Source organism: Aethalodelphis obliquidens, unplaced genomic scaffold, assembly GCF_003676395.1.
Source record: "Aethalodelphis obliquidens isolate GAN/ISIS:26980383/991018 unplaced genomic scaffold, ASM367639v1 scaffold28, whole genome shotgun sequence".
NCBI classification, from domain to species: Eukaryota; Metazoa; Chordata; class Mammalia; order Artiodactyla; family Delphinidae; genus Aethalodelphis; species Aethalodelphis obliquidens.
In genome coordinates, this window is record NW_020837972.1 from 2,571,393 (window position 1) to 2,643,204 (window position 71,812).

At 42.7% G+C, this 71,812-nt stretch overlaps 3 protein-coding genes and 1 non-coding gene across 10 annotated transcripts in view; 1 reads left to right on the forward strand and 3 right to left on the reverse strand.

Annotated features, from left to right (window-relative positions):
- Positions 1–8,108: 8,108 nt before the first annotated feature.
- TRNASTOP-UCA (transfer RNA opal suppressor (anticodon UCA)) lies at positions 8,109–8,180 on the reverse strand. The gene has a single exon. It is a non-coding gene; the product is annotated as a tRNA-Sec (tRNA).
- Positions 8,181–26,373: 18,193 nt separating this feature from the next.
- XBP1 (X-box binding protein 1) lies at positions 26,374–31,178 on the forward strand. Its single transcript, XM_027124391.1, is given in 6 exon segments — positions 26,374–26,622; positions 27,707–27,803; positions 28,631–28,759; positions 29,577–29,612; positions 29,615–29,722; positions 30,029–31,178. Coding segments are annotated over 6 exon segments (1,161 nt in total). The 5' UTR covers positions 26,374–26,389; the 3' UTR covers positions 30,587–31,178.
- Positions 31,179–33,468: 2,290 nt separating this feature from the next.
- Positions 33,469–47,129, reverse strand: CCDC117 (coiled-coil domain containing 117). 2 transcript variants are annotated; one of them, XM_027124392.1, is made up of 5 exons: positions 46,098–47,127; positions 45,385–45,435; positions 39,262–39,486; positions 38,650–38,787; positions 33,474–36,380 (listed from the first exon to the last, which is right to left on the reverse strand). In XM_027124392.1, exons 1-5 carry the CDS (start codon positions 46,277–46,279, stop codon positions 36,143–36,145), a joined length of 834 nt encoding a protein of 277 aa, XP_026980193.1. In that variant the 5' UTR covers positions 46,280–47,127; the 3' UTR covers positions 33,474–36,142. The 2 variants fall into 2 exon arrangements, with proteins under 2 accessions (XP_026980194.1, XP_026980193.1); XM_027124393.1 differs by lacking the exon at positions 39,262–39,486 and having other exon boundaries at positions 33,469–36,380; positions 46,098–47,129.
- Positions 47,130–67,904: 20,775 nt separating this feature from the next.
- Positions 67,905–71,812, reverse strand: part of HSCB (HscB mitochondrial iron-sulfur cluster cochaperone) — a 14,137-nt gene continuing 10,229 nt past the window's right edge. For all 6 annotated transcript variants that reach the window (XM_027124403.1, XM_027124401.1, XM_027124408.1 and 3 more), the window contains one exon: positions 67,905–68,051. In XM_027124403.1, coding sequence (XP_026980204.1) covers positions 67,960–68,051 — 92 coding nt within the window. In that variant the 3' untranslated portion in view covers positions 67,905–67,959. The remainder of the gene's footprint in view (positions 68,052–71,812) is intronic.

Genomic DNA, 71,812 nt, shown 5'->3' on the forward strand with positions numbered 1-71,812 from the left:
TTGTCAGGAACAGTGGCAAATGCACACCATGTACACTTTCCTTTGTCTTCAGAACAGTCCTGTCCACTGTTATCTCCATTGTGTAAGAGGAAACGGAGGGTCAGAGAGTTTGGGTAACTTGCCCAAAGTCACCCAGACAGCAAACTCACCCAGGCCTGTCTGACTTGGGTAACAGTGCTCAGAATCACCATTTACTGGCTGGAAACGCAATCTTCAGATTTATTCTGAGGCAATAATTTTAAGTCTAAGGTTGTAGGAACGTTTTTAAAATGAATTTCAGAAATTCCACAAAATGACCAAGGTTGATTCTCATGCCAGAAGCCCTGGGGGAGAATTAACCTTTGCTGGGAGCTGTGGAATAGTTGTCACTTGCACATACAGTGAGAACAAATGGCCACTAGATGGCCCTGCAGTTCTTTGCGGTGTCACCGCCCTCCACCTTGGCCTCTGCGCTCCTGGTGGCCAAACCACAAAAAGAGCAGAGAAATGAGAAAAATATGCACAATGTGGGGCATTTTTCAAAAAGTTTAATGTATTAAATTTAAAAGACCTTTCTCTATTCTGAGATCATGCCCTTCTTACTTTGGGGGATGGTAATAGATGGTCACTCCTTAGCAAATATTCTTCCTTGGCAAAATTGACCTACTGGAAAGTCTGGGATCAGTAAAGTACTAGCTTATCATGAAAAATGGATCCAAGTCAAATATCTTAATGCGGTTTAAAGATTCTCAGCCCTCCAAGCAGCGGCCTTTGAAATAAACAAGCTACAGTACCTGAGAAATTTCAATATAGTCATGAACACCGTATTTAGAGGCTTTTTAAAAAATAGTGAAATGAAAAGATGTTGATAAAAGAATTGTAAAGTCAAGGAAGTTCAGAGTCAGTAGGAATTTCCCAAGGGAAATATTGACTCAGCTGTTAAATAGTAGGAGTGTCAGGAAGGTATCAACAGAAAGATACGTGGAGATGGCTCTAGAGAAAGTAAAGCAAGAAGTCTTTTATCACATTGCAGGTCAAGGCACAACTGAGAGGTTGATGAGAAAGCTCAGACCTGCCCAGGGTTGGGGATGTTCTGAAATGGAAGGAAGGGGAACAGGGAAGAGGAATCCTGGATGAACACAGGCTTTGGTCTTGCACTTAAAGATGGTGAGTCTCAGGCTTCCCTGGTGGCACAGTGGTTGAGAGTCCGCCTGCCAATGCAGCAGACACGGGTTTGTGCCCCGGTCCGGGAAGATCCCACATGCCGCGGAGCAGCTGGGCCCGTGAGCCATGGCCGCTGAGCCTGTGCGTCCGGAGCCTGTGCTCCGCAATGGGAGAGGCCACAACAGTGAGAGGGAAAGATGGTGAGTCTCTAGGTGTGGCCAAACGGCATCAGAGTCCCGGGGATGGGTGTAGAAGACCATCCAATTATGCACACAGCTGTTGTTCTGTATGTTTTGGTTTTTTCTTAAGAACTGTTAAAATCTGAGACCCTCACTCAGCTTGGCCTCACTTCCAGAAGTCTTGGCTCTGTCCCGCTGCCCACACACTCACCAAAGCCAACTGTCTGCTGCTGTTTCTTGGCCTGACTAGAAATGCTCCTTCAGTGTTTCTTTGGCTAATAATTTCCTTAGGCCCACTCTGTGCCGATCACAGTTCGAATTGCTGTACACCTTGAATCTTCACAACACGAATAATCTCTCCCAAGTTACCAGTGAGGGGTCTGAGACTACAGAGAGCTGTGGTGATTCTCTAGAGGTGACTTTCCCTCTTGGTCATGCAGGTGGATCCTGGATTCTCCCTAGGCTAGGCCTTCGGGAGCCGGGCTGGGTGCGGTTGGTCTGCAGCTGTGGGGTACATGGAGGAATCGGAGTATGAACCCCAAATGCAGAGAGGCAGGCAAAGTCCCAAGTGTCATGTTCAGAAAAGTAAGTTTGGGGCAAGGTCAGCTAGGAAGCCAAGATGGTCATCTGAGAGCAAGCAAACTGAGCCAGTGAGATGCAGTGCTGGGAAGATTCCCATAGACACAGGGATTGATGAGCAAGAACATTCTGGGGGCGGAGGTGGGGGGTGGAGGGGTGGGACTGTGTGGCACCTGGAATCCATAACCTCAGAGGGAGAAGGGCAGCAAGAAATGAGGCTGGCCCCAGGAGTTAGACACAGCTGGAGGTGGAAGAGAGTGTCTCTGTGTGGGGCACCTCACCTCCAATTCTTGCATTTTCCCCTCCCTCCTCCATCTCGGTGCTCTGAGCTCTAAAAGTACCCCCCATTTTCCTGAATAGGAAATAGGCATGCAAAAATGTTCAGTAGGCATGCGATTTGATCATTCTAATTCTAGGTTTCCCTTTTTAAACTACATTCTAAGTAACATGTGCATATAGCTTGTTTTGTTTTTAGTCAAGGCAGACTTAAAAGGCTTACAACAAAATCCAGGTTGCCTACCCTACCTCTCGCCTCTCCCGAGTCTTACCCCTCAGAGGCAACTTCCTTGCCATTACTTCATGTTATGTCATGGGTTTATCTCCATTTCTGTAAATAATAACCTTATATTGTTCTATTTTGACTTCCTTCATTGACTTGCAGGTGAGAAATTCATTCTCTTTTTACCATCACCCCCCACTGCCCCTCATTCTTCCGATATATTTTATGTCACCATTTTTATTAGTGGTGTGAGTTACTATGATTGTTATTATTAGTCACAGCTGAGACGCATAGTCTGTGATGATTAGATTGCCTTTCTTTTTGGAACTTTTTCGTTTTCCTGTACTTGATAACAACCTTGTTTTTTTCATTTTCTTACTTTTCTATGTAATTGTTGCTTTTTTAAAAAATTTTTTACCCAAATGCTTTTGTGGATTTTTGTTGTTGTTGTTCCTATCTAGAGCCTTCCTGCTCCAATGTAGACTGTTTGCTTCCTTAGCCTGTGGTACAAACGTCCTCCTCAGATTCTCTTCACCCGCTCCTGCGTGGGAGTTCTTTATTTTCTGGATCTCATTACTTCCTCTTTCTTGGACACGTTCTTATTTTCCTGAAGCACATCTGGCCTGTAGTGCCCTAAACATATGCAGTGGACATCTTTACATATGGACATCTTTAATTTGCATAAAATTTACATACCGTATAATTAATCCATTTAAAATGTAAAATTCAACGGTTTTCAGTATATTCAGAGTTGTGAAATCATAACTACAATCATCCCCACGCCAAAAGAAACTCCGTACCTTTAGCTGTTACCCCCAACTCCTCTCACTATTCTACCACGCCAGCCCTGGGCAACCACAAACCTACTTTCTGCCTCTATGGATTTGCCTGTTATGAACATTTCATATAAATGGAATCACACAGTACATGGTTCTTTGTGACTGGCTGCTTTCAATTAGCATAAAGTTTTCAAGATTCATCCATGTTGTAGCATGTATCAGCACTTTACTTAAAAACTTTAATTATGGTAAAATACACATAATAAAATTTACCATCTTAACCATTTAAGGGTACAGTTCTGTAGTGTTAAGTATATTCACATTGTGTTGTGCATCCAGTCTCCAAAACTCTTTTTTATCTTGTAAAACTGAAACACTATACCCGCTAAACATCTCCCTATTTGCCCTCCCCCTAGTCCCAGGCATTCATTGTTCTACTTTCTCTATGAATTTGATTACTCATGGGGACCTCATGTCATTTGTGACTGGCTTATTTCGCTTGCCATAACATCCTCCAGGTTTATCTGTGTCAGAGCGTGTGTCACAATTTCCTTCCTTTTCCATTGTAGGTATAGACTACATTTTGTTTATCCATTCATCCATCAGTGGACACTTGGGTTGCTCTCACCTTTTTGCTATTTGTGAATAATGCTGCTATGAACATGGTGTGCAAGTATCTTGAGTCCCTGCTTTCAACTCTTTTTATTGCCAAGTATTATTCCATTGTAGAGATAAACTACGTTTTATTTATCTACTCATCAGTTGATGGGCATAAGTTGTCTCTACTTTTTGGCTCTTATAAATAATGCTGCTCTGAAAATTTGTGTACAAGTTTTTGTATAGACATGTTTTCATTTCTCTTGGGTATATACCTAGGAGTGGAATTGCTGGGTTATAGGGTAACTCTATTTCACATTTTGAGGAAACTGCAGACTGCTTTCCAAAGCAGCTGCACCATTTAACATTCCTACCAGCAGGGGGTGAGAGTTGATTCCAATTTCTCCACCTTCTCATCAACACTTGTTATTTTTTGTCTTTTTAATTAAAGCCACCCTAGTTGGTATAAAGTGATATCGCATTGTGCTTTTGATTTGCATTTCCCTAAATGACTAATGATGTTGAACATCTTTTCATGTGCTTGTTGGCCATTTGTGTATCTTCTTTGGAGAAATGTCTACTCAGATCCTTTTTCCATTTTTAATGGCTTGTCTTTTTATTATTAAATTATAATAGACTATATATTTTAAATACAAGTCCCTTATCAGATATAGGATTTTCAAACATTTTCTCCCATTCTATGGGATGGCAGGATACTTTTTTTTTTTTTGGCTGCACCACACGGCTTGCAGGATCTTAGTTCCCTGACCAGGGATCGACCCAGGCCCACAGCAGTGAAAGCGTCGAGTCCTAACCACTGGACTGCCAGGAATTCCTGCAAGATACACTTTTTGAGTCCTGGAATGTTTGAAGAAATTCTTTATTCCATCCTAACACTTGATTAGTGGGTTTGGCTGGGTTGCGAAGTCAAAGTTGAAAATAATTTTCCTCAAAATTTGAAGACGTTGACCATGACTTCAAGGTTTGAATGTTGCTGTTGAGAAATTCTATCCGTTATGATTTCCAGTCTGTTGTATTTGATTGTTTTTCTTTCTAGAAATGTACTACTCTCTCTTTATCCGTGGTGTTCTGAATGTAAAAATGCCTTCCTGTGGCTCTTTGCATTCTCTGTGCTGGGTAGTCAGAAAACACTTTTAAAGATAAAGCTTCATAGCCTCTACTTCGGGGAAATTTTTTTTTTTGTATTACTTCTTCAATAATTTCCACACTTCCATTTTATCTGTTCTTTCTTACTGGAACGTCTATTAGTTGGATATTAGACCTCCTGGATTGAGCCACCAATAGGGAATACTTTTTTCTCTCATATTGTCCATCTCTTTGTCTTTTTGTTCTACTCCCCCAGGCATTTCTTTGTCTCTACCTTACAAGCTTTCTGGGGTTTTTTGTTGTTGCTTTTTAATTTTAGCTATCATACCTCTTCTCATCAAGAGCTCTTTTTAAATTTTGTTCCTTTTTCATAACATCCTGTTCTGGAGTGATGGCAATATTTTCCCTACCTCTCTGAGGATAATGACTCTAGGTTTGGGGTTACTTGTTTATTACTGTTGTTGTTTTGTTTTCTCATACCCCCTGCATTGCTTCTGTTTTCTCAGGTTCCTTTTTCTTTTTCTTTTGTTCTCAGGCTTTCATAGTGAAGAATTTCCTCAAATGTCTAAGGATCCTTGGCCATCAGTTCAAAGTTAAGAATGGAGGAACTGGGCTTCTGTGGTGGCGCAGTGGTTAAGAACCCACCTGCCAACGCAGGGGACATGGGATCAAGCCCTGGTCCGGGAGGATCCCACATGCTGCGGAGCAACGAAGTCCGTGCGCCACAACTACTGAACCTGCGTTCTAGAGCCCACGAGCCACAGCTACTGAGCCTGCATGCCACAACTACTAAAGCCCACATGCCTAGAGCCTGTGCTCCGCAACAAGAGAAGCCACCGCAATGAGAAACCACTGCAACGAAGTCAACGCAACTGAAGAAAGCCTGCCTGCAGCAACGAAGACCCAATGCAGCCAAAAATAAATAAATAAATAATTTTTTAAAAAAGAAAAGAATGGAGGAACTAGAAACCTGATTCAAGGTTCTGTATTTGTTGGGGGGGGGGCTTGTCAATCATTTGGTTTTCCCTGTAACGTGATCAAGGGAAAGTCTGTCTTTTTCGTTTGAGGACTCCCAAAATGACAGGGCATGTAAGCCATTTATCTGGGACAATTCAGTTTTTCTGGAGAAGAACCTCTGAACTCCTGTTTGGGGATAAACTGTCTGGGACTAGGAGAGGGAATGAGGCCTGGAAGTCTAACCATTTGTTCTGAAGACTTTCCATTAATCCCTTTGTTCTTAGTTCAGAGTCTTACTTCCATCCTCTGCTCTGCGGGGGTCCCCAAATCTAAGGTCTCTGAGGCTCAGTTTTCCCAGAATCTAAATTTAGCTCCACAGGTGAACTTTTCAGAGAATGAATCTGTTTATTTTTCACCAGATATGTCATTTCATTTTATCTCTTAATGATGACAAGGCTTTCTATAATGCCTCAAACATAGGGTTGCCAGATTTACCAAATGAAAATACAGGATGATCAGTTAAATGTGAATTTCAGATAAACAGTATGATATTTGATACATGCTTTGTACTAGTCAGTTTGGGCTGCCATAATGAAATACCACAGATGTGGGGGCTTAAATAACAAGAATGATTTTCTCACAGTTCTGGAGGCTAGGGGTCCAAGATCAAGGTTCTGGCTAATTCATTTTCTAGTGAGAGTTCTCTTCCTGGCTTGCAGATGGCAGCCTTCTCACTGTGTCTTTACAGGATGGGGAGAGAACAGAGAGCAGCTTTCTGGTATTTCTTCTAAGGACACTAACTTTATTGCATCAGGGCCCCACCCATCTGACCTCATTTAACCTTAATTACTTCTTCCAAATACAGGTTAGGGCTTCAACATGTGAATTTGGGGGATGGAGGGGCAAACACAAACATTCAGTGCATAACACTGATATGCTAAAGATTATTTGTTGTTTATTTGAAATTCAAATGTAACTGGATGTTCTACATTTTACCTGACAATCCTACTCACACAGCCATGCTTTCTGACACCTTTCCCTGTGCTGGACTCTGGGATCAACTGGCTCAGTCCTCATCACAGTGCTGCTAGGGGGGCTGTTATCATTCCTGCTTTTACCCCAGGAGGAAGGCATGCCTTGAGAAATTAAGCAACTTGCCCAAAGTCACACAACTACCAAGTGGCTGAGGCAGATAGATGAGGCAGGGTCAAACCCAGAGCATCTGACTACAAAACAAGGCTGGTGACCACTTTTTCTTTTCTTTTTTAATCTTTTGGCCGTGCCTCATGGCATGTGGGATCTTAGTTCCCCGACCAGGATGGAACCGGCGCCCCCTGCATTGGAAGCACGGGGTCTTAACACTGGACCACCAGGGAAGTCCCCAGGTGACTGCTTTTTCAAAGCCCCTCTCCAGAGAGGGCTAAATCTACTATTGTGCTCAGGACCCAGCTCCATTAGCTCAAAGCACATAGAGTTCTCCGAAATGAAATTATGTGTGTACAAAAGCCATATGCCCACAAGTGAGTAATAATGCAACCTCTTCCCCTCCAAAAACTGTACTCATAAAACAAGCAATGAAGTACCAGCAAACAGTTCTTCAGGGCAACACCTTTAAAAATGGATGAATTCCTACTGTATAGCACAGGGAACTCTACTTAATACTCTGTAATGACCTACATGGGAATAGAATCTAAAAAAGGGAACTCTACTTAATACTCTGTAATGACCTATATGGGAATAGAATCTAAAAAAGAGTGGATATATGTATATGAATAATGGCTTCACTTTGCGGTACAGCAGAAACTAACACAACATTGTAAATCAACTTTACTTCAATAAAAATTAATTTTTAAAAAACGGATGAATTCACTCCAGGGAAACTTGTCAAATCAAATATTGCTGGGACCAGGACTTCCCTGGTGGGGCAGTAGTTAGGAATCCACCTGCCAATGCAGGAGACATGGGATCGAGCCCTGGTCTGGGAGGATTCCACATGCCGCGGAGCAGCTAAGCCCGTGCGCCATAACTGCTGAGCCCGCGTGCCTAGAGCCTGTGCTCCACAAGAAGAGAAGCTACCGTGATGAGAAGCCCGCACATCGAAACGAAGAGTGTCCCCCACTGGCCGCAACTAGAGAAAGCCCATGCGCAGTAACTAAGACCCAATGCAGCCAAAAATTAATTAATTAAAAATAAATAAATGTTAAAAAAATATCGCTGGGTTCTCTTTTATTTTTATTTGGCTGCACCACGCGGCTTATGGGATCTTGGTTCCCTGACCAGGGATTGAACCTGGGCCCTCGGCAGTGAAAGCTGGAGTCCTAACCACTGGACCACCAGGGAATTCCCCACCTTTTCATTTTTTAATTAAAATTTTTAAAAAAATTTAATGAGGTATAATTAACATCAATAAAATGCACAAATCTTAACATACAATTCGGTACTTTTGGACAATTGTTTATACTCTGTAACAATTGCCCAAAACAAGATGCAGACAATTTCCATCACTCCAGGAAGTTCCCTGTGCCTCTTTCCAGTCATGCCCTTTCCTCCCCAGCTACCCCTGTTCTGATTTCTATCACCAGAGACAAGCCTGTTCCCAAACTTCAGATAAGTTGATTCATACAGATCATATTTTTTTGTATCTGGCTTCGGAACGTTTATTGTTTTTGATTGAGGTGAAATTCACATAACATAAAAGTAATCATTTTAAAGTGTGCAGTTTCATGGCATTTAGTACATTCACAATGTTGTGAAACCACCACCTCTATCAAGTTCTAAAACAGTTTCATCACTTCCCCAAAGGAGACCACGCCCCCAATAAGCACTCACCCTCCAGTTCTTCCCCACCCCCAGCACCTGGCAACCATTCATCTGCTCTCTAACCTTTACTTTTTATGGCTCATCAATCCTCAAATGTCTGGTAAAATCCCACAAGTAGAGAGGAATTATTAAAAAGGGCTCCAAGGAAGGGAAAGCAGGAGGACAGAAGCAACACTAGGTAAAGTAAAATTAAGCCACATGATCAAGCCACGAAGAAGGACAACATTCCTAACACCAGCAAGAGAAAACCTATTCTTCATCTTGAGCAGAAGGCTCCTGCTCCAACCAGTCTTAAAGGCTGCTCGGTGCTATCTTAGCAAGTGGTGTTTATTTTCTTATCAACAAAGCACAATTCAGGGACAATGTTGAAACAGAAAAGCCCCACAGCTGGCTCTCTGTACAAAAGGCATTGACATAAAGACCAAAGTAAATGTTAGCATCCTGGAAACAGCAGCAGGTGTTTTAAATACAAGAATAGCAGCCACTTGGGAGAATTGTGACCACCTGCTAAGTAGCAGCTACTCAATCTAAAATGGCTAATCACAGGGATGATTTCTGACCTCTAGGTGCTTTCTGCCATTGGTCTTTTTGCTCGTTCTTTCTTTGCAGGAGATTTCTGGATAATTTTGATGTTTTCTAACCAGATTCTTGCTCACCATCACGTGCTTAGCACCTAATATCTAAGATGATGCTTGGCACACAGTAGGTGAACAATAAGACATTTTGGAGTGAAATAAATGAACTGTGCTGCTGATTGTAAAAGTGGAATCATAAAATCACTGTACTTTAGACTCAGCAGAACTAGAAAGAAGGAAAACAAATGACCTCCCACAACGGACTGTGCAAGGCGGTTTCCATACATCATCCCACTTCATCCTCACAATTACCTTAAAAGGTATCATGATGCCAACTTCACAGATGAGGAGACTGATGGTCACAGAGGCACCCTGCTATCTCCTGGAATAGCAAGTTCAAGGCTTTCGTTTGGTAACTGAGGAAACTCGGGCCCAAGGCAGTCAGGGGTCTTGACTCAGGTGACCGAGTCAAGGCTGTTTAGTTAGCAACCTACCTGGAATGTTCCCAGATGTTGGGCTGCACCTCGCAGGCCTGAGAGCCTTGTAGTTGCCCAGCCTTGAGACCAAAGAAAGAGCCTGGAGACAGCTACAGAGACATCAATGACTTGTTGGACAGAGGATCTTACACAAAATGTCCTGGAGCAATACCGCCACCATGTACAGCAGACAGCAGGAAGGACATAGCAGTAATCTTCCTTGCTTGGAGGAGAAGGAGGCTGCCCTTTATAGGGGGAATTGACATCAGGTGGGCTCATCAATAAACAGGGATTAATGAAGCCCTATAATGAAGAGGGTTGAGTAGTCATGTGAGTGAAGCAGGGACTGGTAGAGCAGGGGGGATGGACAGAGAGCAAGAGAACATCCATTTTGAGTGGCCGACACTCACACCAAGTCTGTTAGCTGAAGGCAGGGTGTACTGATCCTAGAAGCAAAAGGACCATTGTGTCTAGGCATAGAGTTTCCAAATCTAGTGGTTGTTTAAAAAAATAAATAAAGACCACCAGCCTCCTGGGCAGGTTTTGGGCAATTAAGCCTTTACCGGTTACACTAGTTACATCCATATCTCAGGAATCCCGGGGGACGATCATGGGTGAGCAGCAGCAGGCCGGACACTCAGGAGGCAGGCGGGCTGGGCACAGGAACACCAGGGATTAGCCAGTGGGTCCTGGCCAAGTCCCTTTTTCCTTTCTGTGCCTCAGATATGAAACGGATTAGGGATGTGCTGAGTGCCTGCCAAGCGCTCTGCCAGAAAGGGCAAACTCAGTCAAGAAAAATTACTGAGTGCAATCAAGTGGCTCAGGGACACAAAAGTGCATAAGATCTGGTCCCTGCTTCTTTCTCTGATAGGTGACCAACCATCCTGGTTTGCTGGGACTCTTCCAATTCAAGCACTGAAAGTCCCGCGTCCGGGAAAACCCCTCAGTCCCTTGGCCACCTCTGTGCGGTCTCGGTGGCCAGAGGAAAGCACACGCATGATAATGACAGCACCACAGGGAGCACGTGACGCCATGTGTAATACAAAGACCCCAGTGGACACAGGGCAACGGTGCTGTGCCAACCTCAATGGAGCATGCAGCACAAGGAAAAACCAACAACACTGATCTGAAACAGACTCACAGACTTAGAGAACGAACTCATGGTTACCAGGAGGAAGGGTGTGGGAAGGGATAGATTGGGAGTTTGGGATTGACCCGTACACACTACTATATTTAAAATAACCAACAAGGACCTACTGTATAGCACAGGGAACTCTGCTCGATATTCTGTAATAACCTAAATGGGAAAAGAATTTGAAAAAGAATAGATACTTGTATAACCAAATCACATTGTTGTACACCTGAAACTAACACAACATTGTTAATCAAGGATACTCCAATATAAAACATTAAAAAAATAGTAACAAAAAATGGGATACTTTGTTCATCACAGATTTCTTTTGCAGCAATTTAGATTTTTAAAAATATTGCATCAGGGCTTCCCTGGTGGCGCAGTGGTTGAGAGTCCGCCTGCCGATGCAGGGAACATGGGTTCGTGCCCCGGTCCGGGAAGATCCCATATGCAGCGGAGTGGCTGGGCCCGTGAGCCATGGCCGCTGAGCCTGCGTGTCTGGAGCCTGTGCTCCGCAATGGGAGAGGCCACAACAGTGAGAGGCCCACGTACCGCAAAAAAAAAAAAAAAAAAAAAAAAAAAAAAATTGCATCAAAGTATTCTTTATCTTGATTACTGAATTTCTCTTGAATTTTGCACCTGAGGCAAGTGTCTCTCTGGTCTCATCCCTGTCCCAACCCTGCAGGGCAGCCTTCAGTGCTAGTCACCAGACCTGGGACAAATCACAGGTCTTCTCCGTCCGAATGTCTTCATCCACATGCGGAGGAGGGTGGACTACACAGCCCCTAGGGGCCCTCCAGGTCCAAGTTCTGTGGTTTCACGACTAGATGTGGGAAAACTGAGAGGAGCAGGAGGTAGTGGGTCCTGGGGGGGTCAGGGAAGAGAAAGGGAAGAAGCGTGTCTGCTTGCCTCCTACCAAAGAACCAGGACCAGGAGGAGGGATGAGTCATATACATGTGTGTATATAGATAAAGACTCATATATGTATATGAATTGGCTTATGTGGTTGTGAGGCTGGCAAGTCTGAAGTTTGCAGGGTAGACTGGCAGGCTGGAAACTGGGCAGAAGCCAGTGCTGCCTGAGAAGGAATTTCTTCTTCTTCTGAGTAACTTCAGATTTGCTCCTAAGGCCTGTCTTGGATTGGAGGAGGCCCGCTCAGATGATCCCCTTTACCTGATTGCAGAGGTTAATCACGTCTACAAAATATCTTCACAGCAACACCTAGATTAGTGTTTAACAGACTAACTGGGTATTATAGTTTAGCCAAATTGACTCATAAAACTAACCATCATAAGAGCAGGAAATCATTCAGAGAAGTTATGTAAATTCTCCAAGATTATCCAGCTGACCTGTGTCACGTCGGGACTGAAAACGTGCTCTGGTGACCACAAAGTACACATTCTCCCATGAGTTTTGCTGTGTCTGGGCCTCCAGAGAAGTTTCTGAAGCATCAGGGCAGCTTCCTTATCCTCTGCATGATGCTGTTACGTCTGTGTCATAACCATTTGGGCGCATCTCCTCCTGGACACAAGAGCCCTGCAGGTGCCAGGCATTCAGTGAATATTTGCAGAATTAGGGAATCACTAATAGTTCCCAACATCTGTTTCCTAGATACCAGCCCTGAACTAAGCTTTAACTCTAAGAGGTTAACTCTTTTTTGTTTGTTTGTTTGTTAACTGTTGCTTGAATTGAATCTCAGGTTCCCCGACAACAACAAAAAGCCAGAGGAAAGAACTCTTGTAGCCAGGATGGAATATTCTAGAATTCTATTGTGCATTCTGACTCTGATTTCTTGATAACCCTGTGAGGTGGGTCCTACTATTATTCTTGGTTGAATAATAGGAAAACAGAGGCTCTGAAAAGTTAAGGACTTGTCTAGGGTCACAGAGTTTGTAAGTGGTGAAGCTCACACTTGAACCCAGGGAGCTGGATTCTACCCTCCGCAGGCCTACCCATCAGGCCGCACTGCCCAAGGCAAACTGACCCCTGCAGCCAGATTCCTACATCATTGAGTTGATTTCCTCCACTTCCAGATGAAGGGCAGAGAAGTAAAAGTGGCAGCACCAGGACCAGCGCTCCGCGCTCCCGGCTCCCAGCCCACAGACCCCTTCTCCTGTTTACCTCTCAAAATGAGGCCTCGCTGGGGACCTTGCGTGCCCTGCCTGGGCCTCTAGGTGCTATTTACTCAGCTAGGTGTGGACTCTGCCTGGATCCCAGTCTGCTGTTTGCACAGTAAATGTCACCTAGTCTATACCCCCAACGATGGAGGGGAACAGGGACCGAAAGGAATATTCTTTTGCTGGTTTCAGATACCTTGACTTGGGTTTTCAGTTTCTTAGATACAATGCAAATCACTGAAGGTGGGGGTTGCCTCAGAAGCATCTTGTCCTAAAAGCAATAGGCCAGGCCTGGGTTCTTTCCATGCCTGTGCAACCTCCAGGAAACCGGACAATCTCCGAAGTCACAGGGATCTAAGTTTGAATCCCAGTTCTACCACGTGACCTTGGGCTTAACTCCTTCCTCTTCTGAGAAAATGAGCCAATTCCTACCTTGCAGAAATTAAAGAGTAGATGCCAAGGGCTCTGCACAGTTCCTGGCTCACGTCCTGTACTCATTAGCTAATGTTCCTAATACTGACTTATTTCACACATCCTCATGTTGGTTCCTTTGAAAATAAAGGGAGTAAGGAGGATACAAACAAGGCTTACTGTTCTTTATTTTCCCGATGTCCCATTACCTGGCTTCTTCCTGGAAAAGCGTTCCAAGAACTTTCAGAAGTAGAGAGTAAACAAACAAGGGAGGTTTTAATCTGTGAAAGAAATATGCAGATTCTGCCTTTCTCAGGAAGGCCACTGCCTGAAGCTTGAAGCAGATCCACTAATTTAGTAACTTTACTCCCTGATTGATTTCCAACCAGCGGTTCCGGCTTTTGAACCAGGATGTGCAAACAAGAACACTTACTCTAAGGGAGGTTTCGAGGCCTCTGGATTTCGTCAGCTGCCCACTCTCCCAGGAGAGCAGGTGGGACCAGTCAAGCCAGCGGCCAAGGCCAGAAAGTAAGCTGAACGTTTCAAGGTCTACGAGGCCTCTTCCTTTTGAGTTTTTAATTTCAGTGGGATACACGTAAGAAATGCCAAGGAGGAAACAGGTTGATTCATGGTTGCCAAACCAAGTGGGGTGCAGAGAAAAAAGAACAAGATGAAATGGAAAAGGTCAGCTACCTCATTGTACAAAGTGAGGAGAGCTGCAGGGGATGGGGGGCACAGCCTTCGGTCCTAGGACCCCGGGTTCCCACCGGGTTCCTGACCCCGAGAGATAACCCGTCCCTGGGGCTCGGGAGAGTGAGAGCACTGCCTGAGCTCAGACACCCAGAAGTCCCTTCTGACTCCTTTAAGGAGAGAAGCACAGCAAGGAACCAGGGAGAGAGTGACTGGGCAGAATTTAAAGCCAAACAAGGGAAGGGTGGGGAGGATGGGAGGGAATCCTCTCTCTCTCTCTCTCTCTCTCACTCCTGCCTCCATTTTTAAAGAAAAGTTCTTGGTTAAAACAAAAATACCAAGGAAGTCTTGAAGGAGACTAAGGATGAGAGTAGGAAAGGGACAAAGGATGTCCCAGGAGAGTTGAAATAAGTATACAGAAATCCGGAAGGATCTTCTTATCCACTTAGTCTCAGGAATAGTAGCAGGTGTCAAAGGTTGAATACATGTATGTTGTGTTAGTTTCAGGTCTTTTTTAGCCCCAGGTGAACTATTACTGCTTTCTTGAGATTCTAGCTCAGGGTCCAGGTGGCATCTAGCTCTAGCAGGGAGAAGTGGCAAGGGAAAAAGTAAAGCTAAATCCTATGCAAACTCCTACTCATCCTTCAAGGCTCTCACGAATTTGCCTCCTCTATGAGGCCTTCCCGGATGGCCCTACAGAGTTAGGTCCTCGCTCCTCGGTACCACTCCTAAGGGCTGGTTACAGTTATACTACCTTAGAATTACTTATTATCTTTCTCCTCTTCTAGATTCTGCTCCCCGAGAGAAGATAAAGGTGGCACAGCTTTCGGGATGAATGAATGACCCCAAATCAAGGTTTTCTGGCTGTGGTTCTGATCGTGACGTTGGAAATATCAGTTTATTGCACGTGGACACATAAATTTTAAAAAATCCTTCAATGCAAATGTTTGAGCACAGGCAAAGGGTGGAAATTTTCAGGAGAACCTCAAGTCAGTACAAACTGCTCTCTCTTGTCCTGGTTCCTGGAGGGGTGGGGGACATTTGCTGATCAAGAGTAGGGGAGTCCCTTTAGAAAACTGTTTTCAATTCCCCCCCACCAAATTTTTAAAGTGACACTTAGACAATCCATTTCCTGCAAGCCTGAACAAATTTGATTTTTCAAGACACTGATGAAACACCTCAATTGAGAAATGTTTATTCCCATTCAAAGCTGTACCCAGGGCCGCTATCTTCTCACCCCCTTTCTCTGTTCCAGAAGGTAAGAAAAAGTCAGACTCACAGCCCCTTTGCGTTATAAAGTCACCTGGTCACCTGGAAAGTGACTCTAGAGGACTCCTGTCCCCCAGTATGTATCTTTGGGATGTCGGAGAATCTGTGTTCATTCCTTCAGTGGATGCACCTGTCCCTGGACAGTGCTGCCCTGGATGGGGGTCTAAGGCTGGTGGGTGGGCACTCTGGTCACCTGCACTTTGTTCCCGGGCACCAAAGAGGCCATTTGTGGGCAGGGGGAGTTCAAACAGGGGGTTGTCTCTGCTGCTGTCATCCTCCTTCAGATACCAAGTCAGGGCCTCCCAAGTGAAGTGAAGAGGCTCAGGCTGGGATGGGCTGCCTTTGTTCCAGGATGGGAGCCTGGAACTAAATGCAAGAAACTCCTTCCTGTGTTGCAGGCACTCTGCTAGGTTGCTTTCATGTACACTCCTGTCTTTTCTAGTAAAACAAACAACAATGGAAAAAAAAAACAACTCTTTTTTTTTAACATCTTTATTAGAGTATAATTGCTTTACAATGGTGTGTTAGTTTCTGCTGTATAACAAAATGAATCAGCTATACATATACATATATCCCCATATCTCCTCCCTCTTGCGTCTCCCTCCCACCCTCCCTATCCCACCCCTCTAGGGGGTCACAAAGCACCGAGCTGATCTCCCTGTGCTATGCGGCTGCTTCCCACTAGCTAGCTATTTTACATTTGGTAGTGTATATATGTCCATGCCACTCTCTCACTTCGTCCCAGCTTACATTTCCCCCTCCCTGTGTCCTCAAGTCCATTCTTTACGTCTGCGTCTTTATTCCTGTCCTGCCCCTAGGCTCTTCAGAACCACTCAAAAAAAAAAAAAACTCTTGAAGAGGTTCATGGTTTATTCCAGGTCACCCAGCAGAGTCAAGCACTAACCTCCACCGTCCTGTTCAAGTTTAGTCGTCGGTCCCCCACCTCTGGCACAGACCATGACAAAGGGCTTTTGGAGCATGTTGTGGGTGCTAAGGACTATAATAAACTCTGTAATTCTGGAACTCTAGGCTGGAAATTACAACTCACTTCCAAACAGAAAATGATTGTGTTCAGTAGGAAACAACATTTCCTTTTTTAAATTGGAGATCCAACCTCTTCTTTCCCAGATCCTGCTGGCTGGCTCACCTGTTCTGTAAAGAGCAGCTCAAGTCCCCCACCCCCAGGGATGGCGTCATCCAGACCCTGCCCCGGAATCTCACCAGAGGTCAGGGGTCTGTGTACCCAGGAAATGTTTGCTGCCCTCTGCTGGGAATGGTGTCCTAGGTCACACTGACAGAGCCGGTCATCAGCAGCCCATGGCCAGGTCCAGTCCACCCAGGGATCAAGTGGGCATTTTGTTCTCTTGTTGGGGGAGGGAGCAGCTGGCGAAAACTCACCTGGTGTCCATTGCTATGACACATCTCCTGCTTCATGGACCCTGTCCCTGCTTGTGACCAGTGATCAAATTTTATACTCAGACATATTGTAAAGATTTGGACCCACCATTGTTCTACTTAACCTTCTGGGACCTGTCAAACTTCCTGGCTGCCAAATATCAAAAGACAGAAGAAAGGATGAGATTAATGGGAAACTAGGAAGGTTGTGGGAATGGTACTCGGCATTAAGGTGGATGGCCCCCGGTAACAATAATTATTAACATGCATGGTGTGCTTTCTCCGTGTCATGAACTGTGTTTAATATATTATCTTGGTCAACTCTTGATTCTCATTTTTCTGACAGGGAAACTGAGGCTCAGAGGGGTTAAGTAACTTATCCAAGGTTCCCTAACTAGTGCATGTTAGAGCCGAAAACCTGCCTGATGTCCATCCATCTGTGTCACAAGCCCAGGCTCCCAGCACCCAGGTTATAAGGACTGTTCTTACAGTGTCTGGAAATGGAAGATGGATGGTCTCTGTCCCAGTATTCTCAGAGGCAATCATAATTCTACTCCTCCGCTCCCAAAGCTTTTCTCTTCTCGTATCTCCTTTATTCAACACACTGGAGTTTCATCTATATTTTAGCCAGCTGACTCTTGGAATCACATAAATCCCGGATGTTGTCATGAAAAAAAAAAAAAGTTCATGAGACAACAGAATATGTACAGCTTGCTGTCTTTCCCCACAGGAATATCAGATGTACAAAGTCAGTATAAATAAAAGAGAGGATTTTTTTTTTTTTTTTTTTAATGTTGAGAGACCCTGGGCCATTCTCAGGAAATCTAGTCTCCTACAAGCCAGGTCATGAAAAACCTCACAGCATCACCTAAAGGCAAGGCCACCTCACCAGTGGGGGAGGGATTCAGTTGCTGTTATTTTGGAATTAGAGCCTCAGGGTACGTATGTGTCTGGGAAGGTTGCACTTGAGTAAATCCAGCACTTCAAACAAATATCATTTACTGAAATTAGTCATGAAACATTTTGCAAAAATAGATGTTCCATACAGAAGCTAAGTAATCAAAACCAAGGCAGGATCCTGGAACAGAAAACAGACTTTAAGAGGGAAACTGTTGAAATCCAAATAAAGTCTAGAGTTTAGTTAATAGCACTGTGTCAGTGTTGGTTTCTGAGTTTTGACAAATGTACCGATGGTAGTGTAGGCTGATAACGTTAGGGGAAACTAGAACCAGGTTGGGGGTTGGTAGCATATGGGAATTCTCTGTACCGGCCTTGCAACTTTTCTGTCAATATAGAATTACACCAAAAAAAAAAAAAGTTTATTAAAAAAAGTTCAAAGCCGGTGAACTGATGTTTATTCTCTTAGTACTAATGGGGCCTACAGCACTTAAACTTCTTTCAAGTAAGATAAAACTTGCTTCTCTTGCCACCTTTGAACCTTGGTGTCAATAAAGGTACCGACAATGGAGAGTTTGTGCTTTCTTTAAGGAGACAAAACCAAATGTTGAGCCATTTACTGCTCTGGGTCAATGCCAAGTGCAAAAGAGAGCGTGCAATATCTTTTCACTTTTCAAACGAACCTTTTCCTTTTGTTGTTGTGCCCTTTTAGGCTCTGTTTAATTTACCGAGCAAATGAACTACAGCGTTTTGTGGAAGCCAAAGGAGTACTGAATTTCTTAGAACCCTAATACACACAAATGAACTATAAGAAGTGTTGCAACTCTTCTCCAGAAAGGGGTGGGCAGCCGCAGGATTCAAGGAAACATCCGCCAACACCACCAGGAGGATTTCCTGCCCATGCATTTGGCGTCTCAACGTTACTTAAACGGTTCAAAAACGTCCGCCTTTGAAAACAGTCATGAAATTAAAAGCACTAGAATCACTAGTCCTAGCAAACCAAAAGACTTCATCCATCTCTCGAGGGTACTGAATCCCTGTGCATCCAGGTCGGTTTCTTAGTTGTGACAAATGTACCATGGTCGTGTAAAAGGACAACATCAAGGGAAATCGGAACTGGGTGAGGGGTGTACGTAGCACTTTTTGCAAGATTCAGATGCAACTTTGATTCCATTAAGGAAACAAAAATAGTATATATAGACCTTTGCTCTTTCCCCTATCATTTAAGGGTTTTTCATTTCTCCTTGTGAGAGTATGAAAAGTTGTCTTACAATTTTTTAAAAAAAAATAAATTTATTTATTTATCTGTGATGGGTCTTCATTTCTGTGCGAGGGCTTTCTCTAGTTGCAGCGAGCGGGGGCCACTCTTCATCGCGGTGCGCGGGCCTCTCACTGTCGCGGCCTCTCTTGTTGGAGAGCACAGGCTCCAGACGCACAGGCTCAGTAGCTGTGGCTCACGGGCCCAGTTGCTCCGCAGCATGTGGGATCTTCCCAGACCAGGGCTCGAACCTGGTCCCCTGCATTGGCAGGCAGATTCTCAACCACTGCGCCACCAGGGAAGCCCCTGTCTTACAATTTTTGCTTTCCATTTCCATTTAACTTGTGTTTAGAACAATGAGCAACGTAGCTCTTTCCTGCTAGAATCTTGACTTACAGCGTGGAAGCCTGTAAAATATGACACCAAGCAAAGGCGTGGGACACTGGAGTCTTTAAGAATAGTGTCAAAATCATGGCATCAAGGAGCCAGGATTCCTGAAATCTGTTCCCATTCTTCTCCTGGACCATTTAAAAATCTATTTAGTAGATGAGCAAGGGGATTACAAAGATGAGCCAGATGCAGTCCCTGCCTTCAGGGAGCTCACAGTCTAATGTGGAGATCAAGACAGGTGGATTGTACTGCCAAGTATCACAGGTGTGTTGCTGGAAGTCTGTGCAGGTGCACAGAAGGGTGATGTTTGACACAGTTTAGAGCAGCGGATCTCAGCTGGGGGAGGTCTTGGCTCTCAGGGATATTTGACAATGTCCAGAGACAGTTTTGGTTGTCATAACTGGGAAGAGTGGGTGGTGCTCCTGGCATCTTGTGAGTAGGACCTGGGGTGCTAGTAAAATTTACAATGCACAGGACAGCTCTCACCCCACAACAAAGAATTGTCCAGCCCCAAATGTCAGTAATGCTGAGGTTGAGAAACTATGGTGTAAACAGAGAGAGGAAAAGGGCATTCCAGGAAAATGGTAGGACTGAAGTATGGGACAGATAGATAAGCTGGAAAAGTAATCTACAGCCTTAAGATGATTATTTTGTCCCTTTGGACCTCAATTTTTCTGGCCACAAAATAGTGATGCTAATGCTAAGTGACTCATCTCTTTTCCTGGTGTCAGAAGAAAGTGCCACTGATAAAAATTATGTCCTTGGGATCTACCTATTTCCTGATGCCATACTTAAGCATACTAGTTCCTCAGCCATACTAGTAGCCTGTTCATGAGAAAAACAAAGACGGTATTTGGAGAATCTAACTTAGGGCAGTATGGTAAGTGCCTGTAAAAGTGAGGATTGTGTTGTATGGCATGTAATAAAAACCCAGCCACCATGATATTTCTAGTTGTCACGTAACTTGGGATCTGGAAGTGGGCAGTCTAGAGCTAGGTCAGGGCTAGATGGTCACTCCATGATGCCATCAGGAACCCAGACTCCTCTGTCTTTCCCCTCTGACATCCTTAGCTTGTGGCTTCCTTCCTCATGCTTGCAAGATGGCTGCTGAACTGTCTCAACCTTTTGAACTTTCATCAGCATTCCAGGCAAGAAGAAGCATTGCCTGGGGGAAAGGGGCAACAGGAAAAAGGTGAAAGGCATCCCAGTAGAGTCTTCTCCATTTAACAAGCTTTCCTGGAATTCTCTCTGCCTAGAACTTCCACTTATACATTGGCCTGAACTTTATTCCACAGCTACTCATAATTTCAAGGGAATCCGGAAGCTGAGTGTTTTCAGCTAGGCACCCTGAACAAACGTTATTATTATTATTTTTAATAAGAAAGTAGAATAGACACCATGTAAGTAACTAGAAATATTGCCTTAGTGCCTTAAAATGAGCACATTCCAGGCTTTAGTAATAAGTCCAAGATAGACCAACCTTGTGTTGAATTCTGCTTTCAAGAAAATGGTATTATGTAGCAGTCTGCCAGAGTAATTTAAAAGATGTTCTGTCTTTTAAAGCATACTGCAGACAACCTAACAGTTTAATAATCATTTAAAAATATATTTATTGAATGTCTAATGTGTACTCAGCACTATACTAAACACAAAGAAGTATAACGCATGCTTCTGTTTCTAATGAGCTTTTCAAAATCCAGTTGGAAAAAAACATAGCAACATAAACAAATGAAAAGTTGGGTAATAATGAAAGAGTTAAATAACAATCTGTTATAGTAGTCTAAGAACGCCTTGCGTTGCTGGTGGAAATGTCGAATGATAAAACCACTTTGGGAAGCTGGCAGTTTCTAAAAATGTTGACCATACACCTACCTCGTGATCCCGCAGTTTCCCCAATGGGTATTGAATATTTACCCAAGAGAAATGAAAATACAAAGATTTTTTTCACACAAAGATTTGTACACAAGTGCTCACAGCAGCTGTATTCATAAAAGCTAAAACTTGGAAACAATTCCATTTCTAAACCCTGAAGCACAAAGATCAATCTCACTCTGCAAGAGTAAAATGACATCAAATGTTGTACATGTTCCTGGTGGAGAGGAAAGTTCTCTGTGAGATCATATTTGTTAATTGTGCTATTCACATCTTTCCTGTCTGCTCTATTGGTTGATTCTGAGTGAGGTGTATTCGTCTCCCACTGTGATTGTGGATCTGTCAATTTCACCATTTATTTTCAGTTTTTGTTTTATACATTTCAAAATTATGCTATGTTTATAAAATGCATGACTCATAACTTGTGCCTTTAATCAACATGACACACCCTTCTTTGTGCTTTTTAAATGCTTTTGTTTTAAATTCTATTTTGTCTGATACAAATGTTGCTCCATATGCTTGTTTTCTATATACATTTGCCTGGTGAGCCATTTTCCATTCTTATGCTGTTTAGTTTTATGTGTATTTCCTATAAACAGCATATAGCTGGAATTTGGATTTTTCACTTAAACCAGAGTCTCCTTCTTTTACGAAGGGAATATAATCCATTCATATTTATTTTTGATTATTTATATATTTGGACGTATTCCTACCATGTTATTTCATGTTTTCTCCTTACCATGTTTCTTGTGTTTTCCTCTTTTCTTATATGTTTTGGAATGATTGTTGTTCTCTGTCTCTCACTGGCTCACTTTTGTCCTCTGTTTCTCTCTCCGAATGGTTTGGTTCTATTCTTCTGCTACAATGGTCTTAAAACTTTTTTGTTCACATGGTCCCTAAAATAATTTAGTAAAACTAGATACCACATTTTAAATACACCCCACATTTTAAACATCTAAAATTTCTCATGATAAGCTTAAATATTCGTTGCAATGGATGTCATTTCTAATGCAACTGGGAGTATTGACATTTTAAAGTAAAACTTTTGTATCACTCTTTTAGCTGTGTTCAATGGAATCGAAATACCACAGTTATTTGCCATCCATCATCACACATTTGGAAATATGAGTCAAGGATTTGGCCAAGAATAGCTGGCTGGGGTGAGGAGGTTTGCATATTCTGGGGCCAAGGATTCAACCAGCCATTGCCAATAGATTAATTACATACATTTGTATACATGAGAATTTAATAGGCATCTGTTTCCTTATTGTCAGAGAACAGAGTTAAAATCATGAAAAGAGGGAAGGCTAGAACAAACCCTTTGGTGTTGAATTGGAGTTGGAGTTATTGGTGTGCACTCATGAGTTTTTAATATATAAGATAGATCGATATAAAAATAGGTATAGACATACAAACATCTATATATTTCTATATCTTTTTATGTGGGTATGTATACACATATATATACAAATATTATTTCCTAGTTCTATCCACTGAGACAACCTAGAAGCAATGACACCCCAGTGTCAAAATAGGTATTATTAATAAGTACAAAAGCTACTAATTAACTTTAGGAGACAGCATCTTAACCAATTGGTAAAAGTTAATATCACTGGTTATGGGACAAATTGACATCTCCTGCCTCCTGATATGATGCACCGAGAAGAAAACAGCATCACTATGTGGTATTCCTGCCCAAAACACATAAATCGTGAGGTCACATCAGACAAACCCACACTTAGGGTCATTCTACAAAATAATTGACCCATACATTTCAAAAATGTCAACATCAGAAAAGACATGAGGCAGGCTTCCCTGGTGGCGTAATGGTTAAGAATCCATCTGCCAATGCAGGGGACAAATGTTCAAGCCCTGGTGCAGGAAGGTCCCACAGGCCACACAGCAACTAAGCCCGGACGCCACAACTACTGAGCCCACATGCCACGACTACTGAAGCCTGCATGCCTAGATCCCATGCTCTGCAACGAGAGAAGCCACCTCAATGAGAAGCCCACGCACTGCAATGATGAGTAGCCCCTGCTCACCGCAACTAGAGAAAGCCCATGTGCAGCAATGAAGACCCAACACAGCCAAAAAAAAAAAAAAAAGTTTGGGTGAAGAGTCTGCCGGAACTCTTTGTACAATTCTTGCATCTTTTCTGTAAGTTTGAAATTATATCAAAATCAAAAGTTAAAAAAAAATCAACAAGCTCTTTATTAAGAACCAGAAAACTTCCCTTATTTCTCTTTCTTAAGTTATATTTCCATTCTACTTTCCTTACAGACTTTTATCTCAATGTAATATAGTTTTATGTTTAAAAGTCTACTATTGATTACCCAATAGGCTACCTTGCATAAAAATATACACATTTAAATATTTTAAAGCTTTCTTCAAACCATAAAAAATTATTCTACATGGAGCTACCATAACAATTAAAATCAGTACAAATTTTATCAAAACAACAAATATTCCAAATTTTGATAATTATTAAACATAGAGAGTAAAATATTGGAAATGTATCTTTGCGCCATGTATCAGTGGATTAACAATACTTATTGCTATAGTGAGGCAGGATTCAGCATTAATTTTATTCCTTTTTTTAATTAAAAAAAGTGCCCCAAAACATTGTTCGTATAACTAAATGGATGGGGAAGGAAGGCATTTTGTTATAACGATGTCCTTCAATTGTTTGAACATCTTTTAAGTTAGAAGCCAAGTCACATAATGACCTATTATTAAAAATTATTGTATTCCAGTCCCAGCTGACAACTCAATCTTATCTTCCATCAATTTTGTTGAAAACAAGGAATTAGAACCAATGGAGTTGGAAAGGGATTGATACTCAGTGATGAGCGTCATTTCCTTTTTCAATCTCATCACCAATAGTTTGACTGGTCTATTTGTTCGAAGCCCCAGAGATTTTTCTACCTCAGGGCAGTGCACCTTGGGAAGATTAAGCATGAGTGATGTGAGTGAAGAGTGCTAGAATGGAGACTGTGAAAAAGACAGGTGGGAAAAAGAATCAATAGGCACCTGTGGTCAGTGGCTACCATATTAGAGATCAGTTCTTGAATTTTAGTTTCAGATTGCTACTGGGTTTGGTGTAGTTCTTTTACTTATTTAGACTTAATGTTCTACTGTTTCTTGCATTTCACAAAGACTAAGAACTTTGTATTTTATACATTTTATAGCTCTTATCACAAGTGCCTAGTAACTGTTTTAAAATATTACTGGCATCTGATGCAAGAATTATCAGAGAAGTGTTACAGAGAGGATATAAAACTGTTTAAAGGTTTGGACACGAGTGTTGACGATTCCACAGACAGCAATCTGCACTGGGTCCAATTACTGTTTTTGAGTATGATTTAACATGTTTATCAAAAAGATGAAAGCCTTGAAAACAAAGCTGGGGGAGTCGATTTCAACATTCCATTTCTACCCAATTAACCAAGACTAAAATGCAATCCACTGGATTTTTCTCCTCTGCCCCAGCATCTTGTACCTTCTCCTTATGGTTACTCATTTACACCATGATGGACTAATAGAGGCCTCATGCATTTTCTTTTTATGTCTAAATGATTTAAATTTCTTCTAGTTTCTCTGAGATTTCTTACACAGTGCCAGACATTCTTTTGGCATTCACAACTATTAACTTAAAGACTGCATGACAATTACATGACTTTTCTCAGAACCTCTTACAGCTTTCCAAGGTCCTTTAACAGGAACGAGTAGGTCTCAACCAGAAGGTATTCTGAAGAATTCTCCCCAAAGGTCCCAGGGCCAGTAGAGAGTCTCCCACCCCTGCAGGCACTTTAGGACCCAGCTAGCTCAAGGCTGATGGGAGTTAAAAAGGAGGCAGGCTGTTTTGTCCTGGTCTCTGATTAGCCCCCATCTCTTTCCCAGTCCTCAGAAGCAGCCTGTGTTCAGGATGGCCTGAGCTGGGCCAGCTCAGTTTAAACAAAGTCATTGATTCACTCTGCCAATTTGGAGAAGAAAATACTAGGAGGCTCACAGTCCAGTCCTGGGAATGACGGAAACTATGCCCTTGAAAGGGCCTATATATCGAAAGACTGAATTGCTTTCATTCATTCCTTCTTCCCATACTGTTTTCTTCCCACCAAAATATAATTGAAGAGCTAACCTGACTTAGTAACAGCGAAGAATTACCTGGAAGGGTTCTATCTTTTCACTTTTTGCATATCTTCCAACCACCAGCTACGAGATTTACTCATCTCTGCATCCCTAGAACCTAGAACAGTGCTGAGCATTGAGGAAGCAGTAACTACTTATTAAAGAACGTATTGCTTTGTAATTCTAGGGAACTTAACATTTTATAATTTGCTTCAAAAAAGTGAAAATGCCCGTGTGGGGTGTTTCCTCGGGTTTCTCCATTTTAATACTCCTGTGCCTAAACTGGTCCCTAGCTACCGTTCGGAGGCCCCTCTTTCACAAGTCCCCCTTCCCCCCCCCCGCCCCTTTGCGCCGCAACACGCGGGCAAGAGCCCTGAACCTCCCCTCATGTCTTATACATGCCATTTTTTCATTTCATAATAATAATAATGTACGCTCATAGCAGAAAGTTTAGAGATGCAAAGAAAAATGAAATTACACGTATTCCTGCCACTCTGAGAGAACACCACGTAAGGTTTATTAAGCCTTCACTATGAGTTAAACCTAGTTTTAAAACGCGCGATCTCATTCCCTAAAGACTTATTTCGCGGAATTTCTTTGCAGGCTTTTTTCTAACCCAAGCCCCGATTCGCGCTGGTCTTTCGATTTTCTGCTCAGCTCCGGGCCCTAAGTGGCGCACAAGATACAGTTCTGTCAGGAGCGGGTAAAAATCTGTTAGTCTCCGTAAAAATTGGTCTGGAAATATCTCGGTTTGGAATTAAACTCTGCGTCAGCCTAGGGGGGAAATTCCATTTATTGAGAAAACTCCGCCTGGCTCCGGACCCTTCCTCACAAGCACGCGGCTTCCCTAGACCCGGCCCTCCGGTGCCCCACACCCTCCCAGCGCCGAGTTACGCCTACCGGTCACCCCGGCGAAAAATGCCCGGCATCGCGGCCGCCACGCTGGACGCCCTGGCCCCACCCCCTCCGGATTGGCCAGACCAATGGGAGCCAAGATAGGCCTGCGTCACTCGGCGCTGGCCAATCGCGGAGGGCCACGATCGTTGAAAGGCTGGGCGCGGCGGGACCGGTCCGCTGGGCGGCGGGGACGCGTACTCGCGTAGACACGCTCCGGCTATGGTGGTGGTGGCAGCCGCGCAGAGCCCGGCCGCCGGGGCACCCAAAGTTCTGCTTCTGTCCGGCCAGCCCGCCGCCGCCGCCGCCGCCGGAGCCCCGGTCGGCCGGGCTCTGCCGGTCATGGTGCCGGGCCAGCGAGGGGCCAGCCCGGAGGCGGCGAGCGGGGGGCCGCCCCAGGCGCGCAAACGACAGCGCCTCACGCACCTGAGCCCCGAGGAGAAGGCGCTGCGGAGGTGGGCGAGGGTCGAGGCGCGGAGCCGGAGGGCGAGGGCCTGGGGTCTGGGACCGAATTCGAAGGCGAGACAGGGACCTGGGGCCGCGCTGACCGTCCGCAGCGCTCAGGCGTTGGTGGCCGGGCCATTCCGGTGCCAGCGTGGCGCGGGGCGGGGCAGGAAGTCTGGACTAGCAGATCCACCGCGCTGGGTGGAGTCCAGAGCTGCGCAGGCCTTTTTTATTTACTTCTTTTCTATCTGATTAGAGATAACCAGAGCTGGGTATCAGGGTACCTGGGTTCCAGGCCCTCTAGCTGTGACCACAAACCCGTGGTCAGCTTTTCTGAACTTGGGCTGTGACATGAAGCCAATTGGTTAACCTACTTTTTTTGGAGGCGCACGGAACTGAAATGTCAGCTGTTGAAGGGGGCTGGGAGCGCTGTAAGGCTCACTAGTCAAACTCAGCCTCTGCATCCTTAAAATGGTATCTACTTCAGGCTGCTGGGGAGATTGAGAAATGCCTAGTACTTAGTTCTCCGTAAATGTTAGTTCTCTTATGATCATTGTGCTTTGTGTGATTTATGAAGTGCCTCCTGGAGTAGACACGGGCCTAGGCTTTCAGCACCAGGGCGAAAGTCGCATCAGCCTCTCCCTCTTTTGAGTTGGGTTTAGGGAGGGAGGGTTTATGTTCTAGCGCGATTGCAGCCTTTACTAGATTTAATCAGTCCAGGTTGGATCCTGTTTGAGGGGATTGGAGTCAGGAAGCAACGGGGGAGTAGAAAGGGGAGGAGGAAATATCTTATGATGCAAGGTGAATAATATTTGTGTCCAGCCTTTGTGCTGTGGCCAGGGATGAGACGGAGGTGGATGACTCAGTATGGGGGAGAGTAAAGTAGGTCTTCAAGCTAGATCCACAGAAGGCTGATTTTTTTTTTTTTTTTTTTTTGGTTTTGTTTTCTTGAGGGGAGGAGCCTGAAGTGTATTTTACCATTAGTCTACCTTATACTGTAAATTAAAATGAAAGCACCAGGTGGCCAAGTTTTCAAATAAAGATATAAATAAGGTTTGAGATGACTCAGTGTGGTATATCTCTTTCTGTTCTCAGGAAACTGAAAAACAGAGTAGCAGCTCAGACTGCCAGAGACCGAAAGAAAGCTCGAATGAGTGAGCTGGAGCAACAAGTGGTAGATTTGGAAGAAGAGGTAAAAATACTTAAGGCCTAACTCGTATCTTTTATCCATTGTATATCTTTCGCTTGGTTAATGGTTGCTTCATCTCCTTTAGAAGACAATTGGACATATAATTAAAAGTTAAACTTTTAGTTAATCTAAGTTAGGGTAGATAGGTAGTTGGTTAAGTGGTGAAGCTTGATGAGAGCAGAAATGATTGACCCTCTTGGCATTTGGTGCTAGCTCTATCTCAAAGCTGGTGAATTACAACATTACAACAATGTTTTATCAGTTAGTACTAAAAAATTAGTAAAAGCAGATAGGAAATCATTACTTAAAGTTGAGACCTTTTCTGGCTTATCCAAAAGTCCACTAACGGTTCCCTTCCCCTTCTAGGGTCTACTTGTTACCTAAACTTAAATTGTTGCCAGTTACACATCTTGAATACATAAGCATATTTGTGGTGTTCTTTTTTTTTAACATGTTGATTTTACAGCCCACCACTACCACTTTTATTATTACCCACCAGTTCAAGATAGGATTTTTTTAAATGTCATATTTAAAATTAAAAGCCACAAGTCACTAAATTAAAGCCACAAGTCACTCTTTGTTGAAGTCTCTATTAGTAGTTGGGGGCATTGTGTTATATGTGACCCCGTGAGATGGCACTTCCTAAATAGCTTTTTTTTTGTAATTATAATCTTGCCTTCTAATACCCACTGTGAACAACTTCATAAGCATAGAGTTTTCCAAAAGACCCGGGAGAAGGAAAGGAAACCTACTGTAGTGAAACGCTGTCAGGTGGATTCTTAAGTGAAGGAATTAGATGTCTTAATAGCCTCTTCTGAACTTTCTTCCAGAACCAAAAACTTTTGCTAGAAAATCAGCTTTTACGAGAGAAAACTCATGGCCTCATAGTTGAGAACCAGGAATTGAGACAGCGCTTGGGGATGGATGCCCTAGTGACTGAAGAGGAGGCAGAGACCAAAGTAAGTCATGTCCTTTATTTGGTGCCGTATGTGAGAACTGGTTTTAAGTGACATGACCTCTTTCTTTAATGATACTTATTCATTTTTCAAGAGTGTAGCGAATAGTACTAAGTCCTAATAATTAAAATAAGTTACATGACTCTCCAAGAGCAAGTACTAACAAATGCCAGTAGTCGACAAGATATATCTACCATGCCAGCATTAAGGAGAACCAGGATAAGAGAGCCAGTCAAACCTGACTTTGAATGCTACTGAAATTATAGTGGTTCTTTGATGAATATGATTGAGAAGAGAAGGGATTCATTGTGATAGTGACACCTTTCTGATAGAAGAGTGATGTATGGGTTTTAATTTACGAATCATGGCAAGTTCAGTGATAATACTTAAGTGGTCTAAGGTTGACAGTAGGGCAGTTCTACTCAGAAGATAATGTTTAGGACAAACTTTTAAAAAAATTACTATCCAAAAAGATTCTGGGCTGAAATTCACTATAGAACTTTATTACTAGGAACGTTATTGAGAATATAAGTAAGATATTATTTAAGAATATTGGTCCTGCCTGAATCTTTGCTTGGGGAAGAAAAATGTTTCATTGTACAGAAAATCACAATGAAGTTAGTCTTACCTTCCTTTTCTTATCTCTTCTTGAGGAGGGCTCGAGAAAATGGAAATAACAAAGGTTTAAGGGAAAGGTTTCGGCTCTAAAGAATAGTTTTCTAGCTTTCTTGAAAGTCAAGAATCACAGCTTCCTGGCAAGTATTTCCCTGGGGACTCTCAGCTGTTGGAGCTGTTCATTCATTATGGTCTTTCCTCCCAGGGGAATGGAGCGAGGCCGGTGGCCGGGTCTGCTGAGTCCGCAGCACTCAGACTACGTGCACCTCTGCAGCAGGTGCAGGCCCAGTTGTCACCCCTCCAGAACATCTCCCCATGGATTCTGACGGTGTTGACTCTTCAGACTCTGAGGTAGGGCTTATTCAGGTTTACTAAAGAGGTGTATAACTATTTAATTCCATTTGTTTGATGCCTGACATCCCTAACCAGACATATGACGGCAGAGAAGGTAGTTTCGGTTGAGTTGGAGGTGAACATTAACTACCTTCCTATTTCCAGGTGGTTTAGGACATGGAGTGGAGTATAGATAAATGGGTCTGGTGGGTCCTGGAGGTCATCCTATAGCCTAATGATTAATTTACATTTTGGAACCTAGCACTAAGGTAGATTCTCAGTGCATTCTAATAGTTGAACTCCATTTAATTTTTCCTTTTACAGTCTGATATCCTGTTGGGCATTTTGTTCAACTTGGACCCAGTTATGTTCTTCAGATGTCCCTCTCCAGAGTCTACCAGCCTGGAGCAGCTCCCAGAAGTCGACCCAGAAGGACCCAGTTCCTTACCCGTACCCCCCTCTCCATCCCTGGGGACGTCATCAGCCAAGCTGGAAGCCATTAATGAACTGATTCGTTTTGACCACATATATACAAAGCCCCTAGTCTTAGAGATACCCTCTGAGACAGAGAGCCAAGCTAATGTGGTAGTGAAAATTGAGGAAGCACCTTCCAGTCCCTCAGAGAAAGATCACCCTGAATTCACTGTCTCAGTGAAGGAAGAACTTGTAGAAGATGACTTCATTCCAGAGCTGGGTATCTCAGATCTGCTTTCAACCAGCCACTGCCTGAAGCCATCTTCCTACCTACTGGATGCTTATAGTGACTGTAGCTATGAGGGTTCCCCTTTTCCCTTGAGTGACATGTCCTCTCTGCTTGGTGTAGACCATTCCTGGGAGGACACTTTTGCCAGTGAACTCTTTCCCCAGCTGATTAGTGTCTAAGGAGTGATCCAATACTGATGCCCTTTTCTTGACTATTACACTGCTGGAGGATATAGCACAGAAGCCTGTGCTTCATTCAGAAAGCCAAAGTAGAGGGTGTATGGTCCTAGAGAATTCCTCTAAAGTATTTGTTCAAACCTCATAGGTCACCCCAAGTATTGTCTTTTGACATTCAGCAGTCCAGGGTACACAGATACATTACTATAATCCAGAATTAGAGATTCTGAGGTTGTACCTTTATCTTAAGGGCAGTGGTTTGCCCTAAAGTATTTACGTAAGCATCACTAGAAAAGTGTCTTAGACATGGAATTAACGAATGGCCCTTTATCATTTCTCTTTACCCATCTTGGCATCCCAGGCTTGCCTCTGATCTTAGGTCCTTTAGTTTGCTTCTGCAAGCAGAGAGGACACCTACCTGAGGGGGCTCCTTTTCCCTCATCATGTACAGTTCAAGTAAAGATCAAGAATCTTCTGTAAAATAGAAATTTACTATGTAAATGCTTGATGGAATCTTTCCCTGCTAGTGTAACTTTTGGAAGGTGCTTTCTCCATTTATTTAAAACTACCTGTTCAGTTAAAAAGTACAATGCAGTGTCTTTGTTCTTTGATTCCTTCTTGAACCTCAAGTCTTATTGTTGTTATTCTCTCTCGGTTTTCACTGTTTGCCATGGTAGTGATTTATCCCACTTCAGTGAGCATGCCACTTTTTAAAGTGACTGAAGGCTTTCCCCCCTTAATTACTGCCTGCTTCAATTCCTGGCTGCCTGAAGTAAACACTGAGCAGTTACTATATTTGAGACAGTTTCTTCAGCCTAATTGACCAGTATTACAGCTAGTAAATGGCAGAGCTAGAACACTTAACAACTTTTGCTATTAACATGTTAGAGAAGGACATGCCATTAAATATCAATACTTTTGCTATTATTATAGAGATTAAGAGGATTTTCTAGACTCCAACTCCCTGGGTTCAACTCTGCCACCAGTTCAGCTGGGTAACCCTGGGCATAAATTACCACTTATTTCCTCATCTGTAAAGGGGTATAATAGTATCTCTAAAGGCTGCTAGAGGATTCAAAGAGACGATGCATTATAAACACTTAGTATATGCCAGGCACCGTCCCAAGCACTCAAAAGTTAACTGTTATCTCCTAATCCACTTTGGAAGGGTTTTAATCTCTTACAGAATTACATACACTCTAGGATATGTTTCACAGAAGAATGAACCTGTTACAACCCCCAAACTACAGACTTGATAACCTCATCATCCAAGGTGCATCTTTTCCTTGGGAATCCACTTACAAGATATTAAAGGAGTCCCCTAATTTATAGAAATTATTTTACCCATGCCAGCATTCTATGCCAGTGTTTACTGACTACCTCTGGGGAGGTCAGAGTGAGTGAGCAGACCAAACGAGATGGGATTCGAAGAATCCCCAGCAGCAAGGCAAAGCAGGCTATGGTTACAGCCAAGTACAAGGGAATGCCTTTGGTGTGATTGGGGGCGTGTCCACAAGCATACTAGTAGGCAAGAGAGCCTAAGGTCCCTGGTTGCTGAAACCAGAGCCCAATCCTAGTACTTGGCAATGCAAACTTGCTTAATCTCTGAGTTTCTGTTTTGGAAGTGTAAGAACAATCCACCAGCTGCCCCACAATTAAAAACCTGATCACCAGATTTTCTAGAACTGAAAACAAGTGCTGAGAATCTATTTAGGGATTGTGTAGGCAGATGTAATTACAGATACATTTTAGCTTTCAACATTATAGAACAAGCATCTGAAGACTGGGGCTCAACTAATTTACATTCAATGACATCACGTGAAAGAAACAGCTGTACAACAGGAATAACACACAGGACACAACCTGTGTAGATTGAGTTTTCATTTCCTGCACAGATGGGTGAAAATTACTAAACACTCAGGATATCCTATCTTCATACTGAAACACTAAATGGAATGGTTAGAAATAAAAACATCTTTCTCTGCAAAACCAAAGCAAGATTTCTGTTAAATGCAGAAGGTTGTCCATAACTCAAAGCAGCAGGTGACAGATACCTGTACACCATTTCCCTGGGCCTTGTAACACCAATGTGTGCTTCTCTGCTTTTCTACTAGGTGTGTTACTGGAGCAGGCAAAGTAGGGACAGAACTGTAGGCAGAGGTAATTAATACCTCCTACTCCAAGAATATTTTATGGCATCAAATTCTAATCTTCTAAGATTAAATCTTTACCCTCTAACTAACTTCTAAAGTTAATTAGGGACAGGAAGACTGGCTTGTTTACCCACTAACCAGTCGCTGAAAGACAACATTCCTGTCTTGCTGGAGCTATATAGTCTAACACCACATAACTGCATGTAGCTCATCTCTCAAATGCCACTAGTAGAATATCTGAACCAAACTGATAAATACAAAACTATATTCCCTCAAGGAGTTTAAAGTTACACTGCCTGAACCATACTTTATTGTAGATTATTTCAGTGAAACCTAAACATGTTAGGTATTGCTGTAAAAAGACCACTGGTCAAGTAGGAACCCTGGACCTGGTGAATTGGATTATTATACTAAATTGTCACTATCTACTTAGGCTTAGTTTACAAATCTATAAAAAGATAACTTTTAGCTATGATTTCCAAATTTTGGTAAAGAAAACAATATCCTGAGTTTTCTGTAGCTGCAACTCAAACTCTGCCTGCCCACAAATCAGGGATCCACATTTATCAACTAATGGTTGTAAATATGCACGCAATACCGCCACCCAGTGACCTGTCAATTCAAGAAAGGAATGACCATGTAACCGGACATCTAGAGGAATTTTCCTACTCCCTATTTTTAAAGGTCCCAAACTTGATTTCATTTACTTAAGTGCAGGAACACAATATCTCAAATAGTCCAAAACACTTAAGTTTTATTGAAAACAAAATACAAAAACACCAGATTCTCATTTTAAAGTAAAATTAACAGCATCTTCCACAACTTTCCAAGTACTCCACCATCCTTATCACTATTAAAAAACAAAACCAAGTTCCAGATACAAAATAATTAATGAACCCACTGGTGAACATTTTTCTCATGGTTCTAGTTTCCACTCATTTTTAAAGTTTTACATTTGCACCTTTTCAAGAATGAGTAGCAATTTTTATTTGATTAATATCTGTGAGAACCGCACTTAACTTTCTTCATATGAAATAAAAAAAAACAAAACCACACACACCCTAATCAAACTCAGAGAAAATACACATTTGTTCATTAAAGCTCACCTGCTTTAGATAATTTTTTCTCTTCACACATTAGCATAGTAAGCCAATGTTTGATCCATGCTGCAAAAGCTGTACAAAATGAAGACCTGTTAATTCCATAGGGAAACCTTAAGGCAAAAGCAAAAGCCTTACTCTACAAAAGAAAAACAAAGCAGAGGCATGGGGACTGTGGAGACGGCTCAGATGAGTAAGCACCACATGGATGAAGACGACAATTTTTGTACAAACATATGCAGGATAAAGTTTAAAAAGGAGCATTGAACATCCATGTTTCCTACAGAAATAATGATCATGTCAGGTAAAATGACTTCTGAAACAAGTTCTGCTTGGATCTTAACAGAATCTTATTAGTTCTCTCCTACATATACCCGTGGTATCTGAGCCTTGTTTCAGAGCTCTTCTTTCCTCCTGTTCACTGTACAGACCTGGATCCCAGGCCTGCCCAACAATCCCTATAGAAGACAGTGTTAGTGTGCTTGGGTCCTTCTTTGGAAAGCTGTCACCTCTCCTTCACCTGAACACTGGGACTAACTCCAAATTCCAGGCAGTCACTTCATGTTTTTGAGCTGTAGCAGAACAAATGCATGGAGGTTTAAGGCTACAAACTTTACAAGTTGGTCCCATTAACAATTACCTAGAGGCAGGAGTTTTTTAAACGGCATGAATCAAACACTTGCATGTTTCAACAGAATACAGTTTACATTCATCTCTAAATCTGAGATTAAGAAACTATTAGCTGGTTTCCAACTGTTTCAATACTGGTTTGAAGTTTGAATAATTTTATTGTGTAGACATTAAATATTTTGTTTAAATATTAAACATTAAATCTTTTCCTGACTATCCAGACAGAAATAGAGAAAGCAGGAACAACAGGCAGGAGAAGAAACAGTCCAGTTAACAGACTTGTGACTTCTATGCCATCTGTAAAAAGGGGAGGGACTTCGGCATGGGTTTCAAAATTGCCTGGGAGCTGCCTCCTAAAGTCACCTCTACTTGGCATAAACCATGTTTTCTACACAAGGTATCTGATTCCAACAAAGGCAAAAGAAACCCAGAAAACAAAACAGAAAGAACTGGGGTGGTCTCCCATTGTCTGATAAAAGAGCTAGTATTACACTCAATAAGTTATAGTGGATATTCTGTAGCACTAAAGAAATTGTCATTTTACTTCGTACTACTGAGTCCTTGCCACGCAGAAGAGCTCTTCCTGAGAAATAAAAAACTTCAATCCTGGTTACCCTCAGAGGACGCCTTGAGCCTGGTTAAGGTCCTCAAGATGAAGATTTCCTGCTAGCAGGAAGCTATTCTCTAACTTTTAGGCTTACTGCACCATAGTTGAAACTGGCTATTTCAGTAAATCTCAATGTCACTTGCCCATATGTGCTCAGCTAATTATTCAGTCACTGTTTTCTAAATTAACATTAAAAAACTCAACTTGCTTATACAGGCACAACTTTTTTTTTTAACTACAGAAGTTATATGCTGGGCTTAGCTGATACAGCACTGCCCCAGTATTACCTGAGGGATGCTTCTCCCAGAGCCAATTCGCACATGGTTTACCTCACAACCTTTTAAACTATCACTCAAAGTTAATTAAGCTGTAAACATTACTGAATAGCTGGGCTTATCAATTATGCAAGGGAAACCAAGGAGCAACAGTAGCACAAGGCAAAAGAGCCTCAAAGGAAAAACCTTTTCTTTGTATTTTTCATTCCATTTTCAGAGGCAAAGAGGGGAGCCACAATGCTACTGGCTAATCAATATAGCTACAATGAATTGACAACTAATATACAGGTTTCAGAGCCTCTGTTAATTTCCCCAGCATAGGCTTAAACTACTGCCTCCTTTCTCCTTCTCCCCAATCATATATAGTCACCACTGTAAACAGAGCTCATAACTACAGATGAAGTTGTGGCTCGACTGTCGAAGTACACATAGTAGGAGAGCATCCTACTTTCTTAATGCATCTTTTTCAACTCAAGTATCTGAATGATATAAACAATGTGACAGATGACTTAAAAGTCATGCTTACACATATAGCTTCTATACTTGACTTTGCAGAATGTACTCCTTATTCCTTTAATAAGACCCCTAGAAAACTGCTTTTCTCTTGAGACAAGTTTCCTTGGCAAAAGTTGAATTCAAGAAATGGCTACCCAAAATGAGAGTCCCACCCCAAATCACAGGTGGAGCTATTACACCCGTTTCAAAACTTTCAAGTCCCTATACTGTACAAGCAGGCTCATGACTGAACACATAAGCCTTCTAAAATTTGACAACTTTAGTATAGAAACTGGTGTCTAAAGTTCCATCTCTTCTTCCGTGCAAGCAGCTGTCTCCAAACTAGTGTAAACAGGCAACCCTGTTTGCCGAGGTTCCAAGAACAGTTCAGTTCTTTGAGGGTAGGCAGTGCCAGCAGCTGCATGCTTAGTTTGGCTCTCTCCTGTGTAGTTCTTAGCATTAGATGACAGCTTTGGCTTATCAGAAAGGAGTTCAGGGAGAGGTTTCCAGAGCACAAGCTCCATGGAAGGACGGCTCCTAAGACATAAAATACAGATTTTTATCAATAATTTTATAACATGAAAATAAAAGATATACATTGAAAAACTAATGTTTGCTACCTAACATCTAAAAACGGATGGGATTAAATAGGAGATTTATGACAATCCAAATTGATCTTTACAAAGGCCACTCAAGTACATTAAATTTTACAGTTCTGCATGCATTTTTAAGCAAACCAACTGGTTGTACTGATGCTGTGATTAGAATATAAACATTCAACATGTAAAACAGAGGCCCTTGATTTATTATAGTGTTTTCTTAAACTGTGGTTAATATTAGCAGATGTGAGCTACTATCTTGTACTAAACCATTATAAATGAAAAAGAAACATTGGCCAAACACTAAAAATATCTCAGTATGCCTTTTGCTTAGTACAGCTATGAAACATAATGCTTTTTGCAGTAAGCCACTGTCTGTGCCTACCCCACCCCCTCGCTGCCCTCTCCATCTAGTGATGGTTTGATGGTTTCTGGGACCCAAGGGCAAGTAAGGAAAAATAAAACACAAACAATGAAGAACACACCCCCCCCACACACACACACAAGGCTAGCTTCTGGAAAACTACCAAGAGCAGAAAGTGCTATGTTTTAGGCTGGAGGGCAATGTGACCTGCTTACTCTTGGCTAAACTATCTACCCACCCTAAGGGCTGGGTAGTCAGAATTATAAGATCAAGCTAGGAGGCTAATGCAAAACCCTTGTGTGCTAACATCGAGCAGCAGTGGAACCCACTGTGTCTAAAGACAATACTGCCTCATCTACCTGGCATCAGTGGGACTGTATCCTAAGAGAATTTTTCAGATATCTGACACTTACCCTCACTGAGTACCAAGTCTATCTGAAGTCTTTTCTAGGCAACATCTAAATGGCACTTTATAACTTGCCTACTACAGTTGGCCCTCTGTATCTGTGGGTTTTTGATTCAGACCATTTTATTTTTTTAATTAATTAATTTATTTACTTATTCTTGGCTGTGTTGGGTCTTCATTGCTACGTGGTTTTCTCTAGTTGTGGCGAGTGGGGGCTACTCTTCGTTGCAGTGTGTGGGCTCCCCATTGTGGTGGCTTCTCTTGTTGCAGAGCACAGGCTCTAGGCGTGCGGGCCTCAGAAGCTATGGCACGCGGGCTCAGTAGTTGTGGCTCATGGGCTCTAGCGCGCAGGCTCAGTAGTTGTGGCACAAGGGCTTAGCTGCTCCGTGGCATGTGGGATCTTCCCAGACCAGGGCTCGAACCTGTGTCCCCTGCATTGGCAGGTGGATTCCTAAACACTGCGCCACCAGGGAAGCCCTCAGACCATTTTATATAAGGGAACTGAGCATCCTTGGATTTTAGTATCCGCAGGGGGTCTTGGAACCAATCCCCCCCATGGATATTAAGAGACAACTGTACTTTACAGAGTCGGCAATGACCACTTGAAATCATCTAAGCTCAAGGACTACAAGAATTACAGGGCTATCATTAGTTCTTATGTAAATGGGCTCCAGGCTGCTTTGCTTTTCAGGTTCTTATGTTTGCTTTCCAGTTGCCTATCCTGTTCTCACACTGTACTGTCACTATTGACTACTATGAGTTTGTCTGTTCTGCTGTTTTTGTGTTTCTACTCTGATGACTGAGGAAACCAGATAACTGAGCTGATCAAACTGGGTCTAAACTAAGTGCAAAATGGCTCTTAGAGCTAAAGGCCTGAGGGGCTACACACTATGAGGTAAGAATATGAGCTGTGGATTGTGGCCTTTGTGATAACTTTTTTGACTGCTGGGAGACTTTTGTTTCCTAGGTCCTAATAGTGGTCCTAGATAACTGAGAGAGCCAGGTAAAAGGTACTTTTGAAATGTGGTTCCTACATCCTATCATAGGTATTTGAGAGAATGGGTTTTTTTTTTTTTTAACTTCTTTATTGGAGTATAATTGCTCTACAATGATGTGTTAGTTTCTGCTGTATAACAAAGTGAATCAGCTACACATATACATATGAGAATGGGTTCTTTCTTGCCAATCCTCCCATTTCCAAATATTAGACTATTAGTGCATTTTGGGACTTCAAAACAACCCAGGGCTGAGTACACAAGGCAGCCAACTCCTGCTTGCGTAGCGTTTTGCTCACCCCAATGAACTAAGAAAAGGTCTCCGACTTGGGCTAAATACAAACGTACTATGCTTTCACTTGGTTGGCGATCAGGAAATGTCTAGAGACTGTGTTTTCCCTCCAAGATCATAACTGAATGGAAACCAGAAACCAAAACTTACATGGACTCAATCATTTTCTTTGTAAAGACTTCATCAAATTCCCTCTTCAAACCTGTTTTCATGGTATCAGAAAGGACAAGGCTAGGAAGATGGTTAATATTTCTGTCAGCTTCAACTTCTTCATCTTCGTCAATTATTCTAAATAAAGACAGAAGCGAAGGAAGAAAGAAAAATTATTTAGTTAAGCTATTATATATTTATTAATTGGAAAAAATTTAAAAAATAAAAACAAGGATAAACGCAACAGGTGCTACAGCAAAATATCAAGTAAAATATGAGACTATACCTGAGAGAAAAAAGTATACACAAAAGAGCTGTTCAACATTTAACCAAAATGCTTTACATTAGAGGCAATCAAATTTGAAGAATGTGTCCCTAAAAACCCTCATACCAAAAAGTAATATTCAGAGATAGTAAGTGAAAGTATTTAGTACAGTTCTATGAGAAGAACTTACTTTAACATTTAAAGTGTATACTTTGAGCTTTCTGATTTTTATAGTCTGATATATTGAGGATCAAGGAATCACCAAATGATGAATTAGACTAACTTGAAAGAGTAGAGATGTTACATAGGAACAATAATAAGCAGCTAGATATATGCTGCCCATTTACCTGTCCTCAATTTCCTGAAGCCTCCTTCGGGCAACTTCACATTGTGGTTCTCCTGTTGTCTGATCCATCTCTTCACAAATAACATCTAACATGCCAGGTGCAGAAAGGCCACTAGTGCACGGATTTACTCCATGACCCTCTATATCCTGATGTGCACAAAGAATCCAGTCATTAGGACCAGCACAGAGCCCTGCTTCAGTTAGCCTTTTCTTTCTTACTGGACAACTGAAAAAAAAAAAAAATCAATGAAAATCCTGGCTAATATAAATGAAATGTGTATCATCCCCCATCTCTAATCAAATTCTTCTACGAAAAACCTCTAATTTTTGACAGTGTGTGATTGCAAGATGGAAAATCACACATTTTCTTTTCTGTCATTCTCACAGCCTCCCTGAGATGTTTCCCTTCCCGACATTTGTCAAATTAGGTTGCAACTGCAAGATTTTTGCTTTTCCAGATTAGAAGTGTTCGCTGTGGGAATTTAAAGTCGTTCTTACTTATTCGGCTCTGGAAAGCTCAAGTGGGAAGTAAAGAATACAAAAATCACAAAGTAGCAATTCAGTGCCAGCCATATTTTTTCAAATTGCTGCTGCTCCACTACACTGGGCATATGAGGAGGTAATCTGCAGGCATCCTATATTCCCTTAGGGCAAAAATATTCGCTTCATCAGGTCTGCACCAAGTACTACAGATGCAAATGATATTGCTGATTTCTTGGTTCTCTCCAAAAATGGCAGAGGCTGTCATTTGCCCTATGGGTCCCTAATAATGGGGTGCACTTTTCTCCTGCCTTGCAACATAAACTATCCTCACTTCCTAGAAATTTTGTATTTCCTTGAGACCTTAGAGTTCATCAAATCCAATTTCTTTGTTTTGCACATGTGGAAACTAGGACCTCGAAAACTAAAGTGCTCCCTCCAAAGTTTCATGTAAGGTGAGTTGTATTGATATTTTGGGTACCAGACCCCAGAGACAGACCCTGAATCCTACCTCTTTGCCACTTTCACTAAAACCTCCTGCCTGTTAGGGAAATTCAACTGTTCAAGTTCTTACCACGAACTAGTATCTGCAAGCACTATGACCTGCCTGGTGTTTCGCTGAGACCTGTCCTGAAGCAAGTTAAATAGACAACCTGCCCTGCTCTATTTGAGTATTTAGACCAAAAGTACATTATTGCCTGGGCATCACCAAGCACAATCTCAAGACCAGAACACAGCTCTGCAACCAAAAAATTCATTAATGGCTACCACAGCTTCTGATTCTAAACTAAGAGTCAAAGGAGGAAGCATGTATTTTAGAAAGAAATTTCTATTTCATGTCAAGACTATGAAAATCAACATTCAAGTCTCTGGCAATATAAAATCTGACAAATAATAATGCTCTCTTGAACCTAGATTTTTGACTGGAATCAATTATTAAATGAGATGTTTCGTGTATAATTATTTTTAATTCATAAGAAAGTATTAAGAATGTCTATCCATAAATCAAACATTTCTGTAGTATCTGGATAAAGTATGTGACGTTTTCGAAAGCAGAAGAAAAAGTTATAGACGTAAGAAGTCATGTTGGACTTCCCTGGTGGCTCAGTGCTTAAGAATCCGCCTACCAATGCAGGGGACGTGGGTTTGAGCCCGGTCTGGGAAGATCCCACATGTCGCAGAGCAACTAAGCCCGTGCGCCACAACTACTGAGCCTGTGCTCTAGAGCCCATGAGCCGCAACTACTGAGCCCGCGTGCCACAACTACTAAGCCCGCACGCCTAGAGCCTGTGCTCCATAACGAGAAGCCACTGCACCACAACAAAGAGTAGCCCCCACTCGCTGCAACCAGAGAAAGCCCGCGTGCAGCAACGAAGACTCAACACAGTCAAAAAAAAAAAAAAAAAAGTCATGTAAGAAAAAGCAGAATGAATCTAGAATATCTAACAATTCAACTATTAAATACAGCTGAGGGACTTCCCTGCTGGCCCGGTGGGTAAGACTCCATGCTCCCAGTGCAGGGGACCTGGGTTCCATCCCTGGTGGGGGAACTAGATCCCGCATGCATGCCGCAACTAAGAGTTCAAATGCCGCAACTAAAAAATCCTGTATGCTGCAATGAAGGCCTGGAGCAGCCTAATAAATATATATATATATATTTAAAAAGATCTTTAAATGCAACTGAGTATCAGAGCTGGGTTCTGATCTCTGATCTCCAACATAATTTGGGCTAAATTATTTCATGCCTCTAGGTCCACTTTGCAAATACTTAGAGATCAATGATGATTAAGTCCCAAAGAAAATGGGATATAAAAGACTTTAAAGTTCTGATAAGAGCTATGGAAGTGGCAGGCGGGCAGCACACTTCTATGTATGTGACATCCAACTGTCCAGTCTCAGGGCCTCAATCTCTCCACGTGTATATCAAAGATGGTTAACTTTTTTTTTTTAACATCTTTATTGGAGTATAATTGCTTTACAATGGTATGTTAGTTTCAGCTTCACAAAAAAATGAATCAGTTATATAAAAGATGGTTAACTTTTAAAGCCAATTGTTTGTACACTTCAAACTTTTTATTTATGACACTGGAACCCTTTATTCAATAATCTCCTATAAGGAACCCCAAAAGATAAAAGCAAAGAGGTCCCTGTGTATCTACAGTAATCCCAAGGCTATAAAGAACATAAATATTGTCTGGTCCAGAGGTTTTTTATTATTTACTTAAAAAAAAATTTTTGGCCATACACCACAGCATTCAGGATTTTTAGTTCCCCAACCAGGCATCAAACCCATGCCCCCTGCATTGGAAGCGGAGAGTCTTAACCATTGGACTGCCAGGGAAGTCCCAGAAGTGTTTTTTTTTTTTCCAGAAGTGTTTTTAAACTGAGACAACATTCAAATCTACTGTCTCATTAGTCTATGTATCAACCAGATGAGAAAATTCAAAGTTTCTGCTGGCAAAAAAAGAAAAAAAAAAGAACATACACAAAGTTGAAAGACAACAAATCTGGAGAAAACAAAACATATATAATATACTGGCTTCCTTAATAAAATTTCTTATAGATTAACAAGAAAAAGACCAATAAGCCAATAAAAAATTTGCAGAAACATGAACAATTCACACAAAATGAAACACAGATGGCTTAAAAGATGTTCAACACCGCCTATAATTTACAAAATACAAATTAGACAGTGATCTAATTTCTTTAATTATAAAATGCCTACACTTATAAAAGTACATACAATAATTATGAAACAAAAATCCAGAGGCTTCCCTGGTGGTACAGTGGTTGACAGTCCGCCTGCCGATGCAGGGGACATGGGTTCGTGCCCCGGTCCGTGTACCAGGGGAAAAAAAAAAAAAAAAAATCCATGAAAATAATATACAAGGTATAGACTGCTGTCAGAATCCCAAAATGGTACTCTACTCCCTCCTCTCTGTAGGTAAATACTATCTTTTATGGTAATCACTTCATTTTTTAAAAAATACATTTTCGAGTATGTAGATATGCAATCTTCAAGGTTTTAGTTTTGCCTGGTTTTGAACCTTATATAGAAGGAATTATACTGTATACATATACATTCTTGTGATGTTTCTTTTGCTCATACTGTAAGACACATCTAGGTTGATAGATGTGGGGTTTTTTTGTTTTTGTTTTTTTGCTGAATTGAACTCAGCAAAAAATTTACTTTATCCATTGTACTGTTCAGGGACATTCCAATTTTGAGCTATCATGAACAAGGATGCTATGAACTTTCTTGTACATGTCTCCTGATGAGCACATGTACATACTCAAGAGGAGAACTGCTGGGTAAATGGATATGTGCATCTTCAACTCATGCGATAATGCAAAACTGTTTCCCAAAGTGTTGTAGCAATTTACATACTCATCCATAGTGTTTGAGAGTTCCTGGTGCTACAGAACCCTCCAGTATCTGGTGGTGGAGTATCTTATTGTGTCTTTAATATGCATTTCCCTAAAGACCAATGAGGTCAAACATCTTTTCATTTAATTGGTCATTTGGATATCCCCTTTGGGGAAATCTTTTACTCATTTTTTTTTTTAAGACTGTCTGCCTATGAGATGTAATTTTTTACCTATCAGTTAAGTGGTGATCAAAAAATCTCCATCTGAGAAGATGGAGAAACAGGCATTCCCACTGTCAAAGGAGTATAAATTGGCAACAACTTTTTCCAAAATTCAAAATGTATATACTTTAAGATCCAGCAATTTCCCATCTAGGAATCCATTTACCTACTTGCAAATATATACAAAGAACTTAAAAAGAATGGTGGTCCAATGTTCACTGCAGCACTATTTACAATAGCCAGGACATGGAAGCAACCTAATTGTCCATCGACAGATAAATGAGTAAAGATGTGGTACATATATACAATGGAATATTACTCAGCCACAGAAAGGAACAAAATTGAGTTATTTGTAGTGAGGTGGATGGACCTAGAATCTTTCATACAGAGTGAAGTAAGTCAGAAAGAGAAAAACAAATACCGTATGCTAACACATATATATGGAATCTAAAAAAAAAAAAAAGGTTCTGAAGAACCTAGGGACAGGACAGGAATAAAGATGCAGACGCAGACGTAGAGAATGGACTTGAGGAGGTGGGGAGGGGGAAGGGTAAGCTGGGATGAAGTGAGAGAGTGGCATGGCCATATATACACTACCAAATGTAAAATAGCTAGCTAGTGGGAAGCAGCTGCATCGCACAGGGAGATCAGCTCCATGCTTTGTGACCACCTAGAGGGGTGGGATAGGGAGGGTGGGAGGGAGACGCAAGAGGGAGGGGATATGGGGATATATGTATACATATAGCTGATTCACTTTGTTATACAGCAAAAACTAACACAATATTGTAAAGCAATTAGACTCCAATAAAAGATGTTTAAAAAAAAAGAATGGTGGTCATGGTAGATTTGTTAGTAATAACGAAGATTAGAATTAACTTAGAAATCCATCACTAGGAGACTGGTTAATTATCTGTACCTAGCCTTACAATAGAATTCCACTCACCTGTTGAAAAAGAAATTAGGTAGAACTCTATGTGCCCATATGCAACAAGCTACAGGAGAGTAAAATGAAAAGATCCGATGTGTTGTAGTGTGAACAGTATCTTACTTACAATGTAAAAAACCAGAACTATATACAGTCATAAACTTGTAAATTTTTACATTATCTTCCTTAGGAGACATAGGAAACAGGCAACAAGGGTAACTTCTGGGGAGAACTGGGAGCAAGGAGTGTAAGACTTTTCAATACGTAGCCTTCTGCGAATTCTTTTATTTTGTGCATATAACAATATTCACATGGCTCAAAGTTCAAACATTACAATCGCTTATATATATTTTTTAACATCTTTATTGGAGTATAATTGTTTTACAATGTTGTGTTAGTTTCTGCTGTATAACAAAGTGAATCAGCTATATATATACATATATCCCCATATCTCCTCCCTCTTGCGTCTCCCTCCCACCCTCCCTATCCCACCCCTCTAGGGGGTCACAAAGCACTGAGCTGATCTCCCTGTGCTATGCGGATACTTCCCACTAGCTATCTATTTTACATTTGGTAGTGTATATATGGCCATGCCACTCTCTCACTTTGTCACAGCTTACCCTTCCCCCTCCCCACGTCCTCAAGTCCATTCTCTACATCTGCGTCTTTATTCCTGTCCTGCCCCTAGGTTCTTCAGAGCCTTTTTTTTTTTTTAGATTCCATATATATGTGTTAGCATACGGTATTTGTTTTTCTCTTTCTGACTTACTTCACTCTGTATGACAGACTCTAGGTCCATCCACCTCACTACAAATAACTCAATTTCGTTTCTTTTTATGACTGAGTAATACTCCATTGTGTATATGTGCCACATCTTCTTTATCCATTCATCTGTCGATGGACACTTAGGTTGCTTCCATGTCCAAGCTATACAATTGTTCACAGAGTGACAAGTTTCTCTCTGACCTGCCCAGCTCCGTTCTCTAAAACGTAACCCATGTTATCAGTTCCTTGGACCTCCTTTCAGACACCTGATGTTTCACACTTTCACTTAAAAACAAATAGTCATGGATATAAAATAGGTTAAATTAAGTGACCGTTAAGTGAATAAAAGGCACCTGAAACTTACTCATCCTCCTCCTCCTCTCGCTTGTGTTTCTTTCTATGGTGAACTGAAACACTGTTGAAACAAACCAGAAAATCAGTCAGTTGAGAAATTTATTGAGCGGGTGCGTTCAGCATCCACTTTCTGGCTCCGATAATCTTGCCCACCCCATTCCCACCAGCGGTCCCCTTCCTTGCCGAGTGGGATGGATATACAGGTCACAAGGTCAGCCAGGTATAGAGACTGAAATCTAAACTTCTCATTTGGTCAAGACCGGGGGAGATAAATTGAGGGGGACCACCGTAGGGAAAACGTATCGGGGCAGGCACCGGGCTAAGCACTTTATTTTACGATCCCACTAGGAGGACCCACTTCTGTCCCAACTTGCGGATGAGAAAACTCAATGTCCGAGAGGCGCTGAAAGTTAACAGCAGCGGCGGCTCCGCCGCGGTCTGGAGGGAGCGAGGCGAGTGCGCGCCCACGGCAGCTCCAGGCCCGGCTCGACCCGGCTCCCTTCCTCGCACGCCCTGGGCGAGCTCGGACCGTTTCCTCACTTCCCGGGACGCAGGGGGGCCAGGGTCCGAACCGGACCCCCGCGCTTTGCTACCTCAGGCGACTAACGGTAACCGACTGTGGGGCTCAGTATCCTCATCAGCAACCTGGGGCTGAGAAGCCCCCGCCGAAGGTCGCGGGGAGGGTCAAATAGCCCGCGCCCGCCCGCCGGCCGAGATCCTCACCGTCCGCGCGCCGCGCTCCCGCCCGGGCTGCTCGGGGCGGCGCGGGGTTCCCACCGCGGGGCCAGCTCGGTGCCGTCCGCCCCCGGCGGGAAGGCCCGGCCGGGGAAAGCCGGTGGCGGCTGTAGGAAGTCCGAGCCGCCTCTCAGCGGGAGGCCGCTGAAAGGCCGGCCAAGCGCGGCCATGGCCGGAGAGGTGAGGAGGCTGCGCCCGCGGCCCCGGCTGCCCGCGGCCCCAGACCCGGCAGCGGCTGCCACAGCGACTGCCAAGAGGCGCCCGCTTCTGAGCCCGCTCCCGACCCCACGTCACGCCTTCTAGAACCCTCCACTCCAAGCCGCCCGGGGCACGCCGGGATTTGTTGTGTGTGGAGAACTGCTGACGCAAGGTCTGCCGGGAGTTGAAGTCCTTGAGGACTACAAACAAGATGGCTGCTTGTCCGAGTCTCCGGGGCTGGAGGATGGCCCTGGCCAACCTAGAATATGATACAGGTTCGAATCCTCACTCAGCAAGTTCTGGAACCTCTGTACCTCAGTTTTCTCAGTAGTAAAACCTGAAAACAGTAGTACCTATGTTCATAAGACCGATGGGAGAATTAAATGGATTAAAACATCTAGAGCCCTTAGGACACTTCTTGGCACATAGTACACGTTAAAAATCAGCTAGTAATTCCTTCTGTGTTTTAATGTAAATGAAGTTGATGATGCCTTAGAGGGAACAGCATGGAGGATGAGGGAAAACCTTAGAGCTCTTGTGAGAGGGACTGGCAAGACTTCCAGGCTCTATCTGGGACATCCAGAGACAAAGTCTTGCTAAAGGGCTAGCAGAATTTGTCACCATAACCACTGATCACGATCATTTTCCCCATCTCAGGAAATGGCACCATCATCTAGTCTGAGTTACTTATACCAAAGTCAATGCCCTTCAGCCAAAGACCACCAAGAACACACCTGTAATTGACCAAAGATGGATTTATTGACTTACTGCAGTCAGGGAGTGTCTCAGTAAGAGGGTGTTAGAAAAGGCTTCCTATAGGATTTCTGTGTGTCACAGGGGGATTTGGGGGCAGGTCCAAGAATCAGGGCTTTGCTCTGGACTTAATACTGTCAGAAAGCAGAGATAATTCTATGGTTATCTTAGCTAATCTTTCCTAGAAGGTGGGGGGAATGAAGGGAGGCTAAACCTACAGTTGGTAAAGAAGCAACAGTCCTTGCATTGGCCAGGATGGGAGATGTTTGGTCATTTTGTGCTTTGGACAATGTTTAGGATTGGGTTACAGACAGGATTACCAAGGGGTCTTGCTTTTATCTTGATCCATAAAAGTCACATCTCTGTCCTGTTTGATGTTGATGTTCTGTGAAATTGTTTAACAGGGAACACCAGGGTCCACCTGATAGTACCAGGCCAGTTTCAGCTGTTAGAAGATGCTTTTCTCTTTCTAACCAAAACCCTAAGCATCATCATTGATGCCTCTTTTTTGTTCACCAACCCCCCCCCCCATATTTAATCAGTTAGCAAGTCCTATGGGCTCGTGAAAGGCCTCCAGATTTCTCTTCGTTTTTCTCCATTTCCATTGCCTTCATGGTAGTCTGGGAAAAAGTAAATGGACCCCTTTGTCTAATGTAATATGATTGATTCAGTTTAAGTTTTCTTACTGACATTTAAAATGCAGTTTTGCCTCCTTAAGGTAACACCCTACTTACCTCAACTGGATATAAAAGATATTCTCCTGGGTCACTTCTACAAATGGTCAACTCATTCCTCACCTGAAAAAAAAAATCCATCCAGATGATGTTATATACACATAGACATACAAATATACATTTATAAAAGGGAGTCCTACTTTATATATTATTCTGAAACTTCTTTTCCACCTAATTATATTTCTTAAATGTCTATCCAAATTCATTCTTTTATCCTTTAATTCACAATTCTATACTAAGTTGCATGCCCCTTATCAAGCAATGTATTAGAATTAATAATTTATTAGGTACTTCCTATTTGCAGGTGCTCTTTACCCAGATACAGTCAAATATTCCTCATAATAATGCTAAATTGGATGCTTTTATGCCCCCATTTTACAGATAAGGAAATTGAGGCAGGTTATGGTTCCCAATTCCCTCAGCTATAAGTGATGGAGCCAGTGTTCAGCCCCAGGTCTGAGACCCTAGATCCTGCCTTAAACTTCTAGGCTTTGCTCCATCTCATTGAATTCCCTGGAAAAAGTGCTTTGGGGGAATCAGTGAAAGCCTCAGTATTATGTGTCTGAGAGAGACTACATGGAGCTTCGGACCCCTGGAAGAAAAAAACAGAATCATTGTGCACTGTCTCCCACACTAACTTGGGGAGAATGGCTATGGAACTCAACAGTGGCCACTGAGAGCATCTCTTCTTTTCAGTGACAATCCAGGCCTGCCTCCTAGAGGTGACTTCTGGCTCACCTCTCATAGGATTGGTGGGTCAGAGACATACAGACACTTAGACAATCCCTTCCTGACTCCTTTTTCCTGGTGGCTAATCTTATTTATCTTTTTATTAAAAAAAAAAGTTTTCTGGTTTTAAAACTAACACAGGGGCTTCCCTGGTGGCGCAGTGGTTGAGAGTCCGCCTGCCGATGCAGGGGATGAGGGTTCGTGCCCCGGTGCGGGAAGATCCCACATGCCGCGGAGCGGCTGGGCCCGTGAGCCAGGCCGCTGAGCCTGCGCATGCGGAAGAAAACACAGGTTCTTAGTAAAAAATTAGTTGAAGTGGTGATAAAAGGTTAGAGAAGCAAATGAAAATCACCTTAATAGCATCCCATTAGAAGCATGATTGTTATGAATATCCTTCCAGTCTTTTTTTCTTATTTGTGTGTATGTGCACACTCACGTACCTGTGTGCTAGTGTCCAATACACACATAAGAGCTGTGCACTATCGCAACTAGACCACAGATACTCATATGACTCTATATAAAGACAGCAAAACCAAACTTAGAGAGGGTGAGTAATTTGTCTACATAATTAATAGTCATTAGTTACTAGAGCTTAGCAAGAAACAACCTCGTCAGGATGTTAATACAAAAATATTAGGCTTCATCCCCTCTGGAAGAAAAGACACCAAACCAAAATGTTGATGGCAATACTAGAACTTACACTTTCTGGGTATAAGTTTTTATTCTTTTCCAATGAATATGTACTATTTATTAGGCCATAAAGGATAAATGTTTTTGAAATAAACAATTGATGAGGTACAATGGACTGAATGTTTGTGTCCCCCCAAATTCATGTGTTGAAATCCTGACCCCCAATATGATAGTATTAGGATAGTATTAGGCCTCTGGAAGGTGATTAGGTCATGAGGGTGGAACCCTCACAAATGCCCTTATAAAGAGACCCTACGAAGCTCCCCTGCCCCTTCTACCATGTGAGGACAGCAGAAAGATGGCCATCTATGAACTAGGAATGTGTTGTCACCAGACACTGAATCTGCTGGTGACTCCATCTCAGACTTCCTAGCCTCCAGAACTGTGAGCATAAATTTCTGTTGTTTATATAACACCCAGTCTATGATATTTGTTATATCAGCCCGGATGGACTAGGACATGAGGTTAAAAACAAGAGGCTGAAAGAAGCAAACACCACCAGCAGCATGCATTTATTGAACACTTACTATGTACCAGGCACTGTGCTGAGGGCACTATTTCATGTTGGCTCCACAACAACTCTGTACTACGGTGTTAATATCACCACTTTGCAGAATTAGAGGCTAAGATTCAGTGAGGTGAAGGACAAATCTCAAGGTCTCACAGTTAGTAATGATGGTTCTGGAAAGATTTGACTGATTCCAAAACCAGGAATATCATTACCGCTTTCCACAAGCAAATAGAAACTTTTTTTTTTTTTCCTGCTGAGGATCCTCAAATGCATATTCGAGGGAAGATCCTTGCATTAGTTAGGGTTCTGCAGAGAAACAGAAACTATAGGATATACAGGGATATATCCTGGGATATATATATATAAGAGGAGACCTATTACAGGAATTGACTTACTTGGTTATGGAAGCCAGGAAGTCCCACCATCTGCCATCTGCAACTAGAAAACCAGAAAGCCAGTGATGTAATTCAGCCTGAGTCTGAAGGCTTGCCAATCAGGGGGTTGATGGTGTAAGTCTCTGAGTGCGGAAGCCTGAGTATCAGGAGAACCGACATCCAAGGGCAGCAGATAGATGTCTCAGCTCAAGCAGAAAGAGAGAGCCAATTTGCCCTTCCTCCTCCTCTTTCTTCTATTAGAGCCCCCAGTGGATTGGCGGGTGCCCACCCACATCGAAGGGCCATCTGCAATACTCAGTTCCCCAATTCAAATTCTAATCTCTTCCAGAAACATCCTCAGAAGCACACCCAGAAATGATGTTTTACCAGCTATTGGGACATCCCTTAGGCTAATCAAGTTAATACATAAAATTAGCCATCACAATCCCTAAGAAATTAATGCTCCTGCTTAAAAAAGGAGAATGAAAAAAAAAAAACAAAAAAAACAAAAAAAAAACAAAAAAGGAGAACGACCTTGGCTGTCAAGGACAGAGTGAAACTTGTATGTTCACGTGTTGCCAATGACATTCCAAATAGAGGAGCCCCTTCTCAAACGCAGCATTTGTTCTTGGATCATAAAAGAATTGGCGTATTATGGCTACAGGCCTGGAAAAAATGTGTGCGTATGAGGATAAAAAAGGATGTAATATGTAAATAGGAAATACTGTGTTAGGGCACGGGAATTTTTCATGATTATTTTAAAGCAAATCCCAGACTTGTATTTTATCTGTAAATGCTTTAACATTTATCTCTAACAAATATTTAAAACAAAACAAAACATAACCACAATGCTTTTATCACACCTAAACAGAATTAATAATTCTTTAAAATCATCTCATCTGTATTCACATTTTTCCAAGTGTCCCCACATGTCTTTTTTCTGTTGGTTTGATGGCATCACAGTTCAACCTCGTATTAGGTTTGCCTGTCTCTTTTTTTTCTTTTAATTCTTTTTTTCATTTCTAATATCCTACTGGTCTTTTTAAAAATTTATTTATTTATTTACTTAATTAATTTTTTTGGCTGTGTTGGGTCTTCATTGCTGTGCGTGGGCTTTCTCTAGTTGTGGCAAGCGGGGGCTATTCTTTGTTGCGGTGCGCAGGCTTCTCATTGCGGAGGCTTCTCAGTGCAGAGTGTGGGCTCTAGGCATGTGGGTTTCAGTAGTTGTGGCACACGGGCTCAGTAGTTGTGGCTCGCAGGCTCTAGAGCGCAGCCTCAGTAGTTGTGGCACACAGGTTATTTGCTCCGCGGCATGTGGGATCTTCCCGGACCAGGGCTTGAACCCGTGTCCCCTGCATTGGCAGGCGGATCCTTAACGACTGTGCCACCAGGGAAGCCCTTGCCTGTCTCTTGAGTCTCCGTTAGTCTAGACCTCCCGTCTGCTTTTTCCCTTGGTCATCATTTGTTGACTAATGGGTCATTTGGTTGTTGGCGTTGTCCTGGTGAGCACTGATGGCAGTGATGAGGTATCTTCACATGGCTTCTCGGGTTGACATCAACAAGGGAGCCTGGAGCAGAAGAGGAAGGAAATGGCAGATACTCCCACCTGCCGGGTAAGCACAGTCCCAGAGGGTGGCAGCTTCCTCGTGCAGGCAATTAGGATTTTGCAGAAGAACTGGGATATCGGTATCGCCATGACTCCAGAGGCTCTGTTATTTTTTTGTTTTTTTGGCGGTACGCGGGCTTCTCACTGTTGTGGCCTCTCCCATTGCGGAGCACAGGCTCCGGACGTGCAGGCTCAGCGGCCAATGGCTCACGGGCCCAGCTGCTCTGCGGCATGTGGGATGTTCCCAGACCAGGGCATGAACCTGTGTGCCCTGCATCGGCAGGCGGACTCTCAACCACTGCGCCACCAGGGAAGCCCCAGAAGCTCTGTTTTTCTCTTCCCTACTGGAGCCTCCTAGCTGGTCTCCCTGCTCCACTCTTGCCCTCCAGCCAGTGAGCCAGAGATATTTGTCCACCATGCAATCCTGATGTGCTCCTCCCCTCCTCTAAACCCTTCTATGACTCTCTATTACTCTTAAGAGGGTCCAACCTCCTTACTAGACTCCACATTCCTTCAGGTTCCCTACCCTTCCCACCTCCCAAGCTTTATCTCTATCCCCACCTGATGTCTGCATCCAGCAGTTTGGATTTTCTTCAATTTTCTATTGACTTCCTCTTGCTTCTTCTCTCTCACCTCCAGACTTTTGCATACATTTTTCCATCTCTCTGGTGACAACTTCCTTCTTTTGCATCCAAACCGACCTATCCAGCATATCAGATGTTTGTGATGCTTTTGGAGGCATAAGAGGGGAGGTACTATAGATTGCAGGGAATGACAAGTGGGCCTACTTGAAGCTCTTGGAGTACTCTGGAGAATGTATTCTGCCAGGGGTAGGCTTGAAAATAGGAAATGAAGGATTTTCACACGGCTCTTTGGGGTTAGCATCAATGAGAATGCCCAGGACCTTGGCTGGTTTCCTTGGTGCCCATGACTCAGGCAGAATAAATGGGCAATAGGTCTGGGCATTGAAGCAACAGCCTTGTTTCCACATTGTCCCGAGGAACAATGGAGGAGCTCCCATACTCATTCTTAGCTATTCATTATGTGTTGTTCTCACAGCTCTGATATGTATTTAAAAAAATAAAACTGAGTTTATTTATAAAGTTTTATCTAGAGATATTTTCCCATGCATTACACTGTGATGTGACCTACAATTTTCTTTCTATTATTTCTCCACAGACTGTGTGATGGAATGTTTGTGTTGACATTGGTCCACCCCAAGGCGGGTATGCTCCTCCCTAACCACAATACACACTCCTGGGTGGCAAGGAGATTCAATTAAAGGCAACTCTTACAAGTGCTTCAGCTGTCTTTCCCTTTTCTGAACTCTAGAATTTCTGCTCATTAACATTATCAATGTTGAAATCAGTTTTTCATTGATAAGATGAGTGGTGTTTAAGACATGGACTAATTGGAATTACTTTGGGGGTGCCTTCATCCTGGCATTAATAAGGTATAAAAATCTAGTGAGCCCTTCACCCTCTTGTACTCAAGATAGCATTCTCGGTTTGATTCTTAACTAGTCCTGTGCTCCATACTGGTGGGGAGGGTTCTTGGTCATACCCTGCCACTGGAATACTTTTTCATTTGCCTCAGATAAACATTTTGTGTAATGAATTTTGGAGAAACAAAGAGGAACAGAGCTGGGACTTGGAGATTCTAGAATAAGTCGTATCACTATTTTGTGCCTGCTTGCTAAATGTCCTTACTGAAGGAAGAAGTTTTTGTGAAACTTGCTTTCATTAAAACCTAGTAGAGGGCTTCCCTGGTGGCGCAGTACGGGGAACAAGGGTTCAAGTCCTGGTCTGGACAGATCCCACATGCCGTAGAGCAACTAAGCCTGTGTGCCACAACTACTGAGCTTGTGCTCTAGAGCCTGCGAGCCACAACTACTGAAGCCTGCGTGCCCTAGAGCCTGTGCTCCGCAACAAGCGAAGCCCCACTCACTGCAACAAGAGAAGCCCCACTTGCTGCAACTAGAGAAAGCCCACACGTAGCAACGAAGACCCAACACAGCCAAAAATAATAAATAAAATAAATTTATTTTAAAAACCTAGTAGAAAAAGAAAACAAAACCCAAAAACCCTAGTAGAACCAAAGGGTGAAAAAGAAATCCAAGGGGAAACTGGGAAATGCTTTGAGATGAATGAAAATAAAAATACAATATACCAAGACTTATGGGATTCAGTAAAAGCAATGCCTAGAGGGAAATTTAGCTATAATCACTTCCACCTTAAGAAACTAGAAAAAGGAAGAGTAAACTAAATACAAAGCAAGCAGAAGGGAGGAAATAATAAAGATTAGAGCAGAAATAAATGAAATAAAGAGTAGAAAAAATAGAGAGAAATCAAGGAAACTAAAAGTTGATTCTTTGAAAAGACTAACACAACTGACAAACTGACAAACCTTTAGCTAGATGGATCAAGACACAGAAAGCAAAGACTCAAATTAATAAAATTAGGAATGAAAGAGGGAATTATAAGGGAAAATCATAAACAAATGTATGCCAACAAATTAGATAATTTATATGAAATGGATAAATTCATAGAAAGACAAATTAAAACTGATTTGAGAAGAAATAGAAATTTTGAATAGACCTATAATAAGAGACTGAATTAGTAATTAACAATCTTCCTACAAAGAAAAGACCAGGTCCACATGGCTTCACCAGTGAAATCTACTGAATATTTAAAGACAAATTAACAGCAATACTTTACAAACTCTTCCAGCAAATAGAAGAGGAGGGAAATTTTCCCAATCCATTATAAGAGGCCAGTGTTACCTTGATGCCTAAATCAAATACTAACTAAAGAATGTCACTCACCATCCGGCTTTATAAGGATTAAGTCATTAGCCACTGCAATAGCTGACTTTCAACACACTTTGAAGGGAGTTCAGGGCAGAGATCAGGAATGAGGCATTCTGCTCTGGGAAATCTGGCAGGTGTGCAGGTAGATAGTTTTTTTTTTTTAATTTATTTTATTTTTGGCTGAGTTGGGTCTTCATTGCTGCATGCGGGCTTTTCTCTTGTTGCAGCGAGCGGGGGCTACTCTTTGTTGCGGTGCGCGGGATGTTTACTGCAGTGGCTTCTCTTGTTGCAGAGCACAGGCTCTAGGCACGCGGGCTCAGTAATTGTGGCTCTCAGGCTGTAGAGCACAGGCTCAGTAGTTGTGGCACACAGGCTTTGTTGGTCCACGGCATGTGGGATCTTCCCGGACCAGGGCTCGAACCTGTGTCCCCTGCAGTGGCAGGTGGATTCGTAATCACTGCGCCACCAGGTAAGTCCCTGTTTGTAGATTTTTTGATGATGGCTATTCTGACCGGTGTGAGGTGATACCTCATTGTAGTTTTGATTTGCATTTCTCTAATAATTAGTGATGTTGAGCATCTTTTCATGTGCCTCTTGGCCATCTGTATGTCTTCTTTGGAGAAACGTTTATTTAGGTCTTCAGCATAGTTAATATTTTAATCTTGTCCCTTTCATTAATTTCTTAAGTGCAACCATCTTCACATAATTGAAATCATATTTTCTGCACAGGTTTGTATTTTGGTTTGTTTCTTTTTTTCTAAACTTATTTATTTTTGGCTGTGTTGGATCTTCATTGCTGTGCATGGGCTTTCTCTAGTTGTGGTGAGCAGGGGCTACTCTTCGTTGTGGTGCACGGGCTTCTCATTGCAGTCGCTTCTCTTGTTGCAGAGCTGGGCTCTAGGTGCGCGGGCTTCAGCAGTTGTGGTAAGCAGGCTCAGTAGTTGTGGTTCATGGGCTCTAGAACGCAGGCTCAGTAGTTGTGGTGCTCAGTAGTTGCTCCACGGCATGTGGGATCTTCCTGGACCAGGGCTCAAATCCATGTCCCCTGTATTAGCAGGCAGATTTTATTTTTAATTAATTAATTAATTAATTTTTTTAATGGCTGCATTAGGTCTTTGTTGCTGCGTGGGCTTTCTCTAGTTGTGGCAAGCAGGGGCTTCTCATTGCATCATTGTGGTTCACGGGCTTATTGCAGTGGCTTCTCTTGTTGCGGAGCATGGGCTCTAGGCACGTGGGCTTCAGTAGCTGTGGCTCACGGGCTCTAGAGCACAGTCTCAGAACTTGTGGTGCATGGGCTTAGTTGCTTCATGGCATGTGGGATCTTCCTGGACCAGGGATTGAACCCGTGTCCCCTGCCTTGGCAGGGGGATTCTTAAGCACTGTGGCAGGCAGATTCTTAACTACTACGCCACCAGGGAAGTCCCTTTTGGTTTTTTTCTTAGTATAACTTTAAATTGCCAAGGAAAAGCCTGAGTACATTTTTGCAATTATTCATTCATTCTCTCAATCAAAATATACATGTATAAATATGTATGTTTATAACTATATGTACATATGTGAACACACATACATATACAGTGATACATTTGTATTTAAGGTACTATGTTGGCTGCTTCTTGGAAAGTTTATTGTCTTTCACAGCACAAAAGCTAACTATAATATAAAGCAAGGCTTCCCTGGTGGCGCAATGGCTGGGAGTCCACCTGCTAATGCAGGGGACGCGGGTTCGTGCCCCAGTCTGGGGAGATCCCACATGCCACGGAGCAGCTGGGCCCGTGAGCCATGGCCGCTGAGCCTGTGCCTCCGGAGCCTGTGCTCCGCAACGGGAGAGGCCACAACAGTGAGAGGCCCACGTACCACAAAAAAAAAAAAAAATATATATATATATATGAAGCAGACTATGAAGAATGTCCATGATCTCTTGTAATTCAGACAAGGAACCTCTCTGGATTATCTAAACTTTGTCTCACTAAGTTTCTTTGTTTGTAGATTCCTCTCTTTGGTGCTAAGACTATTGGCCAGAGAAGTCCTGATGTACTAGCGCTGAGCAAAGCTGAATTTGTTGAGAAAGTTCGTCAGAGTAATCAGGCCTGTCATGATGGAGATTTCCACACAGCTGTTGTTCTGTACAATGAAGCCCTAGCTGTTGACCCTCAGAACTGCATCTTATACAGCAATAGATCTGCAGCCTATATGAAAATCCAGCAGTATGACAAGGCACTGGACGATGCAATCAAAGCCCGACTTCTCAATCCCAAATGGCCAAAGGTAGAAATTTCATTTACTTTCACAGAATCTTTTGTGCTGATTTCTTATTTTAATGTAAACTTTATTGACTGAGTGCAGTTATTAATTTTTTAATAGTCTGTACTTCAGCAAGATGTGGAATGGCTTCACTGAGCTGGTACACTAGTGAATAGCTTCTTTTTTTTATGCTTTGGAAATATGCTTTCCATGTCTAAGTTTAACTCTTTTCCTGTATGTTTGAGATATAATTTTTTTTTTCACTCAGTTTATTGATAGGATGCGTTCTAGTTATTTCTATAGGTTTTGGACATCTATTTTTTGCACAGATATTTTAGATGGAGTATTATGATCAGCCACATACAATTACTTAACATAGTTCCAACCCTGTTATAAATTTTGACTATTCAGATAATATAGAAAAATACTTAGGACCTCCTTGGTGGCGCAGTGGTTAAGAAGCCACCTGCCAGTGCAGGTGACATGGGTTTGAGCACTGGTCCAGGAAGATCTCACATGCTGCGGAGCAACTAAGCCCGTGCACCACAACTACTGAGCCTGCGCTCTAGAGCATGAAAGCCACAGCTATGGAGCCCGTGTGCCACAACGACTGAAGCCCACACACCTAGAGCCTGTGCTCCGCAACAGAGAAACCACCACAATGAGAAGCCTGCACACTGCAACGAAGAGTAGCCCCCACTCGCGACAACTAGAGAAAGCCCATGTGCAGTAACAAAGACCCAACACAGCCAAAAGTAAATTAATTAATTAATTAATTAAAAAAAAAGAATTTGGTCTTTGGTTCCTGGAGGGAGATTCTAAACCCTTGGAATTTCTTGAGTGATAGGTGTGTGTGTTATTCATGAGCTCCTCAGATCACTACTGAGTTTATGCTAATGAATGAGGTGACTCCAGATGGGGGCTGGTCACCAAACAGACTACCCAGTGATTAGAGGATTGTGGCTTTGAGCCAGCCCAGCCCCCAGGGAGGGGAGGGAGACTGAAGATTGAATCCAACCACACGGCCAATGATTCAATCAATAATATTTGCACAATAAAACCCCAATAAAAACTCTGGACACCAAAGCTCATTGGAGCTTTCTGATTGGTGAACACATTGATATACTGGGAGGGTGAAACACCCTGAATCCATGGGGAGAGGGCATGGAAACTCTGCACTCAGGACCCTACCATACCTTGTACTATGTGTCACTTCATTTGTATGCTTTACAATGCAACTGTCATCATAAACATAACTTTTTCCTCAGTTCTGTGAATCATTCTAGTGAATTATTGAACCTAAGAGGTGTCACGGGAACCTCCTGGATTTGTAGCTGGTCTGTCATAAGTATAGGTGGCCTGAGGACCCCACGTGATGCTGGCATCTGAAATAAGGGAAATCTTGTTTGACCTAATCTTGTGCCCTTAAACTTGTGGAGTCTGATGCTAACTGTAGGTGGTTAGTGTCAGAATTACACTGCAGTATTGCACTGGTGTCAGAATAGCAAGGGACCCAGAAAGCCAAATGATCTTAAAAAAGAAGAACAAAGTTGGTGCATTCAACCTCTCTTCTGTGATGAGAAAAACACACAGAGTTCTGAGCTGCTGCCCAGGCATTTTACAATGTGATAACCTTGCTCACATCCAGAGTCTGAACATCTAGATAAGGACTTGAGTTTAGCATCCCCACTGCTAAGTTCCCACTTTGCTTTCCCCAGGGCACCTCTTAAAGTAACCACTTGAGAGTTAAGCCTGTAAAAAGTTAATCACCTCTGCCCCAACTACCTAATAAGTAATAGGTGCTTACTACCCTGCTCTCTATCTCCTGCTTACTTCTGACCTGGGATGGAGGACTGCCCTTCCCCCAGCTCATTGTAAACCACCTCCCTTTCTGGGATCTGTAAGTAAAAATTCTTGTGACTTTACTTCCTTTGTGTGGGTATATTGAAACTTTGCCTTTAATCAAAATCACCCTGTGGGTTTCACTTCCCCAAAGTGGGAGCTCGGATGCTGAGGGAACTACCTGGGGATCCCAAGTCGGTGGTTTGTGCCCCCTTATTCAGCAGGTCATAATCTGCGTATATTTAATTCAATACACCGGCTCCAGCTTCTCAACACACTTTCCAATTTCAAAACAGTGGGGGACTGGTATAAGGATAGACATATGATCTACGGAATAGAATTCAGAATGCAGAAATGTACTACATTTATGATCAGTTAATTTTAAACAAGGGTGCCAAGACAATTCAATGTGGGGGGGATGGACTGTTCAACAATGATTTGGGGAAAATTGGATAGTCACTTGCAAGAGCGAGGTTGGACCCCTGCTTCACATCATACATAAAAATTAACTCAAAATGGAGGAGAATATTTAGAAGTAAATATTTGTGACCTTGGGTTAGGTAATGGCTTCTTAGATATGACACCAAAAGGATAAGAAAAGATTTATAAGTTGTGCTTCATCAAAATTAAAAAAAAATGTGGTTCAAAGGATATCATCAAGAAAGTGAAAAGATGGTTCACAAAATGGGAGAAAATATTTGCAAGTCATATATCCAATAAGGGACTTGTATCCAGAAAACATAAAAAAAATTCTTACAACTCAGCAATAAAAAGACAACCCAGGGACTTCCCTGATAGCCCAGCAGTTAAGAATCCACCTTAAAATGCAGGGGACGCCAGTTCGACCCCTGGTCGGGGAACTAACATGCCACGGGGCAACTAAGCCCGAGCACCACAATTAGAGAGAAGCCCGTGCACCACAATGAAGAGTCTGTGTGTCACAATTAAGACCTGACGCAGCCAATAAATAAATAAAAAGATAACCCAGTTTTAAAATGGGCAAAGGATGTGAATTGACATTTCTTCAAAAAAGATTTACAAATGGCTAGTAGGTACATGAAAATATGTTCAACAACATTAGTCAGAAATGCAAATCAAGACGAGATACCACTTTATACCTACCAGGATGGCTAAAATTAAAAAGACAATAACAAGAGTTTACAAGAGTGTGGAGAAATTGGAACCTTCATACACTGCTGGTGAGATTGTAAAGGGTACAACCACTTTGGAAAACAGTTTGGCAATTCCTCAACAGACTAAACACAGGGTTACCATACAAAATTCTACTCCTAGGCATATGCCCAAGAAAAATAAAATATATGCCCACAGAAAAACGTGTACATTTATGCTAAGTGAAAGAAGTCAGTCACAAATGACCATTTATCCATTACGTGAAATGTCCAGACTAGGCAAATCTACAGATTATTATTTGCCTAGGGCAGGCGGTGGGGAGGGGAAGGGGAGGTGGGTTGGGAAAGGTACAAACTCCTTTTTTTCTTTTCTTTTTTTTTTTTTTTTTTTGCGGTATGCAGGCCTCTCAATGTTGTGGCCTCTCCCGTTGCAGAGCACAGGCTCCGGACGCGCAGGCTCAGCGGCCATGGCTCACGGGCCCAGCCGCTCTGCGGCATGTGGGATCCTCCCGGACCGGGGCACGAACCCGTGTCCCCTGCATCAGCAGGCGGACTCTCAACCACTGCGCCACCAGGGAAGCCCCCAAACTCCTTTTTGAGATGACAAAAATGTTTCATAATTAGATCCTGGACTTCCCTGGTGGCACAGTGGTTAAGAATCCGCCTGCCAATGCAGGGGACACGGGTTCGAGCCCTGGTCTGGGGAGATCCAACATTCTGAGGAGCAACTAAGCCTGTGCACCACAACTACTGAGACCACATGCCACAACTACTGAAGCCCTCACACCTAGAGCCCGTGCTCCACAACAAGAGAAGCCACTGCAATGAGAAGCCAGCGCACCTCAGCGAAGAGTAACCCCCGCCTGCTGCAACTAGAGAAAGCCCACGCATAGCAACAAAGACCCAGTGTAGGCAAAAATAAATAAATAAATAAATAAATTAAAAAAAAGAAAATTAGATCCTGGTGATGGTTGCACAGCTCCATAGGCTAAAAACCATCGAATTGTACACTTTGCATGGGTGAGCTTCAGGGTATATATATCTAAATGCAACTTTTTTAAAAAACAAACCCAGTAGAAAGGTAGTGGGGGAATAGCCAACCTCACCTATCTCATAGTCTTGGTCGTTTCTGACACTTACTGAAAGGAACCCTATAGTTATGCATGACCGAGTTGGCTTAGATCAGTGTGTGTTACAAACTACCTTGCTTGTTACTGGTATGTGCTATTTTTTTCTAATATATATATGTATACCTAATATATACCAAATTCCCTAGGAAATTTGGTAACTCTTGTGACTAAGAGATCCATAGGTATTATAGTGAGGTTTCCTCTCCTCTGAGAATTTGAAACTAAGGAAGCCAGACAAAATAGAAAATATTATCATAGGGATGAAAGCAAACATAAAAACAGCATAGAGGGAAATGATGGCTCCTCAGCCAACACTTGCCATATAATTGGTGGTCAGGACCGCTTTTCCTTCTTTCTTTTTTTTTTTTATTGTGGTAAAATATATAACATAAAATTTACCATTTTGACCCTTTTTAAGTGTACAATTTTAAGTGCACAATTCAGTGGCATTAAGCACATTCGTATTGTGCAACCGTCACCACCATCCACCTTCAGAACTTTTTCATCTTCCCAAACCTACACTGTGTACCAGCTGCCCATTTTCTGAAGTTAGCGACCCGAGTTTGATTTTCCCCCAAACTATTACTATGTGAACTTGGAAGAGCTACTCTGCTCTTCAAAGCCTTAGTTTCTCCATCCATGAAATGGGGATGATAGTTCTTGCCTGAAAGGGCCCATTTGAGGATTCAGTGAGAAACGCAGTGTAACGTGCTTATTAAATGCCCACCCACCAGATCTGTGTCTCCTGCCCAGACAGTCTTTCTCAGCTGTAAGCCATCCTCCAGGTGCCTATCGAACATCTATAGGAAGTTCCAAGGTCACAAATACAACCTGCCCAAGTGGAGCTCAGCGCCCCCCCACCGCAAGCTGCAGCCCCTCTTCCTGGGTCAAGGCCTCTCCATCCCCCCAGTGCTCACACCAGACACTTGAGTCCCCTTGACTCAGCCCTCATCAGAGCCCTATTAGCTGCCGAGTCCTAATGGTCCCATCTCCTAGAATGCTGTTGAATCTGTCCCCTTACTGTCCCCTTACCATAATGCTGCCTTCGTTAAGGAACCATCAGCTCTCAACTCTACCGAAGTCCCCAGATGGGTCTCCTTTACTCCAATGTCTACACTGCTTCTCCTGATCTGGCTGCCTCCTTCTCAACAGCATCTCTACCCCTTCCCACTCCCACCCTCACCCTGTTGCAGTAAGATTCTTCTTTACTTGCATGCATGCCATTTCTCCTGCTAACCTACTTGAAAATGCAAATGCCTCTAATCCTTCAAGATTTAGCTCACTGGTCAAGGTTAGGGACCCCTCCTCTCTGCCCCCATCTCATTCTATGTTTCCCACTAATATTTGCTGAGTGTACTGCTAGGCCTTGTGCTGAGCACTTTGTGTGCATTGTTTTATATTCTCTTCCCTCCTGATGTCAGATCTGTACTTCGTCATGATTGAGGTTGGTGCTATGGTTATCCTTGTCTTACAGATGAGAAAAATGAAACCTAGAGAACTTAACTGCTCAAGGTCATACAGTGAGTAAGAGGAACTACCAGATACAAAAACCAATTCTGTCTGATTCTCTGAAATCTGCAGTATCACAAATATAATTTGTAACCTAACTTCTTCCTTCCTTGGTTCACTGGGTGAACTGTCTCATTTTTTACCCTACTGCTCTCATATCACTTCCTCTGCAGCCCTTTCTCACCTCTCTCCTTTCCCCAGCTGACTTAGCTCTTTCTTGGTGTTTCCACAGGCAGCCCCAGGGAAATTTCCTGTTAAAATCCCAGTTCCAGCTTCTCTTGAAACAATCCAGAGATTGTCAACACCACGTCTGAATCTCACCATGGCAGCAATTACCAGGGTTGAGTAGCATCTTCCGCCTCCTCCCCAGCTTTGAGATGGGGCGTGTGCTCGCAATTCTTTTTTTTTTTTTTTTTTGATGTTGGGGGTAGGAGTTTATTAATTAATTAATTAATTTTTGCTGTGTTGCGTCTTCGATTCTGTGCAAGGGCTTTCTCTAGTTGTGGCAGCTCGCAATTCTTCAAAGACCTCACCCCTCTCTGATAGCAGCCACTTCCGCCACCATCACCCGTGTGTGTTTCCTCCCTGGAGCCCTCACCCCTCTGAACTCTGCTGAGTCTCTCTTGCCTCCCAACAGTGATACCTAGAAAGGAAAAGATGGTGTCTTCTCTTTATTTTTTCATCTGGCCACATCTGATATATCCAACATGTTATCAAAAGTGACAGGACCAAAGGAATTCTTTGTCAAAGCAAAGCTTTAGGTCTGAGTCTGCTGCAGCTATTTGTCACTTGCTGCTGAACACACTATGTGGCATGACTGCTTTGTCCACTCAGCAGCATCTTTCTCTTTGCCTGGTGGAGGCCACGGAGACAGGAAAAAGCCCTTTTGCAACGGAGGTGCTTTCCTCTCTGATTATAGATTCCTTGTTATAGAATTCCCTCAACTGTGACAGGACGGCCCCTTGACTTCTGTACAGAAAAGAGTTAACCCAGCACCCCCAAAATTGCACATCCTTATAAAGTCCTGCATACAAGGTTGGCCCTTGGCTGGTGTCTGAGAACTTGGATTTGGGGAGGGTTTCCCTATTTCCAGAACTGATAAGAGTGGCTCACTCTGCCTAAATTGTTTGTACAAACAATGTAATTTATGCTGAATACCTGTTTTCTTTCTTGGAGTCTGGAATTTTGGCACATGCTAGACAAAGAGTGCTTATGTGACCAGCACCAAAGAAAAACTCTGGGTACTGAGTTTCTAACAAGCTTCCCTTGCAGACAGCATTTTCACACGTGTTGTCACAACTTGTTGCCGGGGAATTAAGTGTGTTCTCTGTGATTCCACTAGGGAAAGGAGCCTTGGAAGCTTGTGCCTGGTTTCCATCAGACTTCACCCCATGTGCCTTTTCTCTTTGTTGATTTAACTTTGTGTCCTTTTGTTGTAATAAATCATAGCCATGAGTAGGACTATGTACCCAGTCCTGTGGGCTCTCCCCTTGAGTCGTTGAAACTGGGGGTGGTCTTGGGGACACCTGACAGGCTCTCTCTGCTTGTCTGGATGCCACTTCCCCTCTTCCCTGAAGACTTCTTCCCTGGTTACCACACCTGGGAGTGATCTTTCCCTGTGCCCAGTGAAGCTGTATGTGCTAACTTTGGAAACAGAGACTTGGATCAAATCCTGCTTTGGCTTGGCATGGAGCAGGCCCTGGTAAATGGCCCCTCTTGTAAAGATTGTTTAGTCCCCTTGGCTGGTACTTAATCTTGGCCGGTTCAGCCTCCCTAAGAGCAGAGGCTTTGCAGACAAGGCCTGGGTTTGAATCCCTGCTCTTGACTCTCTTACCTTCTGGGAGCTTGCTTCTTCATCTGTAAAATGAAGAATTGGGTTTACTTTGGTGGAATTGGGTTTACTTTGATGGAATCATGCAAAGTACTGCCCATAGTGCCTGGCACACAGTTAGTGCACAGCAAATGGGAACTTTTAACATTGTTTTGGTTATTGGTGTAAAAGTCTTCTCCCCAAATAGACAGGAAGCATCTCACTGTTCTGTGTTACTCTCTCAGGTTAGAGCATTCTCTTACACAAAGTAGGTGCTTGAAACTTTGTTGAAAGGGGAATATTTACTCTGCAGTAAAAGGCATGACTTTGTTGCCAAAATAAAAACAAAAGTAGTCATTACCATTTAAAAAATCACATTTGAGTGCTTATGTGCCATGCACTGGGCTAAACAATTTGCATAATTTATTCCATTTAATCTTCACAATGACCCTGTGAGCGTGTTACTATTATCACCATTTTAAAGATGAGGAAATGAAGCTTAGCACAATCATGGACTTATAGCAGATTAGTGGCAGAGCTGTAATTCAAAACCAGGTGTAGGGGCTTCCCTGGTGGCACAGTGGTTAAGAATCCGCCTGCCAACGCAGGGGACCCAGGTTTGAGCCCTGGTCCATGAATATCCCACATGCCGCGGAGCAACTAAGCCCGTGTGCCACAACTATGGAGCCTGCATGCCACAACTACTGAAGCCCACACACCTAGAGCCCGTGCTCCGCAACAAGAGAAGCTGCAACAAGAGAAGCCATCACAATGAGAAGCCCGCGCACTGCAATGAAGAATAGCCCCCGCTCACTGCAACCAGAGAAAAGCCCGTGTGCAGCAATGAAGACCCAACGCAGTCAAAAATAAAATAAATAAAATAAACAAACAAATAAACAAAAAACCCCAGGTATAGTAGTCTGCTCAGGCTGCCGTAACAAAGTACCACAGATTGGGTGGCTTAAACAACATAAATTAATTTTCTCACAGTCTGGAGGCTGGAAGTCCAAGATCAAAGTGCTGTCAGGGTCAGTTTCACTATCCGTTGAGGAGTCTCTTCCTGGTTTGTAGATGGTAGGTGTCTCCCTGGCTTTCTCAAAGGGCCTTTCCCTGGTGCATGAGTGTGGGAAGACTGAGCAAGGGTGTCTTTTCTTATAAGGACACTAATCTATAATACCAGGGCTTCACGTTTACAACCTCATTTATCCTTAATTACTTCCCTAGAGGCATCATCTCCAAATACAGCCACACTGGAGGTTAGGGATTCAACATATGAATTTTGAGGGGGACACATTCAGTCCCTACACCAGGCCTATTTGACACTGGAGCAGTCACAAATTAGTCAAAACTTCCGACTTGTTCTGATGCCATATTAAGAACGATGTGGGGTTAGGAGGTAGGTGCTTAATTTCCTTAACTCAGTCAGAAACTTTAACCCAAATAGGGCTGCTAACCTTTCAGAGGTCTAGAAGCATCCCTCCCGTAGGGCTTTGTCAGGGAACACTTGAAAGGGCTCCTGGATTTAGAAGTCCAGCTAACCTTGGAGTTTAGACTAAAAGGGAAAGAATTTGGAAGAGAGGGGAAAAATAAGTAATTCCACTGACTCAGAAGCCATGTCTCAGAAATAAAGTCTTTTAAATTTATTCCCCCAATCAGAAATGTTTGCTCAGGACTTCCTTGGCGGTCCAGTGGTTAAGACTCCATGCTTCCAATGCAGGGGGCATGGGTTCGATCCCTGGTCTAGCAACTAAGATCCCACATGCCGCGCTGTGCGGCCAAAAAGAAAAATAAAAATAAAAGAAATGGTTTGCTGGGAGGTCCAGTGGCCTTTCCAGCTGATGGCAACAGGTAAGGGAAAGTTTCTTTGAAGTTCCTCCAAAGATGTTGTTTGAAGCAAATTTGTTTATCTGATTTCTTTTTGTGGTCAGATTGTTTCGGTTTTGATCTTTGTTCTGAAGGATGGAAGAATGTCTACAGGCATATTTCAAACACTACTTTCATTTTCTCCTTCTTTTCAGAAGCACCCAAACTAATCAGGACATTTGCTTGCTTTGTAATTATTTACTTAAAGGACTCCCTGTGTGTGTTCAGACAAGTAACTCGCTCTTCTTGTAAACTGTGAGGGGGCTGGAGATTGTACTGATATTCCCCAGTACCATTAAGCCAGACAGCTGCTGTGGTTCATCTGCCTTCAGAAGATCCATAAATCCTGAAATGTTAACTGAGTATAACTGGATCAGGATGCACAAGATATAAATTCTTAGACAATGACAAGGGAAGATGCAAAGCTCTAGGAGTAGTATTTAAAGCTTGGTTCAGAACCCTGAATTTTTTCACTTATAAACAAGCAATTCTCTCTAAGAATTTGAATGCTGTTTCTCAGAATTTTTAATAGGAATTTTCTATTTTAATCTTCCTTGATCCAGAAGACTTAAAAAAAAATTTTTTTTTTTCTTCTGGAATTGAATCAAGAACTTCCAACTGAATTTCCAAAGATCCAAAAAGGGAAGGGAAGCTGCTTCCAGTGACAGGAGAGCAGCTGTTCAGGAATAAATTAAAAATGCTCCACTGCACCAAGGTGGAGCTGAACATGTGGTTAGTGTTTAATACCAGACTGATTCATTTTTTTTTTAAAACAGTTACTAACTTTTTAAAACTAACTTTTATTTTTGGCTGTATTGGGTCTTAGTTACAGGCACGCGGGATCTTTCGTTGCGGCATAGACTTAGTTGCCCCGTGGCTTGTGGGATCTTAGTTCCCCGACCAGGGATCGAACCCGTGTCCCCTGCATTGGCGGGTGGATTCTTAACCACTGGACCACCAGGGAAGTTCCCAGACTAATTCTTGATAATATTATCTATATTTCATGTAGATAAAATGCATTTATGTATTTAAGTGTAGACCAAAGAGACCCTCAGGCAGCTTTGCACGGTTGCCAAACAGAATTCCTTGAAGGACACACTAACAAGACTTTTATTTGTGAACGTCATGCCATTGGAAGGAAGATGTGGTTCAACAGCAGAGGGTGGCAAACCCATGTCAAATCTAGCCTACTGCCTGTTTAGTAAATAACGTGCTACAAGGGCAGAGTTTATTTGCAACAGAGGCGGTATGGCCCACAAAGCCTAAAATATTTACTACTGGCCCTTTGCAGAAAAACTCCCCTCCCCTTGAGGGCCTCGAGTTGGCCTTATTTCCACCTCCTCATCCACAGGCCTAGATGAGGAACATGGTATATCAAGTACCCCATGAAGAACCGATCACTCAAACCCTGGCTGGGCTGTGCTTCTGCTGACATGACAAGCTTTGCAGTCCACTAATGCTTGAGCCACAGGTTTAACTAATATGGTCAAAGCGGGCTTCCCTGGTGGCGCAGTGGTTAACAATCTGCCTGCCAACGCAAGGGACACGGGTTCAAGCCCTGGCCTGGGAAGATATCGCATGCCACGGAGCAACTAAGCCTGTGTGCCACAACTACTGAGCCTGAGCTCTAGAGCCCGTAAGCCACAACTACTGAGCCAGCGTGCCTAGAGCCCGTGCTCAGCAACAAGAGAAGCCATGACAATGAGAAGCCCGCGCACCGCCAACGAAGAGTAGACCCTGCTCACTGCAACTAGAGAAAAGCCCGTGCACAGCAACAAAGACCCAACATAGCCATAAAAAAAGAAAGAAAGAAAAGAAAGATGGTCAAAGCGGTTGAAACACCTCTACTCTGAATCAGCAGAGTCCAGAAAAGAAATAGATAAGAACTTTATTTTTAAAACTTTAAAATTAGCAACAATTAGAGGGGAATCTTCTTTAACTTAATCTTTTCTTCAACGTTTGAAAAGTATCTCATCTTTGTTAAAAGTTCCTTGGCTTTTTCAAAATCATCTGAAATAAAGAGAGACATTAATGCGAGGCTTCATTTCAAGCAAGAATAAAATCACTCTATTATCCAAGGCAGCTGGATCAAAGCTGAGCCCTGGGCTCTGGAAGGCTGATCAATTACTCAGTAGATTTGAGAAAGAGAAAACATCTGGATTGTTCAGGGGATAAAGGGCTTAACCAAAGGGAGCAAAAGCATGCTTCTTCACAGGATTCAGACTTTAAATGAGAAGCTGCTCTTCTTCTTCAGGATAATACCCAATAACTAAGTTGTGTTTTAAGAGTTTTCCCCTGTCATACACGGTGGTGTAACCCTGACGAGGATGTGGAAGCACCTGGTGCTTCCTCTGTGCCAGGTGCTGCGATACAGAGCTGCTCCCAGGAGGCTGGCAGGTTCTGGAAAGATGCCCTTAGACCCGTGGTTCTTGACTGCAGGTGATTTCTCGCCTCTGGGGATGTTTGGCAATGTCTGGAGACGTTTTTGGTTGTCACCCTGGGGAGGTGGCACTGACATCTAGTGGGCAGAGGCCAGAGGTGCTGCCAAACAGCCTACAGTGTACAGGACAGCCCCCCATGACAAAGAATTATCTGGCCCGAAATGTTGGTAGTACCAAGGTTGAGAAACCCTTAGATTTATGTGTAATAACATAATACACCGTTATATTCATATATGGTTAAAACTACCAAGAAAAGCAAGGGAATGGTTAGTACAAAAATTCAGGAGAATAGTTGCTACCAGGGAAGGGGAATGCAATTACAAAGGGCCTACCAGGGGCTTGAAGGCAGTGGTCGTTTTTTTTTTGTTTGTTTTTTTGCTGTATGTGGGCCTCTCACTATCGTGGCCTCTCCTGTTGCGGAGCACAGGCACCGGAGGCGCAGGCTCAGCGGCCATGGCTCACGGGCCCAGCCGCTCTGCGGCATGTGGGATCTTCCCGGACCGGGGCACGAACCCGTGTCCCCTGCAACGGCAGGCAGACTCTCAACCACTGCGCCACCAGGGAAGCCCCAGCTCCTCGTTTCGAGTGGGAATTGACTCCCGGGCTGGACATTTTCTTTTTCCTGGCTCCTTGAGAGGCCTCTATGTTCTATTTGACCCTGCTCCTCCCATGGGAACTTGTCAGTCCTCCTCCTTCTTGAACTTCTACTGACTGCGTGTCACCATGGTGCTTGATCTACCTCTTTTCTTGCTGCTGTGACTTTATAGGCAGATCTTGTTTTATCACGCTTTGCAGATACTGCGTTTTTTACAAATTGAAGGTTTGTGGCAACCCTGCGTTGAGCAAGTCTATGTATAACATTTCCCCAACAGCATTTGCTCACTTCGTGTCCCTGTGTCAGACTTTGGTAATTCTCCCAATTTTTCAAACTTTCATTATTATTATATTTGTTCTGGTGATCTGTCATCAGTGATCTTTGATGTTGCTATGTTTAAAAGATTATGACTCACTGAAGGCTCAGAGCATGGTTAGCAATTTTTAGCAATAAAGTATTTTTTAATTAATTGGTTTTATTAGACATAATGCTACTGCACACTTAATAGACTACAATTAGTGTAAACAAACTTTGACATGCAGGGAAAAAAAAATTCATGTGACTTGTTTTATTGCAATATTTACTTTCTTGTGGTGGTCTGGAACCAAACCTGCAGTACCTCTGTGGTCTACCTGTACATAGGAAAAATTGGAATTTCTCTGGCTTCTTTGAGAGACTTAAGATTCCCCACACTGGCTCCTTTAAGACCTCTCGCCTCCTCCTCCCTCCTCTTACCACCTTCCATATTCCCTTCTCTCGCATCCTTTGATAAGCCCCCCTCAAGCCCCTACCTCCTCAGTCCCTCTGTCCATCCTACCAGACCTTTCCCTTCCCACTCCCGCCCCCCAACTTCCTACAAGCACTGGACTTTTGGGCCTCCTGTCCCCATCAGGGGCTTGCAAGGGACTCAGGTACCTCCAAAAGCAACCACCTGAAGCTGAAAAGAAAAAAAAAAGCTAACTGGAAACAGATATTTAGTCCACAGACTCCACTAAGATTATATATCAGGGCAAAAAAAACCCACCCCAAAACAAAAAAACAAACAACCAAACCAAAAAAACCTTTAAAAAACCTCTACAACTCACGTTGAGCAGGCAACTTTTAAAACTTGCTCCATCTGCCAGAAACTCAATTCAGATAAATATATAAAATAGAGCAAAAATGAGAACTACCCATATAAACTAGAGAGTTTAAATTTTTTTCTTTAATTTCCCAGTTTTACTGAGATATAACTGACATAAAGTCATATTAGTTTTAGGTGTATAACATGATTTGATATATGTACATATTGCAAAATGATTACCACAAAAAGTTTAGTTAACATCCATCACCTCACATAAAGTGAGTTTTATATTATCTTATTTGTGCCTGATTCATGACAGAATTTTTTAATGAAACCTGTAAGATCTATTTGCATCTGTCTGTATATTTATATATCTATAAACATATACATATATACATAAACATATACATAAACATATATTTAACATATACATAAACATAAACATATACATATATACATAAACATATACATAAACATATATTTCCCTACCTTCAGATGGTATTATGAAATTAATTTATAAAATCCTCTGAAGGAACTCTATCCTAATTTGCTTAGAGAGAAATGAGTACTTACATAAATTAAATCTTCCTAAAACTTCCAGAAATATAAGACCCAACTCAAATGTTTTCAATTCCATGTAATTTGGGTAAATCTTTGGTAAATAAAACTAGAGGATGTTCTTGGTTTAATAAAATGGATATGTCTTCAGAGTTGTTAACATTAAATATAACGCAAGCATACTTTTTTTTTTTTTTGTGGTACGCGGGCCTCTCACTGCTGTGGCCTCTCCCGTTGCGGAGCACAGGCTCCGAACGTGCAGGCTCAGCGGCCATGGCTCACGGGCCTAGCTGCTCTGCGGTGTGTGGGATCTTCCTGGACCGGGGCACAAACCCGTGTCCCCTGCATCGGCAGGCGGACTCTCAACCACTGCACCACCAGGGAAGCCCAATAAAGTCTTCTTGATTTTGAACTGACTTTGAAGTTTCTGAGAGGTCCCCTGGAAAACCTCAAAGGATTTGTTCTCTCACCTTGTATAAAGAGAGATGTTAAACTGAGTAGGTTTATTTGATATATTAAATTACAATGGAAGCAGTGTCAAAGAAAAGATACTTAACCTTCCCTAGGTTATTTTTATATGGGTTAAATGTTATTATTTCAGAAATTGTACAAAGTTCTTAGAATTTGTCAATGCCCTCATTATCCATGATATATCCTGGTAAGATGTTATCGCCCAGGGCTTCCCTGGTGGCACAGTGGTTGAGAGTCCGCCTGCTGATGCAGGGGACATGGGTTCGTGTCCCGGTCCGGGAAGATCCCACATGCCGCAGAGCGGCTGGGCCTGTGAGCCATGGCCGCCGAGCCTGCACATCCGGAGCCTGTGCTCCGCAACAGGAGAGGCCACAACAGTGAGAGGCCCGTGTACCGCAAAAAACAAAACAAAACAAAAAACTGTGGGCTTTTTCCTCTCTCTCTCTCTCCCCCCCCCCCTCTCTTTTTCTCTCTTACTCCTCTTCCTCTTTCTCTTTCTGTGCTATGTGAGGACACAACAAGAAAGCAACCATCTGCAAGCCAAGAAGAGAGCTCTCACCAGAGCCCAACCACGCTGGCACCTTGACCCCAGACTTCCAGTCTCTAGAACTGTAAGAAAATAAATTTCTTCTGTTTAAAAAAA

Coding starts and splice junctions, on each gene's coding strand:
- CCDC117 (XM_027124392.1), bottom strand. CDS start 46,279: ATGGCCGCGCTTGGCCGGCCTTTCAGCGGCCTCCCGCTGAGAGGCGGC. Junction 45,436..46,097: donor GGGAGCGCGGCGCGCGGACG/GTGAGGATCTCG, acceptor TTGTTTCAACAG/TGTTTCAGTTCACCATAGAA. Junction 39,487..45,384: donor CGAGAGGAGGAGGAGGATGA/GTAAGTTTCAGG, acceptor TTTTTTTTTCAG/TTGTCCAGTAAGAAAGAAAA.